Source organism: Rhea pennata, chromosome 3, assembly GCF_028389875.1.
Source record: "Rhea pennata isolate bPtePen1 chromosome 3, bPtePen1.pri, whole genome shotgun sequence".
Taxonomy (NCBI): Eukaryota; Metazoa; Chordata; class Aves; order Rheiformes; family Rheidae; genus Rhea; species Rhea pennata.
In genome coordinates, this window is record NC_084665.1 from 76,281,499 (window position 1) to 76,353,587 (window position 72,089).

General features: G+C 37.8%; 1 protein-coding gene across 2 annotated transcripts; it reads left to right on the forward strand.

The window, feature by feature from the left end:
• Positions 1 to 12,870: 12,870 nt before the first annotated feature.
• Positions 12,871 to 37,648, forward strand: HDAC2 (histone deacetylase 2). 2 transcript variants are annotated; one of them, XM_062570959.1, is made up of 14 exons: positions 12,871 to 13,079; positions 19,898 to 20,010; positions 20,545 to 20,662; positions 21,628 to 21,702; positions 22,007 to 22,145; positions 24,462 to 24,603; positions 28,138 to 28,230; positions 28,342 to 28,450; positions 29,855 to 29,995; positions 31,810 to 31,918; positions 34,886 to 35,016; positions 35,935 to 36,090; positions 37,031 to 37,088; positions 37,299 to 37,648. In XM_062570959.1, exons 1-14 carry the CDS (start codon positions 13,028 to 13,030, stop codon positions 37,327 to 37,329), a joined length of 1,467 nt encoding a protein of 488 aa, XP_062426943.1. In that variant the 5' UTR covers positions 12,871 to 13,027; the 3' UTR covers positions 37,330 to 37,648. The 2 variants fall into 2 exon arrangements, with proteins under 2 accessions (XP_062426943.1, XP_062426944.1); XM_062570960.1 differs by lacking the exon at positions 12,871 to 13,079 and having other exon boundaries at positions 19,932 to 20,010; positions 20,505 to 20,662.
• Positions 37,649 to 72,089: the final 34,441 nt, after the last annotated feature.

The following is a 72,089-nucleotide window of genomic DNA, read 5'->3' on the forward strand; positions in this document are numbered from 1 at the left end:
CATAGAACAATTACTTATGGGGGCACAACTTTTTGATGGCAATGGAAATTTAAGCAGCTCTTGACCCTCGTTGTTTGCCACACAGTGCTTCCTACTTGAAATAAGCTTTTTTGGTTCATCCAGTTCCTGGAAGAAGTCAAATTAAAAATAGATAGGGAGTACTTCGGACTCTAGAGATAAGGGAAGTAAGTCAAGTCATAGTCCTTGATGATCCTGGTGGTCTTCTCAAGCAGGTTGACCTGCTTAGTAGTGAGTACATTCGTAGCTGTGTGTTAACTGGGTTTCACAGCCTCTCCTCTCCCCTCCTCTTCCTTCCTTCTCTTTTCCCTCCTCTCTTTCCTTATTCTGTACTCATCACTCCCCCTATCCAGACACGTGGCCTCATCCCATTTTTTGTGACAATTCTGATGTACATATAATTATTCCATGAGTCAATACAATTCACAAATCAAAAATACCCATTGTTTTTGAAATCTTAATTTTCTGCTAAGCAATTTGAATCAGCTTAACAGTGCAAGGTGATCGGTATAGCTTTAGGCTGTGCATGAGGCCTTGCAGGAGGAGGTGGCAGCAGGGTTTGGAAGCAGTGATATCTGTTGAATTGGTTCAAGCTCTTCTGAGGAACTGCACCTTTGGGAAGGTTCCTTCTTCTTCCTGAGAAAAGTCTCACCCATATCTTCCCAATTACTAGAGGCCTGGCCTGTCTAAACTATACACACAGGAAGGGTCTGAAGAAGACAAAAGCAACTTTGTTCAAGTTTTTTTGTTACAGCTGTGCAGAAAAGGATTCAGGATTTTCTGATTCTGAAAGAGTATAAGTATAAGCAGGAGCCTTAGTCTCTGGCTATTCTTAGCTCTGTAGTCCAGTCTCATGTTTTGCTTTTTTTGAGTGTATACCTTGCTCTAAACCAATTAATGAGAGACTTATTGCTAATGTGCATCTATGAAATAAGTCACGGGTTGTTTTTTTTTTTCCTTCAGGCTCTGCTTTACCATGAGTCTTTATCATGAGCTCCTAGCAGAGCTTTGGGGTGATTTTTATAATGGCTTCTCTGTTATTTGGCACTTAAATAACCGTCTGTGAACATTTTGCTGGTTTTACTCCATTGGTTTCAACATAGGCTTTATTCCACTGGGATTTACTGTAGTATCAATGCAGCAAAGGAAAACGAAAGAGGACTTGTGAAACCTCTGAAAATACCTGTCTTGACAAATCGACATCAGCAACAGAGCTTGACTAATATTTTAAATTAAGATTCATAGATCTTAGGTCTTAATAATAGACTTAATAATAATGTCCTAAGCATACAATGATGATAAGAACAATGTTACTAATAGGTGTACAGAAATATTTCAAAGCCAGGAAAAGTAATACATCCTACTAACTAAATATAAGAGAAAACTGGTTGAATTAGTTCTACAAGATAAATTAAAAATATTATTTATATCTTGTTATGAATGATAATTTATTTTTAACTATTCAATTATTGCAAGCAATAATGAGCAAACGCTCATTCATACTTAGTCATTCACCATTTTTTCCCCCTTCGTTTTTCTCTTTGTGAAATTGGCCATATAAACCACATAATGCATTTTGTCCCTTACATTTTTCAAGTGGGAGAGCAGTTATCTATTTTCCTTAGATTACTAGGTCTTTCAGCCATGGAGGAACATTGCCAGCAAATAAATTTTAGTCATTTATTCTAAATGCATTAAAACATGTCTCTCTTGCAATACATCTATGAATATTAATAGTTATCATGTTCAGAGTATGGATTTAGCTGGTAGGCTGTACTGACATCTTTTAAATGCTATTTCTTTGTTCTCCGGATCCTAAAGGCTTGGGTGGTGAGGGGAGCTATTTTTCTTTGTTGCTGTCTCCCTCAGAATGAAATCTCTAGCTAATATGGTTGGTGAGATGCATTCAAACATGTGAAGAGACTGTAACAGATGTAGAGGCATCTGCTTGCACTTTCAGAACCTTAACTAAAAATGTTCTTAGGAACGATTTCCCGCATTGATCTTAGTGAGAACCAACTTAACTACCCATTGATAATATTTTAAACATCAATACCCTTTTATCACTGCTTAGCATAGAAGGAAAAGAATATCTGCAATAAGTCATCATTTTTTCCAGCTCCCAGTCACCAAGGAACCTTAAAATACTTACCAGGGATATTACGTGTTTGCAAGCTGAAGCTGAGCCAAGGATACATGAAGCTCTGACAGGACTACTGAGCTTAAAGACCTCAACACTAATTCGGGGTTAAGCAGGGAGGAGCTTATTCTGAAGACTAAGCTATAATTAAGACAGCCATTTTGTCATATAAGGATAAATTTTTCAATATTTTCTCAAGCGGATCTTTGGGAGAAAATATTTAGTAATTATTGTTATGGATAAGAGAAGAAAAACTTTTTTTTTTTTTTTTTTTTTTTTTTTTTTAATTTTGGGGCATTTTCTACTTCCTCTTTTATATATCTCCTTGAATATCTCCTTTGAATATCTCCTTCTTTGGAGATATTCAAAATCCACCTGGATGCAATCCTGTCTAACATGTTCTAGATGACTCTGCCTGAGCAGGAGGGTTGGACTAGATGATCTCCAGAGGTCCCTTCCAACCTTACCCATTCTGTGATTCAGTGAAGGAAGAAGGTTAGTGGAGCGGATAATCTTCAGGAAATTTACTGGGCTGTCATCCCAACCTCCAACTCTGAGAAATTATAATAGTCTCTACAAGTGGTTTCCAAAGATTCAAGGGAATAGTTAGCACAATATGGTGGCAGTTCTCTCTGCTTTTTCAGCTGCAGATTTGGAGTAGAACATTACGGTTTAGAGGAAGAACTGAGTTATTGAACTCAGTTAATAGCATCTACCGGTACTTGGTGAGTGCATTTTCTCTTTTTCAGAAGATGACTCAGCCAGTTGTCTGTACTGCTTCAAGAACTGTCAGGGACAGAAGCACATAGAGTTCTTCCTGTAGTCCAGAACACCCCCGGAACACTAAAACAGAGTTAGCCACAGCTGAAAACAGCGCTATAACTAAAAACCAGCCCTTCCCACCATTTAAATTTCATTGTATATATCCACTTGGAATATATCCCCCTGAGGGATCCACTTCACAGCTTAGAATAACAGCTTAAAATGAGACTGAAGTTGTCTTCAGATCAATATTTTTCTTTTTAAAAAGCACCAAGAAATGTGACTTGCTTTTTTTCCTTCTCTTGAAAAATACCAGCTTCTGGCATAAGTCTTTATTAGTCTTTGGAAACTAGTGAACACTAGACAGTGTAGAGAATCTGTCAGTTGCTTGAAATGCAGTAACAGTACTGGTTGGATTCTCTTAACCGGTAAATTCACTATTTACTCTTTTTAAGTTGAGACTGTGAAAACATTTGTTTCTGTAGCTGTTTGTTAAACAAATCTGTACATATTTCTTTCCCACCCCTGGAATAGATGTTAGGCAAATGCAACTTCACATGTTTATCCTATGGTTCAAAATTATGGCTCACAATACAGTGAAGACTGCATGTCAATACCTTAGGATGCTCAATTGCTATTACCTGAAAATCTGAATGAGGGGATACTGCATGGATAGTATTAAGTTCTGCTTTAATTTGAGACTCAATAAAAAGTAAATTAGTGGAGAATTAGACCATCAAGTTATGTATGACAAAGTAACCTGAACTTTTCATACTGTCCATGACAAAGTATTAAATATCTAAGTTGAAAAAAGATATGAGATTTAGTTCCGTTATTTGCTTTCCATGTCAGAAGTATAGCCTTTGCTATCTGCTGTATTTTACTTTTAAGCCTCAGGTCTCTTGTGAGATTGAAGATATACTTAGAATTGTTAAAACTTTTGACATGAGTACAGTAGTGGAAATAATTACTCATTGCTCTCAAAATACCTTTAGGTTTTTAAGAAAACTGAAGTGAAAGTAACTATTCTGGGAATCACTTGGAATATTACTTGTCCAGATCCTCAATTGGTAAAACTAGCTTACATGCTATACCATCCGTTTGCATAGACATTTAGGCTTAAGTAAAACATGTTTGAAAAAAAGGAGAAAAATATGTGCTCAATATAAGCTAGTTAAAGCTTAAAATTAAAGTATTCAATTTCAGTCTCTTATTTTTCTTCTAGTGTCCCCATCAGATCAACCCTGAACCTTTTTGACCTGCTTCTTTCTCCTCTCACCTCTTCAAACACAAAGTATCAAGGAAAACCTAAAATACAAAAATGATCGGCTACCATGAGACTTTGGAATTAGTAATATGGGGAAGAGAATGAGAGAAAGTGGCATTTGAAGTTGGAAGGATGAAAGAATCAGGCTGGATATAACGAGGATACATGCAAGATGCAGCTCGTCACAGACTGTTTCCTGCCTATGACCTGGCTAAAGCAAGCTATATCTCTATCATTCTTCTAGTCAGTTTAGAGGATGACCCAGCTATTACATTGTCCTATGCACTTACATTTCCTGTTTCTCTCCTTATTAGCTTTAGGCTAACAGACAACTACATATTATAGTGATGCCAAATGACTATTTAGAAGATCTGACTCATCTTATTCACCTCATTGCTCTTCCCTTTGGAGAACGTTGGTCCCCACACTCCTCACATTGCTGACTACAGCACACAGACACTCCCATTCCTCTGCCCATCTGTGTGCCCAGAATGGCATCGTGATGGAGAGTGTCAAGGCACCTACTGACCTTCATAGAAACCAAGAAAGGGACTGAGGAGATAAGGGAGCTGCATGAAAGAAAGCCTTTTCTCAGTACAGTCTGCCTGCTGTTGAGGTGCACAGCCAAGTTTGGAAACAGAATACTGCTACATGGTCCAATAATACAGATACAATAATACAATCGTATGGACATGATGTCATTTAACTGTCAAATCAGATTATAAAAATTTATCGGGGACTTTTTATCTCTTTTTCTTCTGCACAAAACAAGAACTGCTTTAGTTTGCTCCTCGGCCATTTCAATGCCAAGAAATTTGCTTCTGCTTGCTGTTCAAATGCTTTGCTCTCCCAGTCACCACCTGCAGGAATGTGATACTCCTAAAGAAATCTGCTTATCAGGCAGGGTGAGGTGAGGAAAAAGGAATCTTGGCAGAGAAGTGGGTATACAGCCAGCACATCAACACCATGGCTCCAGGCAAAATGATGGCAGAAAGGGGTAAGAACTTACTTCCTTTTCAAAAGTGTATTTCTTGACAGTGTTGCTAGTAAATGCCAATACATACACTGTATATGCAATACAATATTTTCATTTGCATACAATATGATTGCAGGCAGCTACCAGTCAATCACAGGCCCTGAAATGTGAAATTAACATAGTGTCTAGTGTAACATTAACCCGGGATAGAATGGGTATTTTGGTATTTGGGAGAGCTAATGATTGTTTTTTTTCCCTTCAATTTGCTTCCTGAATAAATTTACAAACTTCTAAATCACAAACTCTGTGACTGGGTTTATAAGAAGTAACAAGAAAATCTCTCTTCAGGACTTGTTTTGTAAAAACGCTGTTCATTCCCCTTTGCTTCTCTTCTTTGATACTCAGGTTTGCTGTGCTGCAAAGAAATACTGTGGTACATTGCACCTGTGATATATTCACTTTCAAAAACAGATGAGGAGAGAAGGAACATTCATGACTTAGCAATAATAAGACTGCTGATCCACAGCTTGCTGATAATTCCTGCACAGCAGAAATAAGAGAATAGCCAAGGATCTCATCTGCATGCTCATAACTGCATGTTTCTACAGACACATCCAGCTCCAACTCTGTCCTTTTATATATTTATTTATTTTAACCTTGCACTATTATGGCTAACTGAGTGGCAAGTAGTCTTGTTCTCCTAGCTCTGAACTGTCTACAGTCTCCAAAATTCAATTTATTCTGTCATTTTTTTTTCACTGCCAACTCATCTATTGCCAAGACTCAATCAAATAGGAAATTCAGACTGAGAGGCTTGGATTGTATAAGAAGTTTGCACCTCTTTACTGTTTTCTTTTTTTTTGTTGTTTTTTTTGGTTGGTTTTTTTTGGGTTTTTTTTTTTTTTTTTTGATAACTGACAAATGACTATATGGACATTGCTTTATATCAGATTAGTTTCTGAAGATTGGAATCAGTTTAAATTGAAGCTAGCCTGTCACTGCTGAATCAAAATAGTGTTCACACAACGCTTCACAATACTTTAAATTGGTTTTAAGTTTGATTTAAGTTGAAATGGTGTATTTTCCTTATACAGATACAGCTTTATTTTATTAACACTTCACATGGCAGGCCAGACATGCAAAAATTAGCACTGAAGGTGTTTGCACAGATGGCCAGTGGCTCATTAGTCTTTGTTTGTTTGAGATATCAAGGGTTAGTCAAGGAATCAGGAGGGAGAGTGAATCATGCAGGGATGAAAATATCAGCTGTGACCTGTTCAGTCCCTGAGGGAGAGAAGAAGCAAGGAAGTGATTTAAACATTATAATAGCTCAGGACTTACTCTTCAAGAGTTGCTGGAGAACAGTGGTACTCTGTACATTGCTCTTTTGTGTCTTGATATGCCCTTAATCTAGGAATTTTATACCAACAGTCTGTTTCCTACTACTAGCAGTGAGGTTCTGCTGTAAAGCGCAACTGATCTGCCTTCTCTCCTACTTCCAGCTTCATGGTCCCACTGCTTCCCTCGTTCTGACACTAGCTTTTCTCTGACCCCCGATGAACTAAGGCATCTGTACTATCATAACAAAAACAAGAACAAAAAAAATCAACAGAGGGGAAAAAAAACATAGTTTTCTGCCAATTTAGTTTCATGAACTAGCCCTCTCAAAGTTAGCTGGCTATTATTATAGATAAAACTAGCTTAGTTTTATCATAAAACCATACCTTGAGGAGCTATTAGCCATAAAACTTTTGGCAGGTTTGTGCTACCTGAACAGGGCAAAACATTAACATTTGAAAAGTTAATTTCTTCTTTTCCATTCCCACGTTTCAGTCAGTACTCTTGGATCTTTTCACAACTGTCATTACAACCAAAATGAGAAAGACAAAAACAAAAATTTGGATGGGTTTGGGGGTCCCATCCAGATATATGGAAAAATGGTTTTGAGCTCTATTTTCCTCCAAATCATCAGTGTGTACATTTTACTCAGCCCATCACATGGGCAACAAGGGTTGCTGGAAGTGGCTGCTCCATTAGTTGTTCCACCAACTGATGTACAAGTACTGCACATCTGAGAAGAGTAGATATGGAGGTGGTGCTTAGTTAGGGTGTCTTTCTTGTCTCTTTTTATTGTAGTTAGAGCAAAGGCTAAGTAATGTGCTAGATAGATGGGGATTTAGAAGAAGGAAGTGAAAGCCATCAAAGGATTTTCATAATTCAGTGGACTTTTCCTTCATGATGGCTAAAAAATAAGTGTTAAAACTTGTATATCACTTTCTCACTGATTTTAGCCCAAAATATGTCCTAGACAAACTCTGTGGAATTATTCATGTTTCTAATTAGTCACCAGTATTTATCAAAACCAAAAAGATTTACCTGGGTTTGTCCATACTAACTTCTATAACTCAGATGGCTGCTAAGAAAAGAAACATTTAACTATAGGAACCTGTGAGTATACAGCTCTACAAAAATATCATTTATAATTTGAGAAGACCTGTCTGGATACTTTACACGAGTTTATTTTACACCGAACTTGAAGTAGATGAAACAAAGCAAAGTAAGTCACAAGTCCATACTTGACATGGATGCCTGAGGCGCTAGGGAAAATGTTATCTGACGGACAGTTACTTCTTTTTTTAGGTTTTTGGAATATCATTGCTATGTCTGTAATGCATCAACAGTTAGAGACAATATCATTCATTCATCTCTCTGAAAGCTAGCATAATTTTTATTGGTCTCTCTTTGCAAACAAAGAATCTTGAAAGACTGTAAATACAAGCCACTCTAATAGTCACCAAGAAACAGTACTTTAACTGTAAAAGCTAGTGATAGCCATCTAAGTTCTTACAAAGGTGAATGTATACCATTTTCTTAAAGTAGGCTAGACTTTTCAAACTAAATAGGAAAGATGAATTATTTATTAATCTACTGTATCTAATTTACTGTATCTATCATTGTATATTTTTTGCTCTATGCTTCTGTTCCTACCAACATAAAAAAGTAAGATTTTAAAAGTAGATATTTGAATATTGATGATTATGTACTTTAAATCATTATATAGTATAATATATATTATATAGCATAATATATATCAATATTTTTTAAAAAGATAAACATTAAGGTTATCACATTATATCATGGTGCTTTGCATACACTCTGCATCTCTGAACTGTGCTGTACACTGAGAACAGACTTTTCTTACAGGTTGAGGCAATTACAGAAAAGATCCAATGGATAGGTACAGCTGTCCAAAATAAAATATGCTAATGATGTGTTATGTTTCCATACATTACAGAGATGAAGAAACTTCACAGAGAAATGCTAGGTATATAAGGGATCATACTGGCTTACTGCTAAAACTGGTATCATCATCATCATTATTAGTATGAGAATTCAGAAGCAGTAAAAGTTTTCTTAGTTCTCAGACTATTGTAACTATTGCATAGCATTAATACAAGGTGACTGTGAGTCCTGGTGCTTTCCAGTAACAATTAAGGAAGAATGTTTTGCAGCCTAGCCTCTTGAAATTTGATAGCAATTAGTAGATATCTACACTTCCTGTGCTTACTGCACAAATAACCACAATAAAAGATCTGAATCTAGCAGTCGTGTAGTTCTCTTTGTACTTTAATAGTTTGGACATTCCATACAAAGCAATATCATAAAATTATCTTTAGCAAGGTATCTGTATGATGAAACCTGTGCTTCCTGTTCGTGAAAGCAGCCCCAAAGCCTTTCTGAGTCTTATGCTTTCTGAAACTCTACTATAGTAGTCTACTGAAGACCTTGGGGAAAAGTTCTATTTTTTTTCTTGTTAACTGTCCTTTGAGCTGTCAAGAGATTGTTAGTACTACTGTACAATGGGTTATGTCACTCTATTTTTTTATCTGCATCTTTTTACTTATATTTATGCATGTGTGATTACAAACTTATGGCTGTGAATGCTGCTAAGAGGTAGCACCTGGAGACATTTCTACTGATGAGGAAGGAGGGAACAAAGGTTAGGAAAGGAGACTGAGAGATGTTTGTTTGTTAAAAGCTTGTCCTTCTTCAATGTAGCTAATTGTACAAGGGATAATTTTATGTAGAGGCTAACCAAGGAAAAGATTTTTTTATGCAGTGCTTCTAGATTAAATTAGTTTCATTTTTCAGAGTGTGCTGCCTGGCTTGAGTTGGGTTAAAAGGCTCTCTCTGGTGCTTGATAATGTGAGGACTCTAACTTTCGGGTTAGTAATTTTCCTTGCTATTGGAAGGAAAGAAAATTTATACTGATTTTTGTTTGTTTGTTTACCTTGATTATTGAGTTCTGCTGAAGTGAGCTGAAATAGCTGTATATAAATCAGTGTCTGTGTGGGATTGTGAAGTTTGGGTAAGTAAAGACCTAGTTAATGGTTAGCTCTCTATGTATATCCTTCTGCTTTTAGAGTGTACAAGGAGAGAAAAGGAAGGTGACCTGGTCACGATCTGTGGTATATGACCTATGTTATTTCTTTTATTCTATTGTCTTTTCTAGCTCCCTCCTCAATTGCCCCCTTTAGCAGTTGTTAAAGGTGCTTTATTTAAATCCATATTTTAAAATATCTTAGTCTTCTTGGCTATTACAGGACACTTCTGGATTTGAGAATGTTGTACTGACTACCTTTTGATGATGGAAAAAACAAAGGTTTAAACTTCCACCTTTAGTGACTCTCTCTGTATAAATATTCATTGAGCTTTCATAGTGGATGTGCTTTAGAAGCATGTTTAAAAATTAGTAATACTTCATATTGTGAAAGCTGCTGCAAATACTGAAGTTGAAATCTATTATTTCATTTAAAAACTCTTTGCTCCTTTTTTCTGTATTGCTTACTACACAAGTATTGTGTGAAAGAACAGCCTACAGCTGGTATAGTGACAATAAGAAATGGTGAAATAAAGCAGAAAACTATCCAATAGTAACAACAACTAATTATAGGGACATATAAAGATATCTTCATTATGTTGTAAATTCATGTCTATCTGTTGTTACATCTTCTAATAGAATATTGACCCTTTTCACTAATGCTTTGCTATATACGTCTCTTCCTCAAAAGCAGCCCAGGATTCTAATAGCTGATTTTCATGTACATTTGCTATGGGGAATGATTATCCTGAGTTTCTTTGGTGTCACTTGCTTTTGCATAGTGTGGCTGCCATACTGTTTCCTTAGCAAATTAGTTTGAATTTTTTTGGAGAATTTGCATCTTTAGAAGTGAGACTAAACTAAATCACCATCCCTCTACATATACATTTGAAACTTGATATTTAAGCTTTTTTGACTTGTTGAATCTAATTGTTTCTCTAGTGTAACACTGGGTTATTGCAACTTAATGAACTAATTCACATCTTTCAAGTTAAAGCATAACTTTGTAGGCTTGTCTGCACTTGCTTTATTCTGATGTGAGCTGCTATTCTAGGAATTTTTCTAAATGGGGGAAATTTATATTTCTAATATAAATTCAAATATTAGAAAGATATATGTAGTCATTTTTACTTCAAAATCAAAGTGGCTTCTCTTCATTTAGCTAATGTTAACTAGTTTAATTTAAACCAAAATAAGCTGTTTCTATATTAAGTTGAGTACTCACCTGAAATTCATTATATAACATTAATGAAGAACTCTTTTCTTCATATAAAGCCCCCAAGGAGAACTTTGGCACTATATTATTGCTTGTATTGAATGCCCTGCACAGTACAAGTAAAAACATTTGTTGTTTATCAGGCAACTATAAAACCAAGTAGTTGACCACTGAAATTCTGTATGCTTGTGGAAAGACTATATTAGTATTTTATACTAGGTAACCAATAACACATGGAGCTTCTGGCATCCAGTCTAATTTTGTTCAACCAGTGATTGTATTATGCAGGCTGAGGCTAAAAGAAAGTTACTGGTAAGTGAATAGTATCATGCCTACTGTGGATCAGAATGTCATGTAGGTATTTTGCTGTAGTCTGTGGCAAGAAGTCAGCTGCATGACAAGCTAGAAGAATTATTTCTAGTGTGTTACATCTAAGATTAAATAATTTCAAATATAATATGGCAAATGCTTTCTACACATGCTACAACAGTTGGCTACGTGATAGAGTATTTTCCTTTCCTTACAACATTGGAAGGAGGGATCAAGAATCTGTTTTTATTTCAGTGTGTCCTAGGTTTATCTTCAGTGTGTGACATGTGTATACCTGTATTTAATGTGTACTTTACAACTGGTTCTCTATAACAATATGATGACAATTTATCAGCCAAGGGGACCTAACTGTTCTGTGTTAGGTATCTCTAGGGGTGAAAATAATCTGATTTGGAGAGCAGGGATCTAACTTCTGCTTGGGCATGTACTTGTTTTGGTGAGTGACTCTGATAAAGGGTCAGTTTTTATATAATCTGATATAAAGGTGCATGTGAATTGGGGTTTAAAGGTACTCCTAGAATCTTTAAATCAAGGAACTTTGGTCAAGACTTCTAATGCTAGTCCCTAAAGCTAGGATAAGAGATTTTCATATTGGCTGGAGAATCTTCTGTTACAGCCTGTGGGTGACTGAACAGATGCCCTTAGGCTTGGATACATCTGACCTCAAATTCTGAGAACTGAACCTTTCAATCAATGCAAATACAAAAATGCTGTAGTTATTGGCTAAGCTTCAATGTGACCAGTTTAACTATGTCTTTCTTCCTCCTGGGTCTGTAACTAAACTCGAGGCACAGAAAACTGCTGGTAGATCTCAAACTGAAACTTGATCCAGATGTCAAGCCCTATATATAAAACCTCCTTTGATCTTGTAGCATGCCTTAATTTTTTTTTTTTTGGGGGGGGGGGGGGAAGCCCAAACTAATTACCATGTGCATAGCAAAGTATGCTTTGAACTCCTCCTAGAACAGGGATGCTTGTTTCACTGAGCAACAACGTTGTCCACACAGTGCCCGCTTCCAGGAGTACTCCTGGCTGCAGCTAGGTACGGACCCACGTGTCCTCGGGTGCCGCAGTGCGTGTGGACGAAGGAGCCGAAAGAGTAAAAAGGTGTTCTTAAAGCAGTTTTATAACAAAACGAAACACCTCTGGCTCGATGCGGAGAAGGAGAACCGCCTTTGGTGGGGGGAGAAGAGCCGAACAGGGCAGCAAGAGGGACGAGGATGGGGGCGGTGGGCAGAACCCGAGACGCCCAGGACTTGTACGTGCGCGCTGCCCCTGCTCGGGGAGAGGGGGTCGGCCCGTGGGCGGGCAGGCGGTCGCGCAGGGCCAGGCGGACCCCTTCCCCGCTCCCCGATGCGGGGCTGCGCGGAGCTCCTCCCGCGCCGCGGCCCGCCGCCGACCGCGCTCCATGCGGCGCGGGGCGGTCCGAGCGGGAGGGGCGGCGCCGCGCGGGCAGCAGGCGCATGCGCTGTGCCCTCCTCCGAGGGGCGGGGGGACTGCGCGACGCCCGGCTCCCTCGCGCCGGCGAACCGTACCACTGGGGGGGGGGGGGCGGGCGTGCTAGGAGCTGGCTAGAGAAGTTCCGCTTGTGAGGACTCCCTGCTGGCAGCGACCCCGCTGTGGCATGTGGAGCTGAGCGGTAGCCGCAGGGAGGAGGAGAGGAGAGCCTGCGCTCACTCCCGCCCGCGCTCTCCGCCTACTTTTCTCCTTCACTCCCCCCGGCGCCCGCGGATTGGGCGCGCCCTGCTTGCTCCCGCCCCCCCCCCCCGCCCGCTGTTGATGGTCGGGTCCGCTCGCGCTGCCCGTGGCCCGGCGTCGCGAGTTCCCGCTTTCCCGCGTCCGCCCGCCCCTCCCTCCCAAGGCGGCTCCGCGCTCGCCTCGGCCTCCCGCGCCCTCCCCCTTCCCCCGGCTCGGCCCCGGCGCGGCGCGGCGGCCCCATGGCGTACAGTCAGGGCGGCGGCAAGAAGAAAGTCTGCTACTACTATGACGGTGAGCGCGGCCGGCACAGGCGTGTGCGGGGTGGTGGTGGGGGGTGGCGGCGGCAGGGGAAGCCCCTCCAACCGCCACCGGGGGCGGCCTCCTCCCCCCTCCTCCCCCGCCATCGCGCGCCCGCTCCGCCGGCCGAGCGGCCCCGCGGGCTCCGTGGGGCGCGGCGCGGCGTGCAGGTCGGGAGGCCGCTCGGCGGGCCCGGCGGGGGAAGGCTGTGTTTATTGTTACCTCCCCTCCCCACACACACACACTACCACCACCATCTCCGCTCTCTGCCCCCCGACCCCCCCCCCCCCCAAAAAAAAAAAAAAAAAAAAGTTGGGACACTCCCCTTGATCCGCTAACCACAAAGGCGTTGGAGTCGCTGCCGTGGCTGGCTCCTCCCCCTGCAAAAAGCCTAGGCCATGTGCAGGTTCGGCACCTGGCGGTTCTTGCAGCTGAGGCCTTTCGTCTAGCTAATACAGAGGCTTTCTCTCTGTGGAGGGGGACAGCCGTATTTGCTCACCCGCCCAAGGACACGCATCGCGGTGGAAACTTGGCGTTCGTGAGCCTCTGTTCTAGCAAAACACCAGAATCGCACGTGTAGGTGTTTAATAATAGGGGAACTTGAGTTGCTTGTAGGCCTTCTGAGTTTGCACGCTTGCCTGATGAGGATGTAGTAACTTGTGATTTGCCTCCTCAGTCACATCGAAGAAGTACATAAAGCTCACACTTCAGTTTCTGATATCTGTAGCAACTTGTTTGTAGTTCTTTCTGGCAGCCACAGAGAATTTTTTCTTTTTTTCTCTTGTTCATAGGCTTGGGTTTGGATTTATTTTTGGTAGTGGGAGGGTAAACTGGTTGGTCAGATTAATTACAAATTTCATTCTAAAAATTTCCACCTGACATGAGAATCGTTTAAGTTGGTGTCTGAGCCTGGTGGCCATGCCATAGTCAGCAAGCAGAGGTTGAAACTGTTGTGATGCGTTTTCACTATTTGAGAAACAGAGAAGAATGGCTAAACCGAGCAGGATATCAAAGGTGTCTGTCGCCGTAGCAAATCTACTGCTGTTTAGAAATTGCAGATCTTGTGGGGTCTGTCTAGGTTTCTTTTAACCACACTAAAGGAGGCAGAGTGGTGGTTCCCGCCCCCTTCTCTTTGTTGCTAGCTCTCGTTCTTTGTTCAGCCTAAAGGGGAAAGGAGGCCCCGGTTAGGGAGAGTTTTGGTAAAGCCGGAATCTTATTTCTCCCAGAGAAGAAAGGATTTGCATGTTGAAAGGAAGATCGCACTGATCTCTAGAATTGGAATGTTTTTGATGCTTTTTTTTTTCCCCTACCAAGCCAGTAGTTACTTTATGCTTTTTTCTAAACAGTTCACTTGGAAGTAGAGTTACTAGAAAGAAATTTAGACTTAATACATCTGGTAAATGTTTCTAATGCTAATTTGTGGTTCATTTGATAATCCTGAGTAATGTGTAGTGTGCTTTACCTGCAAAGTCTTGAATCAAAGTGAAAGGAGTGTTTAAAGCCTTAACCCAAAACTAAAAGTACAAAGATAAATGAACTGCGTATTTCTTGTGGTATGTCTAAGGATGTCATAACTGAAATAAATGACCACTTTTTTGTCATAGCTGTCCCTTCCTGCAGACTTTCACCTTGTTTCTTCAAAAGTATTCACTAAGAAGTATTAAAAAGTTCTGAAAATACATATATGCATAATTTGAGATGCAATAAATTGCCTATGTGCTTTTTGTGGTAGCTCAATGTGGTTGTCATCTGAAATTACTTTTTCAAATTGTCTTGTTACTTATCAAATCTTCTCAGTGTACTCAGTACTGCATCTAACATTTGCTGATTATTCATAGTTTTAATACTTTGTACCCAGAGCCAATAAACTTATGGTAGAAAGAACTTGATTACACTTAGGTTGATAGTCAGGATTTTTTTTTTAATCTAAGCTTATATGCTATGGGAAGAACTAAAAGCATGCCAATTAAGATATTTTAGTTCTCTCATCTAAAAAGTTTTGAATAAATGTTTTGGTCATCTTAATATGTATGGTCACTGCTTAGTAATGGGTATTACTCACGCTGCAAAGAATTGTGATAAATATGGCAGGGTACTGTAGCCTTTATTTTATCCTCCTGCCTTGGGTCTTCAGTGTGTGACCCAAGTAGCTCTGCGGACCTTGTAAAAATAAGCTATGCTACAGTTGCCTGTAGTTATGAGGGCAGGATCGCAAAGTTCTTTTCAAGTCTGTGTTCTTGTACAGCAGAGCGCAATTTTATAGACCTGTACACTAGCATGGTTACAGTTAATGAGTACATTCAATGCAAATGCACTAAGCAGTATTGTTTAGATTACTCATCTTGCATAATTTAATGGAGGTGTTCAAAAGGCTCTACCCTACCCTCATAAAAATTTCAAGAGTTCTGCATCAGAATGTGATTGGCTCCACACACAAAGATGAGACTAAACCTATATTAATAAGGTAGTGCATTACTATTCAGACACTCTTTAAGTACTTCTAGTTTAAGTTAAGTTTATCTGCAGATGCAAACTTTATAAATGAAGAATATTTCATAGAAATTTGCTGATGCCTTGTACAGTGACGTCCAGACATTGTAGTGGTGTTAACTTTCCAGTTGGGATTCAAGTGTCAGAACTTTGCTAGTATTCAATAACCTGCTTAACTTTAAAAATAAAACAACCCTCCCTCGCCCCAAGCTCTTGGGATGCCCATGAAGTGCAATTAGGTCTATTTAGATAGCTTTTTTGGTGAACTGGTCAGGCATTGATGACCTTTTTCTAGACTGAATGTTCTAAATGAATTCATCCATTAGCATTGCAGAAGTCAATCCAAGTGTAAATACCACTATTTTTTTTTTCTTTTTTAATGTGGTTTCCATTCTAGTTAAGTTTCTGCAGTTACAAGCAGTTTATTTTCTCTGTACTAAAGTCACAAAATAAGTGATACTTAATTCATATCATATGTCTTTGCTCAAACCCTACAAGACTTGTTCTGTAATCATTGATGCAAAGAGGTTTTCATTTCTGTATAAATTTTAATGGAGACACTCCGATACATTTTTCAGGGACATGGCTACTTTTGTTAGTCTGTCTTATGTCTGTAAAACACATAGCTGAAGCTTCTTCAAACATGTACCTTTTTCTGCTTTGCTGTGCTTTAGGATATTGAACATCCACAGACCTTGCTGAATTCTCTGAAAGAGAAATGAGTGAGAAATGAGATAAGTGGCACTTACCTTCAAGAAATGAATTGTGTGAATTTATTTTTATTAATACTTGCTGATACTAGGTAACTCCCTTCAGAGTTTAGGAGAGTAGCTGCCTTGAATAGAATTTGCAGTTGAGAAGTATTTTTATTTATTTTTAATGTATTTTGAATACGTACATGGCAGTATGCATAACAAGTTAATGTGACTTGCCATTCTGGTCATTTGCCAATGTAGTATTTTGCAACGCATTGTGATCAGTGCAGATCAGTAAATTAGCTCAAGAATTGAACGGACACTTGCTTTGTCTTGTCTTAGTTAAGGTTTTCCAACTTCTTGGAGATTATATTGTTACTTCTTAATGGGAACTATTTAGCTGGTATTTTCTCTGGTATAAATTAGTAAATTTTGAAGTCTTGCTGTGAAAGATAGTAGATTTGCCTGCTCTTTTGCATATACTACTTTTTTGCATTTGTTCTCTCCTCTTCCTGTTTTGGTTGCATTCTTTTCTTTTGTACTTCCCATGTGCACTCACATGGAGTGATGGGAGGTATACTCATAACACTTTCGATTTTACCCTGGTACTTGATACCAAAATTGTCAGTGTTCTCATGATAACTGCAATACTTGTGCACTTGGCCCTACTTTATCCATTTCTCATACATATAGTCTGACAGGAGTTAATCTGCCAATAACTGCAGAGCTTTTTAGCACCTGCAATGGGGGAGCTGTTCTTTCACACACACCCTTACATATATATGTATATGCATGTACCCACCCACCTGCAAGTGCAGACCTTAGATATACTTTGCTTTTTTTCTCCAAAGTACTGAAGTAAGGCTGTAGGTTCAGGATCAGTGAATGAAGAAGTGATTGTACCAGGAAGGACACCTTCTCCCTCCCAGGGTAAAGGAGAAGGAGAGTCTCCTGAGTACACCTCTATTTTTGCCGCAGGATAACGTTTCTGAGATGGGTCCCGCTTGTGATATGACATTGGCTAGAAATTATGGAGCTAACAAAGAAAAAGGAACTTGCATGCCTTCCCCCTTCCACTCCTGCCCTTCCATGCACACCTCACAACAGTCTCTTGAAACTTAATGGGCTGTTTGTCCACAAGCTTGAACATTTCAAAACTAATGCCAAAACCTTTTGTTTGCTTGTGATACTCAGACCTGAAGGATACAAATGGTATAGCTTGTCACTGAAGTTCATAATATTGATATCTGTTGTTGGTCATTGCAGTTGACTTCTAATAGGGAACGATCAATATGCTCCTACTGGCTACTCGCCTGCAGATGTGGTCTGATAAATAAGCTCCCATTAATTTAACCAAACTGCATGTTATTTTAAAAGGAGTTATCTTTCCTGGTAGATGTTATGGAAGTTCAACAATATGTTAAATCTATTGATGACTTTTTAATTTTATTTTAGTATAAACTGAGTGTTACGATTAGGCACTCTGCAGTCTGTGGTACAATGTAAAGGATTTTTATTTTAAAATATTTTGAATCTGTTTAATTGATGCTTTTAAAGGAAGTGCTGCATATATATTTGGGAAGCCTATTTAGAGTGCTTTTTTTTTTTTAACATAAGGGCAAATAACAAATCTTTCTGTTTTTTCAAGAGAAACAATTTTGAATTTTCTGGATTTCTTATTCATTAACATTTTGAGTAAAATGTCAGTAATAATGACTATACATGGTGCAGTAGTTAATACTGAAATGATGCATGTAAAAAAAGAAATCGTGGGAAATGCCTAGACTGGTGGTGGTGGTGGTAAGCCTAAATGTCAAAATGCGTTTTGGAATGAAGGCACCTCAGAAGCATTGTGTGGCTGAAAGGTACTGCAGTGGAATTACTTGTCTTTACAAATTCAAAATTTTAAGTTGTCATTCACTTGAGCTCTTGTGAATTTGGGGCTTAACAGTAACTTCATAAAACAAAGTAGGGCTACTAAATGGTTAATTTTCATCTCCTAGTCATTTTTTTTTCCAAGGACTACGAAAGTTATTTCTTCAACACCAAATGTAGAAAATACTGTTTTATAAAATATTTGGGAAAAAAATGACTGGGAGGTAATGATGGTGGTATGTGTGGGGCAGGGGGATTGTACTCTATCTTGATCCTTTTGCTCTTAGCCTGGATGTGACAAAAATGCAGGGTTGATCAGTGTTGAAATAAATATCTGCAAGACTCAAGGTCCTAAAAACTTACATGAAGTGCTAAACTACCATTTAAATGCCTAAGTTAAGAGACAGTCTAGGTTCTCTAAAGTTCTTAATGTAATAGAAAGGTGCTAAAACCTGATTTCTCCCTCCCCTCCCATTGTGCTGTGATAGCTAAGAGCTAAGTGTTGAGCGTGTAATTTTTTTAGACATCTTCGTTTCTTATCATGTTAGGTTATATGTGCTTTCCCAAGTATCTTCACTCTCCCTGTCATTTCTAAGATTAAAATTTAGATTTTGGAATGCTGAGACACTAATCTCACTGTAATGCTGCTTGCTTTTCTTAGTAGTTGATGATGCTACAGCAGCCTGTCCTGTTTGCTTCTCCTTTCTGAGTTAGAGTTCGTTTGCAGGGGTGAAAGTAAAAATGTTCTGCAGCATTTCTCCTCCTTACCTTTGACTACCAAAATTTGCAAAATAGTATACGGTTGTAATAACACAAATGAAATGCAAATTTTCAGGAAACCAAAGTTCATTAACCTTACTAGGAAAGTTGATCAAATAGAAAAGAGCAACAATACTAGACATGAATTTCAGAATTATCAAATGGAAGCCCATTGCCAGCTGAGAATACTTCTTAGGCTTCTTTGTATTTCCAGAAACATGTGAACTGCTTGTTTGATTCAAAATGATTTCGTATTTTGGGAATGTCAGTGGTCAAAGTAGAGGCAGATGCCTTCCAACAGTACCTGAGTTAGGGAAAAAATCTTAGTAGCTCAAGAAAGTAGCCATTCCTTTTTTTTCTTGAAAATCTGTGTCAAATTTGTCACAATTGTGTGTGTAATCAGCTGGATTACAAGGCTCTGTAAACTAATGTGGATCCCTAACAGCTGGTGACTAAAGAATGTTTGTGCAAGTGGTTACAGCAGTGAGTCTGAAGACTTATGGACATATGGAGTGTAACTACTAAGATTAGTAGTTAAGGGCAGACCAATGGTAGCATTTTCTTAATATCATCTCTTACAAAACAGCAGATTTTACTACAGCCTCTGTTGTGGTATAATGGAACAGCTATGTTATCAGTAGTTTTTGCTCCCCACTTCATTCCAGTTTTGTTTTCTGTTGTTGTGTGTTTTGGTTCTGGTGTACTATTTTCTTCATTCTTCATCTTGTAGACATCTTTGCTCCTCCACTGCTCTCTGCTTGTACCTTAAAGATCTGTCCTTCGCTTCTTTTTTTTCCCCCTCTGCTTCTGATGTACAGCCTTTTTATGGGCAGCTTGCTTTTCCTTATGGCCTTTTTGAGATGGACAGTAGTGCGTTAGCTCTTTCTGGAATCATTGTACCTACTTGCTAGTCTTACGAGGATGATTCTTTGAAATAGAGATGAAAAGTTGTTTCATAATATGAGTAGCTATTAATTTGTATAATATTTACAGGTGATATTGGAAACTATTACTATGGACAAGGGCATCCAATGAAACCTCATAGGATCCGAATGACTCACAACTTGCTGCTTAATTACGGCTTGTACAGAAAAATGGAAATTTATGTGAGTATGAACAACAGAATGTCCACTGAAACTTTCTATATTGTTTTCAAAAGCTTCAACTATTCTCACACAAATAAGTGGAGAAACGTAGGCAGAAATGGGAAATACTTGTATAGGATTAAGAAATACAGCTTCTACTTTTTTACTCCCCTACCCTTCTCCATTTAGAATTTAATATTTCTACAGAGCTCTTCTACGTAGAAGTGAAGCAATATTTTTTTAACTGATGAGAGCTAGAGATTGTTGTCCATATCTCGAAGTGAGGTAGAGCCCTAATAGAGACTTTGAACCAGTATATTTATGATAAGGGAGAGTGGAGAAAATCTTACAGTAACTGCAGAAAGAATTTAGCCTGTTCTGTACTAACAAGAGAGTAGCCCTTGCTTTATGCAAAACAGCACTAGTAGTGGTTTCATTTTTCATTTTTTTGAAGCAGATTAGATTTCTTTCAAATTCTGTATCTGTTTTAGCCAACTGTTAACTATTTTTTGCAGCAGCACTCTGATTATTTTTATAACTCGCTCTTGTTATCAGCGGCCCCACAAAGCTACTGCTGAAGAAATGACCAAGTACCATAGTGATGAATACATAAAATTTCTCCGATCAATAAGGCCTGACAACATGTCAGAGTACAGCAAGCAGATGCAGAGATGTAAGTGTCCATAGTAAACTAAATCTATGTTTCCATATGTGCTTTGATAGTTAACATTGGTTGAGTATTTAGCAGTGTAAAGGTATGAATAGTGGAGTAATGATGATACTGAATTAGAGAAATGCTGTAGCAAGTTAGTTGTGCCTTTCTTTAGCTACACTAACCTGTGAGCTTTTCCACGAAGAGCAGCCTTATTGGCAGAAATAACTCTTTATGCTTATAGAGGGATTTTTTTATACCCCTTTCAGAGGGTATATTTTGGAGGTGAAATAATACTTGCTCGAGGCCTAGTGTAACATTCAGCTTCAGTTGTGAGATGTTTGCAAAAGTATCTTAATCTTTTTTCAATGCAAAATCTTTCTGAAAAATAGAAAGCCTTTTTTAAAAAACAGAAGTGTCAGTATGTGAAAATGTGTTAGGTTAAAAAATGGAGTTTGTGAGTTTGCTCACTTCTGTTGGAGAAAAGTAGGAATATACGTTATTCACTACTCAGCTTTTCCATTAATTTATTTAATTTTAGGAATAGCTTCAAACTACCATTAGGAATATAGTTTAATAGTTATTTTATACATTTAAAATGCACTATTCTATGATGCTTTATTCTCCAACTAATTTTTCCAAGCAGTTTTGCATTTAATACAACCATGTTAGTTAGCACTTCTTCAAAAATTGAAAATTGATCTAGTTAACTCTGTGTTAATGAGTAAATAAGGCTTCCTGTGGAAACTTTAAAAATACATATGTATATTTTGAGATCTCTGTAGATGATAAAACTCAGTTGCTGGTGAAAGCTTTATTGTTAGGAGTGTAGGCATGTTTGCATTAATTTTGATATTTAAAATCTATCTTGACAAAAATGAAAAAAGTAATTAAAATACCAAATGAATTATACATCAGTATGAGTTATCCATGTATATAATACTTCTGGTTTGGTGGTTTTGAGAAGTCGTACTTTTCTTTCTTAGTTAATGTTGGAGAAGATTGTCCTGTATTTGACGGCCTGTTTGAATTTTGTCAGCTGTCAACCGGAGGCTCTGTTGGTAAGTATAGGTTGTCTGACAGATATTTTGTAGCTTTATTATATTTATGTCAGCAACTTAAAGCTTTGATAATGATATCTAAAAGTGAAGCAAATACTGAGGGATTTTTTAAAAGAAACATGAAGTTCATCAGTTACTTACCAAAACCTGGTATTCAGCAATCTGTATCTTGGAACTCATGAGATCAGTTCTTTGAGTGGGAGTTTTATTTTAATAACACCATTTCCTGTTACAAATTTAAAGGCTTTCAGTGGCTTCTAACTGCATTTTCTTTCAATTTGTATGTGTGTTTATTTCTTTACAGCTGGGGCGGTAAAATTAAACAGACAACAGACTGACATGGCTGTTAATTGGGCTGGAGGACTTCATCATGCTAAGAAGTCAGAGGCATCTGGTTTCTGTTACGTCAATGATATTGTGCTTGCTATCCTTGAGTTACTGAAGTAAGTTTATAATAGAAACAAGATAAAAATTATACAAAGTGTCAAACTCGAGTATTTAAATGTTTAAAAATATGGATTGAAATTAAATACTTCAGAGTTTTCATAGCCTGTGCTTAACTTGTATAGTGCTGGTTAATAAAATCCCAAGTTTGACATCAGGAAGTAGCCTAAGCTAAAATACAGACAAGCTAGAAGGATAACTAAGAGGAAATAGGTTTGAAACAAGTTTTCTTTATTGTTGTTTTTGTTTATTTTTAGTATGTCTTTACATAGAGGGCAGTAAACTTCTGTATCTTGCTACTACAGGAGGCTAAGGGAGGCAGACGGCAAAAAACAGTTTCAAAAAAAGATTAGACATCATGGACAAGAGGTCTATAAATGGATATTAAGAAGATGAAGCAGAGATGCACCTTTTAAGCTCCTTGATGCAGTAATTGTAGAAGGTGGGGGAGCAGAGAGTTTAAAAAAAAAGCTTCAGAAAGTAGACAGACTTGCATGCTTTCTGTAAACAGCATCTCATATTGCTACAGATGGGGACAGAATTGTTAGATGGATCACTGATTTGACCCCTGAGGACAATCATGATGTTCTTAAGCTTTATGCATACTGCAAGGTGAAATCGAAGATTTTTGCAAGGACACCTGTCTGTTTTAGTGGAATCTCAATGTGAGATTGGCTAAACATTAGAATATGCTCTGTCAAGTGAAAATTTAAAAATTATAAGTGTATTATATGCAAGCTTCATATGCTCTCACTTTCACCATTAGGGATATTATCACTACTCACAACTGTACACCCATTTGTTTGTCTCAGAAAGCCGATTTGCTTTCTTTGGTTTAGTAACAGTGGCTCAAAAGGTAGGAATGTTTAGGGAAGATGATACATTGAGCTTCCCTGCATTGTTATGTGAATAACGTACCTTATAACAAAATAAAATGTGGTGTTGTGCCTGCAAAGTAAAAAATGATGAGGGAAGAAGTAATGAAAAAGTAGAACTAACTTGAAGCAGTACTGCATCAATAAAATTTAAAATCATGAGTACTACTTGTACTGCTTAAGGGGATTATATACCTTCTAATAACACGTACTGCTTAAGGGGATTATATACCTTCTAATAACACGTACATCTAACTAGTTCTATTAAAAAAAAAAAAAGGCTTTTAAGTATTTGGGTTTTTTGAATGGCATACCTCAGTCTTTGCTGGTGAGAGAAGAAAGCATCTCTAATCTGGAAGTTTTCTATCTTATAAAAAAAAAGAAAGCAAAAAGTTGCTAAAGACATGGATGTGATAATATTGAGACATCCCATTCAATCCCCTGAATATATTCAGGGTCTGTTCCTGCAATCTAACCAAAGCAAATGGTTGGGTGTTATGCAGTCTTGACTCTTGTGAGCTGTGTATGGGTGAAGGAGAGAAACTTGCAGACAGTTACATAATCTGGAGCTATCAGAAACTATCTTGTTGAGTGTCTGGTCAAGAGAAAAATCTTAGCAGCACACCTGAAATTTATGACTGCTCAGACTTCATATTCTACAGTATTATGTAATAACATGATGAAAATGTGACTTTCTTTGTCTAACAGCATAGGATCTAAGGGATATTACTGTTTAGTTCCCTGGAGTTTCAGACAACTACTTCTTTTGATACCTCTCAAACAGAGAATTGTCTGAAAGTTGTAGTATTTAAGAAAGTATTAAGCAGTAGCATAATAATTTCGTGCTATTAGAAAATGTGATATGGTTGGAAATAGGAATGGTATCTTTACAAGTTGCAGAGATAAAGAAGGAAGGTTGTTGGAAAGTTAGATATTAAAGTGGTAGTTCTTTGTGGGCTTATGGAATACGGGTTATGTCTACCACTGGCACTATGATATTTGAAAAATTCTTGAGAAACATACATTGTAAAAGGTGTTCTGGTGTAGAATACCTCAGTAATTATTGAGGCAGAAAGAAATGCCCTGTGAAGGGGATGAATTCAGCAGATCTGAAGAGTGAAGTGGTGTGAATAAAAAACCAAAGTATAACTACTAATCAGTGAGACAACTAGGTTAAGTATTGTGTACATTAAGTATTTATATTTCTTGATTTTGGTGATACATTTATTTTCTCCATTATCCAAACTGTAATGAGAATTTTAAGAGAATGTGAGAACTTTACTTTTGATAATTTTTGTTAATCTGAGATTTTTTTCTTTCTGGTTGTTTTTCTGTTTTTTTGTTTTTGTTTTTTTGTTTTTGTTTTTTTTTTCCTGAAGTGTCAGTATATTAGGAACATAGAAGATAAAGGTGATTTCTCTTGCGTGATTTTCTTTTTAGGTATCACCAAAGAGTGTTATATATTGATATTGATATCCATCATGGTGACGGTGTTGAAGAAGCATTTTATACCACTGATCGTGTCATGACAGTATCATTCCATAAGTACGGTGAATATTTTCCAGGCACAGGGGACCTTAGGGTAAGGTTAAATGTGAAATTTCATTAGGTAATGAATTCTCTTACTCTCTTCCTTGCAGATGTTGTTTTAGTGCTCGTTTCAATAGTTATATCCAGTAATAACGTATCCCAGTAAAATTTCAGAAAATGATATGTTAATCTGGGGTGGTAGATTTGTTGAGAAACCTTAGAATACATACAGGACACCTGGAAGTAAACTCACATAGAAGTGAATAACTTAATCACCCCCCTGCCTTCTGGTTAGATTATCTGAAAGTTTAGTTCAAATATTTAATTAATTTAGTTCACTTGGATTTTGGAAACTTCTCTAGGAAGACGTTATGCTATATAATAAAAGTCCCTGTGTTTCATCTCTGCAAGTATGGTGAAAAGTAGCTGTTCGGCAATACTATGATTTATTTCAAATCTTGAAATAACTTTATATGTTAAAGACTTAGTAGTCACAAAGATTCGCTTACAACTTGAATTTATTGTGTTATATTTCCGTAGTAGTGCAGTTGGCCCCTTCTTGGAATATTTCTTATATTGTAATGTTAATGATTTGCGTTTTTACAGTGCTCCCTCCTGAAGGATGTCAGTGTGCCCCTCAGATGATTATGCACTTAACCGTGTAGCTAACTTGAGATAGGGAACAATGGGCTGTGAAGAATTACCATTCAAAATGTCATAGAATCTCTGGCAAAGCAGAGAACGGAAACCAATTTTCCTGGCTCTTCATGTTTATTTTAAGTTAGTCATTCCTCATGTTAGACTTTTGTCCATTAAGAACAGGAAATTGTCCCATTTCACAACTTTATAGGATATTTCCAAGTGTTAAGATTAATACCTTCATGGCTTCAAACTCTGACGTGTAATCCCTTTGATCACAGGCACTCCCAAGATAAGTCATTCCCCTGATCATGTTAGCAACTTTGTACGTTACAATTAGTTAATTATTTGAAAATTGATTAAACATTTCTAAAAAGCTGAAGACCTACAAAAATGTTGCGTTGTGAAGGAATTCACTGTTTCCTAGCTGGTAATTGGTAGAAATTAATATCTACATCTCTTAAATCAATTTACCCAGAAATGTGTGCTTGTGATACCCAGAGGATACTGCAGTGAATGGTGCTACGGTATTATTTCAGTTTAGTTGTCGGAGCTGAATGTTACTATGTTTGCTAGGTTTTCTTTCTTTTTTCTTGCTAGAATTCCTTTCTAAACTGATTTAAGTAGATACTGGATTGGGAGTTGTGTGACTTTAACTTTACTGGCCACGAGGTGGTGCTGTTGTTTCAAAACAAAAAAGAACGGTTTAAACCAGGATGTTTATAATGACAAGCAGTTGTTGTTGAATTTGGCTGGATTTTTTTTTTTTTTTTTTTTTTTTTTGAGTTAGATATCTTGGCTTTTTAGAAACAGCACTTCCCGTTGACAGAGAACTGTATGGACTCTTCACCTCACCACACCCAGGACAAAGAAATTTAAAGATGCAGAGTTGAAATAAATAGAAGAATATTGTGTTACTGGGATTTTTTTTAGCATAGTGTCAGTGACAAACAGTACCTCAGACATGATAACGTTTGTTCCATGCTGCTGTGTTTGCTGCTAGCTAGTATTTTGAAATGAACATTGTCTGCATACAGAGTTCAGCAGGTTTTGTTGTGACTGTTGCATTCCTGCAGAAAGAACATTAGCTTTCTCTTATGTCCAGAGCTTGCAAAACTAACTGAACTAAAGGAGAACCAATGCTCTAGAAAGATCTGGTGTTCATGCTGCTTGTTTCTGCTTAATTTGATCTGCCCTCCCTAATTATTTACATCAACTTTAACTGTTAAATCTTTGTTCTTGTCAGTGAGCTCCTCTCAAGCTTCTTTCTGTAATTCTTTATATAGTTGGTGTAGTTTGCTGTTCAGATTATGGTCATACTTGCTTGATGCAGGAATAAATCATTTATCAATTGATAACTTTGCAGCTTCATCAGCTTATCTGATTTCCAAGGAGTTTGTCTAGTTCAGCTGCATTTGTCCATTTTTCTACTGAGTATATTGTGCAGTCTGAACACTTCCAGGACCCTTAGTAAGTTATTTGACTTTCTACACATCTTGGACAACGACAGCACTGATCTTGTCTGTCTTATGCCTACATAGGTCAGTTGAAACTCTCGTGCAAGATTGAGACACAGGTTCTGTGTCCTTTGAAGATTTGGCAACTGCCAGGATATTATACTGTTTCTTTAGTGTTTAGAACCAATACAAGTATCAGTTACAAGAAAACATATACTGAGTAGCTCTACTCTAGTTGAAGAGCAAGTATTCCGTTTAATTAAAAATTGTATGAACATTTGGCTTTGTTATTTTTCAGGCTGAGGTGAATTTAGCAGGTTTTGCATTTGAAAAACAAGGCATGGTCACGTCAGAATAACCAATGCCTGAAAGCACAGATATAGTTTGTTTTGGGAAGATGGGAGATTCTGGATTATTGTCATGTTCCAACTCGGACAAAGATGAGAGTTTAGCAGGAGTCTTCAGCGTCGCTAATTCTGCTATCCTATAAAATATTAATACTTTACTGGAAAAGAAAAATGTCAGCATTTAATACTGTGTTCTACCAGAAGTGATAAATTACTGCTCTAGTCACTACTGAAGAGGGTTTGTTTAAAAAGGGGGAAAAGTGTGTGACCACTTCAATAGCTAGTGTGAGAAGTTAAGTATTTGTATTGCTGGGTCATCCTATTGGGAACTTGTACTTTTTCAAGGATGTTGGGCCTGAAGTATACCCTTTCTGCAGAGTTGCCATTTGATCATAGATTAAAGCCAAACTGAGTGGATTGAGTCTTCCCCACTGGTCCTTTATTAGTGGCAGACAACTGCATTGTAAACTTCTTGTGACTTGGTGATGAGCCAAAGGGAGGAAGTGGGAAGGTGTGGCATCAAACAGAAGTGGAAGGAGTCAGGGTTAATTCAGACCATTTTTTGCAAAGATTTTTTACCTCTAATCCGTATGTTGTCCAGGAAAGCCAGTAAGGTAGACTGCTACGATTCCTGCCTTGTCACCTGGTGGAACTGAGAATCATCTGCAAGTTCAATTTTGTGTTTTAAAAGTCTCAATTTCTCTAAAGGCATCTACAAGTAGCCTCTGCTTGGTTCTTTCTTCTCTCCCTTTTGCTGCAACCAGTTCTTCATCTAGTATTTGGAGAATAGTTTTAAAGATCCTCATAAATCTAAGTCTTCTGTACGGTGTCAGAAACATGCATCTCATGTTGCTTGTATCGGTTTCTGCTTGCCTGCTTTTTGGGCTAAACCAACTAATTATATTTTGTGTTAATTCTTTGAATTCGAAAATCAAATGTACTTTCTGCAAATCTAGTGTTGGCATACAATTATACTTCAAAATGATTTTATGGGAGAATGGGAATCAAGTAAGATACTTTCTATCCTTTCCCCTTATGGACGTTAATGATGCAGAATAGCTCAACAAAATCTTACAGACTTTTCCATAATGTTGTTATGTATGTCTACATTTGTAATAATGCATTTGTCATCTTTGCTTACAGGACATTGGTGCTGGAAAAGGCAAATACTATGCTGTCAATTTTCCAATGAGGGATGGTATAGATGATGAATCATATGGACAGATATTCAAACCAGTGAGTGTGTGGTTTTTGTTTGTTTTCTTTATTTTTTTTCTTTGCTCTATAGAAAGATACTGGTTTCATTTGTGGCTAAATTAATGACTTACTATTTTATATTAATTGTAGATTATATCCAAAGTAATGGAGATGTACCAGCCTAGTGCTGTGGTATTACAGTGTGGAGCAGATTCATTGTCTGGTGACAGACTGGGATGCTTTAATCTTACTGTTAAAGGTGAGCAGAAAAAAATGCTTTTGAACTTTTTTGTCTGTAACTTTTTATTTGAGAGAAATTTCTGATCATTGTTATGATTAATCACCTCTTTCTTTTTTTTACTGTACAGGGATAGCCAAAAGAAATTCAGAGGTTGCCTCTTTTCTTTCTGTCATCTAGAAAATTAAGGAGTTTGCTTTTCCATGTTCTTCATAGCCACTCAGATGACTTGCTTTCTTGTATGTTCAGGTTTTCCATAGTTTTAAGCAATGTTCTGGAACGCGAGGATGACAACAGTAGCCCTGCTGCAGCATTTACTGTGATGGACAAATAGTAAAATTTGTGGGTCACTTAGTAGGACCACAGATACTTAAACATCAGACATCTTGTTGAACATAAACAGCTAGTACTGAAATGAGAGTACTGATTGCATTGTTAAATTTGTACTGGTGTTTATTAAACTGATCTTTGTTAATATTCATTTTTATTTTCTGTAGAACTTGATTGATTTTACTTTTAATCACATTTTTACACTAAAGGATGATTCTCAGAATTGGGAAGAGGTGTTAATATATCAAACAATGTAAGAATTATTTAAGTAATAAATTGTTAAATGTATGTTGGACTGCTGCTAAACCATGAATCCAGCTTGTCTGAATCATTCATTTTTTTGTGTGGTTTTTTTTTTAGTTTTTTTTTTAAGTGAGACTATTAAGAACTTTTTAGGCAAAAAGATGCAGTAAGTATCTCTCTAAGTGTTTCAAGGTTCTTTTCCTGTGGACAAGGCTACTTCAAGTGGCAAGGCTGCTTCAGAATACGGTTCAGATTTTTTTTTTTTTCTTTTTTTTCTTTTTTGTCTTACGTACTTTGAAAATGAGAGGTGCTTCTATCTCCTACAAACATCTTTCAGTATGCTGTATCTCCCTGGACTGTGTGCCTCTTGGCACTCTTTAAACAGGGCTTAGCAACTTCTAATATAGGTTCGAATGTGGAAGTAGGAAGGATCAGCTGCTGATGAGCTATTTTTGCTTTTTCACACTTTGCATTTAACTGATAAACCATCCCAGATTTGTTACTGTATATTGATATCTATTATAAAAAAACAAAAAGCTAAACATTGTAAGAGAACTTCAGAACTACTGTTATGGGAGACTATCATACAAAATCTCTGAAGACTTCTGTGATGGATAAAGTTCTGTGTATTTTATGTATTTCTTATTTGTAGATCTTGAATTGTGAGATAGCGCTTGGCTTTAAGGGGAAATGGTTCTGTTTTGCTTGAATTTAAGTTTTTCCTTGATTTAAGTATGACTCTATATGACTGATGAAATAATATTTCATTATATAGAAAATATTTTCATTATATAGAAATTTCATTTTCTTCAATATTTTACATATATTTCCAAATCTTCTTGTTTGTGACAGGTCATGCTAAATGTGTCGAAGTTGTCAAGACTTTTAACTTGCCATTGCTCATGTTAGGAGGAGGAGGATATACTATTCGTAATGTTGCTCGATGTTGGACATACGAAACTGCTGTTGCATTAGACTGTGAAATTCCTAATGGTAAATACTAATCCTCAAATTAATGTTTTTACTAAAAAATAGTCATGGGAAGATTTAAATCAACTGGTAGCAAATATATATATATATTTTTATTATTTATTTAAGCCTTACTAAAAGCTTTAAATGATTGGAACACTTCCTGGAAATTTCACATTTTGAATTTTACAAAACTTTGTTCATAACTGATTTTAACATGAATACTATAAGTACTGTGAAATACATATTGTATTTTTCTTGTTACCTGAAACTATGGAGTTGACTTGTGTAAGTCAGGTACTACAGACTTGGCAATTTTAAGAAATGAGTGAATATTCAAGTGTTCATTTCACATAGTAAAACATAACTATTTCTTCATGCTATCTTTTGACCTAGAAGTAACCCTGAAAGTGTACTCAATTCAGCTCTTCTGTTCTTCTGAATTTTGGCTATGCAGGCTCTCCTAAAAACTTAAAGCCAAAAAAGTAACAGTAAAGTTCTTTGAGATACTTGAATAGTGAAGTGATTTCTCTGAGGAAGATCCCTGAAGATTCTGTACGCCTCTGTTTCTGGCCAAATGTGCTTCTGGCTGTGTTTTTGGAATGCTTTGCTATAAAACTGGTATTTGAACTGGTTTGTTGCATCAGTCATTGGCAGTTTTCATCTTGGACTGCAACATTTACTGATTAAAACCTTTTGCTTTTAATGTATCTCTTGCTGGATACATGTTGTTGCTGTCTGACTGCAGTGGAATTCTGCTTGTTGGTGACAGCAGAACATTTGGACGCTACCTTTCAAGAAGCATATTTTACACTCTGCCTTATATACTTTGTCAGCCAAAGCATTTGAAGAGAGTAGTATTTCCTTATCTTGAGACATCCCCCCCCATTAGAATGTCCCCTTCCAGCAGTGTATATGAAGTATGTTTTTTCAGATTGCTCTGTGTGAGTCTCTCTATCCTTGGATCTGTTCTGAGAAAGAAAGATTCATTTGCTATTACAACATTTAGAAAAGCACTGTTCTACCTTCTTTATATCCAGCTAACTGAATCTCCTTTTCTGTAATCATCATAACTAAAGAAACAATGCAAAGCATTCAGTAAGAAGTGGGTTTTGGTGTCATTTAATTCTTAGAGATTCTGGGGTTTTTTTGCTTTTTTTCTGTTACCATATCTGCAAAGATATGGTCATATTATATGTAAAATGCCACTAAATTCCTGGTATAAAGGCTTTATCTACTTCATTTTGAGGATTGGATGTTCCAGTCAGGGGTCTTTTATCTGTGAAAATGCAGAGGCAAGAAGGTAGTGGGCGAAGGGGAGAATTTTTCCCTTGAGTGCCATATAGTGGGTTAACATGATTATTGACCTAGCTGCGATCTTCAACCTGGTAAAACATACATGTTTTAGTAAGAGGATATTCTGAATGTCTGATTTAAACTTTTCAGGCTGGATTAACATTGAAAGTATCTATGAAGAATCATAAATTGATCTCTTCCCCTTCCCTCCCTTCCTTTGCCCTTCCCCTAAAAGAGCATTTTTATGAATCGTATCAAATTTGTTACTTGTGGTGTTTTAGCATGTATTCTTGTGTGATTTCAATAGAATTTTCTTTTGTTCTTTGTATTCTGCCAATAAACTGAAATTTACCTATTGAATAACTTAGAGGAAAAACACTGAACAGTTCAATAAATACTTAAAATCATTATTGCCTAACTGGATATTTCAGGTGGCTGAATGCTGTGATAGTTTTCTAATTAAAGTCTTGTCATAAACACTGATGTACACAAAAATTTAAAATCTCCTTTGGGTCATAATTCTCTTCATGCTTTGGTTATAGAGTTGCCGTACAATGATTACTTTGAGTATTTTGGACCAGACTTCAAACTTCATATTAGTCCATCAAATATGACTAACCAGAATACACCAGAATATATGGAGAAGATCAAGTAAGTATTCACTGCTTTATCTAACAAGTAGGTCACATGGATGACATTTCTGCAGTTTTGTCAGCCACTTCTAAAAACTTACATGCATTGCTCTTCCAGTTGAACACTAAAAATAGGTACAGAAAAGAGATCACTTTCTTCTCTCAAAAGGGGGACTTCTAAACATGTTTCCCCCTTCAACAGCATGCATACCCTATGAGTATATGCTTATGAAATAAGAAAACTATAAAGATGAAAATTTGAGACATAACCTTTTTTTTTTTTTTTCCGCCAAAATCGAGAGATGTCTATTTTACTTGGTTTTCTGTTCTAATTCTTCATAAGGCTTATCCTCTTAGGAAAGAAACAGGTGTGTTCTAATGAGAGATCTGAGAATTAGAAGTCCTAATCATTTAAACATAAACTATCATTTTTTTTGTCAGCTGTAAAAAAATAAGTCATACGTGAGCCTGGACATCCAAAACTGTGAAAAGATAATGATTGCAAGCTATTGATTATTGTGGTTCAACAAGACATTTCTTATTGCCAAGCTATAGATGGTGTGGGGGAAGTTTTTTGTTTTTTGTTTTTTTTTTCTGGTTGTTGTTGTTGGTCTGTGCCACTTCTGAAGTAAAACACATTCAGTTTATTTCTCTTCAGACCACGAAGGTTTGATTATAATGAAATATCTTCCTTCAAAGAAGGGGTGGAGTATATATGTAATCAGTTTTGTGAAAGATAATTGGCTAACCTGCAATACTCTGCTGTCCCGTTGTCTGTCTGTACTTTAGATTTAAAAGGAGGAGCAGAATAAACCACCCTGAGTTTATAACAGTCTGTTAACAGAGCATGGAAGTTCTTTTGATTACTAAAAATAATTGAATAGATATGCAAAACTAGTTGTGGAAGTTTGCCAGCACTGCAATGACCTGTAAAACTCAAATTGCAAATCTCACAAGAGCAGTTAAATTACTAGTAATATTTGAATATTGAATATTTGACCTATAGATTGTGATTTATATATTTGTGCTGTGAACACATCACAGTCAAGTGAAGAGGTTTTAATTTTTAATGTTTAAGGCAAAAAAACATTTTCATTGATGCAATTCTGTAATATTTCTCTATAGTAATATAGTGCTCCAGCTGCTCATTTGCCAGGCTGCTCCATTTGACTCCCACAGAGTATTGTTGAGCATTTTTGCTCTGAGTAGGCTGCAAAACCTACTTTTCTTTAGCACCTCCCTGGGCACAGACTGCTTGTTTTCTATTGATACAATCACTCATCCTTGTAGTAGCACCCACAGCAAGAGCAATGACCTGTCATTTCTGAGAATCCTTCTTCAGTTAGTTGCATGCTTTCCCAGAGATCTAGCTTTAGGGGATTCCCTGGATTGGCAAAGCAGTTCTGCTCAGTCATGTGATTTGAGTAGAGGCAGAGACTACAAGGATTCTAAAAAGCCTCAGTTGCCATGTATCTTTTCATATTGTGCAGAAGAGTACTAAGTGAAGTATTACAAATGCTGCTACATCCTACCATGCTCTTCTCTCTACTTGAACCTCTCTGGAATGTTAGTTTTGAGTCCCCAGAGATATTCAGTGACCTTCTTGTTCTTGCACATGATGCTTTGGAGCATGGAGGTCTGTTGCATCTGGTTGCTTAGACAGGAGAGAGAGTTTCTCTCTGTTCTCTCTGAAACAGCCAATTAAAGAATCTTACCAGGCTGATCACTTTTGACCCTGACTTGTGCGCTGCACACAATGTGGAAGTCTTCACATTTTAAGCCTCTGTCTTTCGTTAGAGGCGAGTTTGTCATCCAAATTGATATTCTAGTCTATTATAAACAAAGTAATACTGCCACTTGGTTCAGCTTAAGTGGACAGCATGTACTGACCCAGCGGAGAACTAAAGCTTGAAGTTAAATGTATATTAAAAAAGGAAAATAATGCTAAACTACACCATGGATATTAATGATCTGTTAGGGATGAAAAGTTTTCTGTTTACTGTCAACTCGAATCCTTTCTCGTAAGAAGATATGCCTAGGTAAGCTGCCTTCAAAACTTGCGATCTTTTTTCTGTTGTAAAGCTGTTATACTTTAGTTATGATGTGATCTACATTTGGACATCTTAAGCCAGGATTTTGTTTTATAGCCTGTGATTACTGGTATTTGTTACTGTATTTTGTAAAAGCCTCTTGTGACCTTTATTGAGTCTGATTGTTTCTGATAAAAACTACCCCAAAATAATGTAAAAGACTGCTTTAGGAATTTGTCAAAGCCTGTCAGGGAAAAAAGTTGCACAGTGTGGAGGGCTGCTTTCATATTTTATTTTTGAATACATTTGTATTGATAAAGACTCTAAATCATCTTTAAGGTATAATTTTGGTAATTTTAGAGTTGGGTAGTTATGTAACAAAGCTGGGTTTTATTTCTGTTCTTGGAAAAACTTTTTATGTTAATCTGTAGAAAAGTACTTTTGTATCACTTGTAAAATTGGAAATATTTCCTGGAATTCTAAATTGTTATTGTGAGATATTGCTGGATTAAGACCAAAATGGCAGAAATACTTTTGGTCTATGTGAGTGTGTTCAGTAAGTAGCTTACATTTTTGAAGAGCTGCTTGTGATTCTGGCTTGAGGCTATCACTTTGTCACAGACTGACTTCTGATATAATACACTATATTGCTGGTTATGGTCTTCCAGTGCTCCTGTTTTATAGAAGTGTGTTCTCTTTAAAGTAAGCTTGAACATGTGGATTTACTGCTTGTCTTGTCCAGTCTATAATAAGGAAACAAGGTGGGGTTTCTGTTTGTTTTTTATTTTCTTCTTAAAGACAGACTTAGCTTGCTTAGAGATTTATTTAGAAAAGTGAAACAGTGAATTAAAGCCAAAGCAAGTTAACTTTGAATCCAGAGTTCTCAAAATTAAATACAAAATCAAAAGAAATGCTACTTCTATATAGCGATAACTTCTCTCATCTTTTACTTGCAGGCAACGCTTATTTGAAAACTTGCGCATGTTACCTCATGCACCTGGTGTCCAGATGCAGGCCATTCCTGAAGATGCTGTTCATGAAGATAGTGGAGATGAGGATGGAGAAGATCCAGACAAACGTATTTCTAGTAAGAAGTATCTTTATTTATAATACAAAGTTTCCAAAGTAATTTTTTTAATGTAATTGTTCAAAACTCTGATCCTAGTAGAGAAATACAGGCAGTTGGAGAAGTGTTTGGCTCTTGGTTTTGCTGCTGGTCTGCCAATGTTGCAGTTTTTAAAGTGGCATTTGTGCCCAAATCTAAGCATGCAAAAAGGGTCCAACGAAGTACTGAAAAGAGATATTTTTATGTCTTATAAAACAAATCTAAAATGGATATTCCAGAAGTCTCAGATGAACTGTGACTAAAGGAATATGAGACTTAACTTTTAATTTTGGATCTTTTTTTTTTAAAAAAAAAGTTCTTACTGATGTAAAGTGAGATAATGATATAAATTGAGATACAGTGTTTTCAAGTATATATATTTATATATACCCTTATAACTAATAGAAGGATATCCCTCATGTGCATGAGAGGGTTTTTTGTACTTGTAACACTAGCCTTAGTTTACTTTAAATTAAGTCATTCTTCAGCTACAGCTAAGAGCTTCCTGTATCATTCAACCTTTCACAATAGCAATTGTGATCCTTTTATGACAGTGATTGGAGTAAGTTCTTCTTGGTGACTTGTCCATTTTCTGAACGGTTGAAACCATTTTCTTCTTTCCTCTTATGACTTAATTTCCTTTGTTTGAAATTAATTTTGTACGTGTTACAAAACTTTTTTTCTGGATCTCCATTAAGCTACTTCCTGAAGTGACTTTGGAGAGTCCTAGAGTATTTTGAAAGGTACTGAAGATTGTTTTTGTTCATTTAGTTCATCAGCATTGAACGATAATAGTACATCACTACTGGTTATTAATGTGGTAGTTCTTTTTTTGTTGACTTATTGTTGACTTTTTTTCTTGCCTTTATATTCTGTTAATTTTTTAACTCTAAATCCTAGTTCGAGCATCTGATAAGCGCATAGCTTGTGATGAAGAGTTTTCTGATTCTGAAGATGAAGGGGAAGGTGGACGACGAAATGTTGCAGAACATAAGAAAGGAGCAAAGAAAGCCAGAATAGAAGAAGATAAGAAAGAGACTGAGGACAAAAAAGCAGGTAGGACTTTGGTGTGATTTCATCCTATATTTAGGATTGAAAATTTCAGCTATACAAGGAGAAAGATGCGTTCTATGTTGACAGTTAACTGCCTGTTGAGATAGTTTAAATACAATGGGAGGAGATAAATTATCTACTTTACTTTTCATCAGTTCAAGGTATAAATATTCATACCAAAACAGTATTTTCAGCCAAGGATGATTATTTTGCTAAACAAACCTTATTTCCACCCAGGTTTGAAATCTTAGTCAAGTATTTGAGTAGCTCAAATGAAAACTGAGATTAAAAAAAAGATACTTAGAGGGAAATTGATTCCATGACTACATCTATAGTGTCAAATATGATAGGTCTCCTGGTTTGTTCTTGAGTGCTTTAGATGCTTTAGATGTAAAGAGTTTGTTTCTACTTGTTTTAATTGGGGGAACCAACTAGTTCTCACAGAATTCCAGAGTAGTTGAGATTGGAAGGCACCTGTCGAGATCATCTAGTCCAACCCTCCTCCTTCAGCAAGGTCAGCTAGAGAAGGTTGCCCTTCCCCAGCTGGGTTTTGAATATTTCCAAGGATGGAGATTCCACAACGGAGAAACTTCTGCTCCTGTCTGAAGGAGAAGCTGGATAGTGTTTTTGGGGTAGTATACTCCAAGGACTGTTCCAAAAATATGCTGTGTCTTAAGGCTATAGGACTGTCATGAGGAGCTTGGAGGGAACCCAGGTCTCCTTACTATTGTAAGCCATTGTTATGGCCAGTCAAGAGAGACTTATCATTGTGCCCAGATTACTCTCTCGGACAGATAAGTTTAACAATGAGTATGTGACCAATGTTTTTTTTCCCAAATGTACGTTCTACAGGTTTGGAGTATATTTATCAAAATAAGTCAATCACACTTCTTTTCCTTCTGAAGTCTTAAAAGCTTTCTCTTACGTTGTTTTTTATTTTTAGATGTTAAGGAGGAGGATAAATCCAAGGACAGCAGCGGTGAGAAGACAGACACCAAAGGGTAAACCTTAGTTAATTAGTACTGAATACGTTGCTTCTTTGAAGAGCATTTATTAATCTCAAGTATTAAATAAATACTGATTTCTGTACAGATCACTTTGAATCATTATCACATTTTTACATGTGTGACAATAGTAACTCCAAATTGCATCTTTGGAACAGTTAATCTAAAAAATAAACAACTTAACAGTGTATTTTTGCCTTTGAACAGAGCAAAATCAGAACAACTCAGCAATCCTTGAATAAAAGATAGCCTCACATCAGTTGCAGAACATAATACTAGAGTTGGAGAATACCTAAAAGAAGAAAAGTTTTCGTATCGAGAGAGACTGCTGATTTCATTTTGTACTATTTGGCATGGACCGTATTTATTTTCAAACGGCTTTGTTCTGGTTTTTGGCAAGTTGTATTGTGAGTTTTCTAATTATGAGGCAGAAATTCCTTTCTTCACCATGCTTTATGTAATAGTATTTAAAAAATGGATGTGAGTTATTATGTTAAATGTCTAAACTGATCTATTAAAGTAATTTGCCTTTCCTGAGCTGATTTTACCTTTTTTGTAATTTTATCTTTATTAAAAAAAAATTGTACTTGGTTGTCTTTTGTCTATTATTGAGCTACAGAGAGAAAAGTTCCATTATATATTGAGCAGATTGATATACATCTATTAATTTTTGAGTAGTTAGTAAATTTAATTGGACAGCTGGTGTAAACACAGGTTGAACTGTGCCGCTTTTATTCACTTCGCACTTCAATGGCTTCTGTAAGGAGTGCTGCAGACATGCACAATGATGCAAGTATGTGAGGTTGGAACAAGTTGAGTAAAGGGACAAAGGGATGTTGGTACTAGGTGGTTGTATGAACTTGCATTTTAATGTAAAGATTTAAAGCTCTGCAATCACATTCTCTGTACTGTCCGTGAGTCTTTCTCACCATAGAAGTCAACCCAAAATACTAATTGATTCGTTTGTTGTTTATGAGATTTGTATGGCATCTTTCAAAGCTTGCAAGATGAGAAGTGAAAGTTTGAATGTAATTTATAACCCATTCTGTTGCAATTCTGAGCAGCATAAAACTTTGTCCCTCCCTTTAAAAAGAAAGGTTTTTATTTCCTTTTCTTCTTTGATTAGTTCCGGTGCCTCAGTTAAAGCTCTTGAGACCTGAGCACCCATTCTGCCATTCCTTTTCTCTATCTACAGCACAGCCAGTTTAGTGCGTTTCGTTAGTGTCAAACTTAGCTTTCATGTCCCTTTTTCAATAGTTAACACAAGTGGGCAACAATGGAATTCTGCAAAATCTTTTTTAAAAAGAGAATAGGAAATAAGAATAATTAATCTCATTGTTGGTCTTTCCCTTTATCTGTTCTATCTTCTTCCCCAAAATTATGGAATTGTGCACCTTGGCCTAATTCATTGATTTGTGGTAAAGTATTAGTGAACTAATTGAAAGTATTTCTTCAACTGTTCCGTCCAAATGGTATTTGCTGAAGGGTCTATAGAAGACGTGTTACATGTTCAATAATTTGTCTTTTTTTCCCAACTAGAGTAACTTTTATTAAAACTAGGACTACTTCAATAGATAGGAAAGAATACTTCTGAGTTTTGTTTGTTTTTATAAAGGGAGGGGAGGGATTAATAAAGAGGCATAATCTTATATTAAGTTTCCTAAACTCTTTTATTGGAAGCATTTTTACTTCCATTTGAGTATTTGGTCTCATGGCTAAACTTTATAAAGGCTTAAAGATTTGAGATCTAGTACTTGTACTGGTGCTGTATTACTGCTTTCAGTGGAGTTAAGTACCCCTAAGACTGCCATTAGGGTTCCTGTCTGGCTGTGTCTTGCATAGTTGGGTTTATTTTGTTGCTGCAGTTCAGTCAAGCAGACCGTTGCCATCCTAACTCATGTTATTTGCATGTATCAAATCCTAATTCACTTGCTCTAGTTTAAGGTGCTGTTAATTTGAAATGCAGTGTGGTCCTATTATTTCTTATTAGGAATGGAGATAAAACTTGAAAGTAGAATTATTGGACTGGAATACAGTATTTTAGGGGGAAAAATATTTTTGCATGAAGGCTTTTTTTAGTAGATTTTCTGTCATCAATATTTTTTGCTAGACAGACGAGAACTGCTTCATTACAGCAGTACCTATATGGTGAAGTGTAGCTTCTTGTTTTGAGTAACAATAGATAAGATACAGTCACTCTAGGACCATACTTCTTCCAAATGGTCCGTTTGCTTTTCTCTAGTCTCATGTTACCTCTCTCAAAATTGGATCAGCTCACTTCCTCCCCCCCCCCCCCCCCCAAAAAAAAAGGAAAAAAAAAAAAAGTTTTTTATACAAAGCTGCAAAAGCTTTTTAATTTAAGGGACTCAGTCCTCAGCTGACTCTTTTTCTTGAGGGTGGGAAAGGGGTATGGAGACAAATTCTGAAAATTAGCTTTTCTGAGCTTTCAATAGCTAGTACATTGTCTACATGTAATCTGCAATGTCTACAATGTCTACATCTGTAGACATTTAGACCATCTGAATCTTCAGAGATGTTTTTCATAACGTGAAGATGGTATTTGCTGCATTTTTCTGTTCTCCTTCTAGCCCTGGATTTTGGCACAACATCTGGATGTGTAGTCTCCTAAGTCATCTAATGCCTGCCAGCTCTCTAGTGGGATGAGAATAAAACCTGGAACTGGAGGGGTGATAGAAATGTAGGTTTGTTCCAAGAGGGTAAGAGATGAGTGGCAGCATAAGCCACTGGAATCTTCAAGAACTTCAGCACTCTACGTTTTGTAGGAGAAGCTTTAACTTTATAGAATTGAAAGTAACTTACGTAATCTTATGTTTGTATATATATCTTCTCAGAGCATATTTTAAAGTTATTTGATATGCCTTTTTCATGTTTATTACAGTAACCATATTCAAGTAACCTCTAATCCCTGCCAGCATTACAAATAGATCAAGAACTGTTCTTTACTAGCTGGATTTCCCAAACACAAGTATTGAAAAGATCCAGAGAAGTTGCTTTGGCTCACTTCAGCACAAAGCAGCATGACCTTAATATGTGAATGAAATCAAAGAATACTTGAACTGTAATTGATATTAGCCCCCCCCTTTTTTTTATTATCTTTAGCAAGAGGGTTAAGTTTCATCCTCTTATTATTTATTAAAAATGACAATGCTACTAATATCCTAGTGAGTATTGATGAATATCTGTTCCGCTATTAAAAAGAAGCGTAATAGTAAAGCATGCGACTTTATATAGTCGTATTATTTAGGGAACCTTCTCTGAATTAACTTGAAGTTCTTTGGACATGAGCTTTGGTTTTTGTGTTTTTGTTTTTTGACTCCTTCCCCCCCCCCCCCTCGCTTTAAGGCATACTATTGTGTACATTTCTACTTGACTGTCTCTAATGCCTTGTGTAAAGTCCCTTCTCAAAGGTTTAATATGATGCTTACTGTGTTTATTCCTGGAGCGGAAAAGTTTCTTCTTTCCCTTATCTTTAAAAGAGCTGATCCATAATTCAGTCATAATTAGCCTTTAACTTCACCTATCTGAGAAATAATTTCTGCTCATTTTAAACAGTGACAGTCGCCTTCCAAATTTTCTGAAAAATAAGAATAAAACTTTGCTTTTTAAAATGCTCATGCTGACTGTTGATGCTGAAGGCTCTCTTTTCTATTGCTTCATTCATTACCACCGTCTCTCTTCTTTTAAGAAGGACACTGTAGAGTTTAATGTTCTTGCGGTCTCTTCATTAGGATGACTAACATGTTTGTGACTGATTGATTTTAGTAGGACCTGAGGTTACACTGAGTCCTTCCAGAAGTACTCTGATATTTTGTAAGCTGTTACGTAGTATAAAAAACTACTTTCTGCTAAGATAGAAGTATGAAATATTCCTATCATGAGCTGTAGACTTTGCACAAAGACATTCTTTGGAATTCTTTGCTGTAGGTCTGCTTAAGGACTGGTTCATTTGTCTTTTGCTGATTTATGTTGCCTCTGTGAGACTACATGCAGATAGCACATGTTTACTACAGCCAGCAGTTAAATTCAGTAAAGTTTTGTTTGTTTGTTATCCTGCCCTTAGAGAACACCATATCTCTTTGAAATGACATTCACTGTAAATAGATGACCTGGCAAAATTGGATATCTAAGCAAATTAACAAGATTGACAGCAGGCAGAAACAAAAGCTATCTTTCTAGTTTTCAAATTTATATTAATAATGGTGTAGTGTAATGTTTTCCGTGATTGTGCTGCCGGTGGGGGGAGAAGAAAAGCTATGGGCAAGCTTTAAGTAATTCCATGTTGCACTTGCCAAACCAGCTCCACATGGATAATTCATATTCTGAATAGCTCTTGGCTTTTAAATCTATTTTAAAAACCTTCTCTTCCCCTGCCCCATCCCAGAGTGATGCTGCTTTTAACAATATTTGATTTTGTGAAATACCCCAGAGAATTAGCTGACCCAGGAAAAAATTCTGTATCATTGCATCAGTGTTGTGCTGCTGGATTAAGCCTAGAACAAAATTGACTTAGTTTAAGAGCAGTTGTTCCTGTCTTCAATCACTCACTAGTCTGAAAAAGAAAAACAAATCAGTGTTATAGCCTGAAGTGCAGAGAAAATCAGAGTTATTGAGAAGGTTATGAAGGTAGTGTGACAGACTGAGAACCAATTCCATTTGGAAGATTTTTTTAATACAATAACAATATTCTTTTAAAACTTCATTACATAGTACCTTTGTCTAGAAACTGAAATTACCAGGGAGATTTCTGACAGCTCAGATGGGAAGAAAAAGATTCACACACCTGGAATTTTTAAACAGAAATACTTTCGGTGTCAGAGGTGTGCATTTTAACCTTTTCAGAATGTGAGTGAATGGAGCATGCCTACCCGATTGCATGACTGTGCAGGGCAGTTAGTTTTCCCTTCCTTCTTGCTCCTTCCACTCCCCCACCTCTTATTTTTGGCAGTATTTTTTTCATTCCATGGTTAGTGAGTGGTAACAGACTAAAGGAGTCCTTGAAGAGACAGTACTGCTGTAACTGTTGATTCTGAACTGCAGATACATATGTTACCAGTTGAAAAGGATGTGCCTATGCACTTGAACAAAAAAAAAGTGGGGGGAATTGTCTAGGTTTTTGAAAGACAGGGTTGCCCTCCAGAATCTCTTATCTTACATGCTTCTTCAATCTAAATGGAAGTATTAAATCAAAACAAAACCTATAAAGGTCCACAAAATAGTCTTCACTTTCTTAACAGACCAGGTGTTGATCTAAACCACTGGCAACACAAGAAGGAAACATAAATGCCAGTTACCTCCATCCATTGATAGCAGGTGCCCACTGCTGTATACACGTAATGTGCACTCATTGGTAGCCTGTGCTGAGGGTGCAACTTTGTTTTGCAGAAGCAATGAACTGTGTTGTATGCATTTGACTTGTGAGACACAATGAAGAAGCTCTACCACAACGAAGTCAGTGCTACTCAGCATGCCCTAGTAAAGATATGCGTATGGTACCTTTTAAACAGCTTGTTCAGCTTCCAGTTGCAGTTTAGTAGGGGCAATATGAGTCTCTGCTTATCCTAATTTAAATTGCTTCTCATGAAAACTCTTATTTACCAGTGATGTTCCTGGCAGGTTAATATTTCTTAGCCTAGACTGCAGGCAGGGGTCACAGAGTTGCAAAAGTCCCGTAAGCTCTTTCACTGATTTACTTGGAAAGCCTCTTCATTCTTTGCATATGGGAACTGCCTATGCATAAAGCTATGACTGTATGTCCCTCCATGGGAGGGAAGGAGGGAGGAAAGCTAGCTAAGGAGGAGTAGGCTGGGAGGGAGGAAAATCCATCATCTGAAAATTGTAAAGGCTTGACAAATGCCTTTTTATTCTGTTTACCTTGCCAGATGTTTCCTATTCCCAAATGAATGGTGTCTTAAGTGTGAAAAGAATGGAATAATTTAAGAGATGAATGATTTGGGGCGCCTAATCTGAAAGACTCATTTGGGATTTCATGTTCAGAGTCAGATAAACAGCAGTTGTGAAAATGAGGAGCTCCAAAGGAAAATTACTACAAACGGCTTGAACATCCTGTGGTTTCTGAAGAGATGAACTGAAATTTTGGAACATAAGTTAAACTCTCATGTGACAGCAACAGCCATTAACCATTGTATATGTGCGCCTTTTGGTTTCTCCGTTTCATAAAGATGTGAAAAGCTTCTCTATAAACTATTTTCACTATTAAAAATATTTCTAGTACTCTTAGAAATCATCTTAAACACAAGGGTTTTTGTGTGTGTGTGTGTTTGTTTGTTTGTTTTTCAATTTGTAAAATACAAATGCAGGCTAGAAGAATTGTAGTGCGTGCCTTTGTGCTCTCTTACAAGCCCATATCCCTTTCACTGTCACTGTGGTACACACGTTTAAGCACACTACAGTGGAGCAACGGTGCATGATGCCATGACCACTATGCCTCTTTGAGCTCTGAGAGATAGAAACCTCAACAAAACGTTAAGGTAGCTCCTGCAAGGAGAAGTATTGGGACAGACAGCAAATTAAGGTGTGTTTCCTACAGCAAGCCAGCTTGGAATGACCTTGCTCAGCTTTTAATTGCAGTCATGCTAAGACAGTCTATCTGCAGACTAATTCTAATTCTGAGCTTGAGCACAACTGCAATAGTGCTTTAGAGATGCTGATTGAATGCATCCCAATGCATGGGAGTTGAACTCAAACTTCAGGATTGAAACTAAGGTGTGTGAGAAGGAGATGTTGAGAGGAAATCCATTGTTGATGCTGTTCACATCAGAAGGTGCAACACCAGGACTCTCCCTGTTAGACCTGGAGATCTTGCTCCACCAAAACCTTCTCCTCCAAAGCAGTGTTATCTAGGTTTGGTTTGGGGAGGGGTGGGGAAGAGGAAGCTCTTTTAGGTCCTACATATGCAGTCCTAGCCATGACATTTCCTATTTGAGAGCTCCAACAAGAGGATGTGGAAATTACCAGGTGTGAATCGTCAAAGAAGGGGCTTTAGATAAGGTGTTTACTAAGATATGGAGTTTCAGAAGTTACAGGGTTTGCTAGGATATGCTTATCTGTTCCTTTTCTCTGTTTATTGCTTCTGTTTGTGGAGAGGGCACAGCTTAATTCTGCATGAACTTCATTTGATGTGCTAGCTAATGGGCACTAGAAGTTTTCTTTGCTTAGCTAGAACTTGGAATCAGTCCTAGAAAATGAAAATCAGTGGTTCTGAGGGGTGGTGAGTCAACAAAAGAGAAATGGGGGCTCCACCTCTTCCCTTCGCTCTGTCCCGGAAGTTATGTGGGAGTTTGTTATGGTGTCACCCTTGCAGGGACATTGCTTCTAGGACAAACACAAAATATATAACCTCATTCATCAGCAATGAAATATCGTAAACAAGGGCTGCATGTAATGGCAGTTTGTGTTAGCCTAAACATAGCTAATACAAAAGATTTGTAAGGTCGTCTAGAAACTGTTCAGAAAAATGTCAGTGCCAAAAGCTTCATTAGCCTTACTTGATTGCAGAAGCACACTTCTGATTTTGGAAAGCTCAGAAAATACCCAATGAACTCATCCAGCTTTTTTTTCTGAACTTCTTAATGGTCATTAAACTTACTCTTGCCTTGTTTAAAGAACTGGAGTATATTTCTTGAGGCGACTAAGCTAAAATGTGTTCAAAACATCCACATCCCACCCCAGTGGAATAAGACCAAGGGCCCACTGGTGTTTTTCTCAGCAGTGTCAACTTGAACACTACTTTCTCTACCTCTCTCTCCTTTTTCTCTTGCCCTCGCACCATCTCTCTTGTGCTATCAACCTAGTCACAAGGCAACATAACAGTTTTGATCTGGCACTTAAAATAGCCCAATAAACATGTTCTTCACTTTGATTTGCTGCATGGATGCTGTCCATAGCCTTGCTGGCTCAACTGAGGGCCTTGTGCAGTGGTAACAATAGATAGCAAGGGGCAGAGATCACCTAATGTCATACCAGGATTGCGACAAGGACTTAAGAAATTTTTCCTTTGCTGTCATATTGACTTGTTACCTTAGGGCTGATTCTTCAGGGTACAAATTATATCTACTTAATATCATTGAAGTATTCCATATTGAAGGTGCCCTATTTCTTGATGTAAAAGTCCACGCAATGAGTAAAGTAGTCCTTGCTTAATAAGACACAGGACACTGTTTTTTTTTTTTTTGTTTTGTTTTTTTTTTTTTAATGGAGAATAGTTCTCAGGTAAAAGAAGCCTTGAGAATTTGATGTTTACTTCCTATTGAAATGTCAGGCTGCTGCTCTGATAAGGATATCTTTGGTAAATGATTGATTAAAAACCTGAGTACTTTTTCAGAGTAAAACTCTATATATTACATAAAAAAAAGAAATATCTACAGAATATCTACTGTGCCTTGTTTTATCTCTTCACTATTTCAGCTAATATTTTTTCTTCTGTCCATATTCTCCAAGACCAGGTGGTGGGGCTAGTGAAATGCTGGTGCAGATTACTCATGTTCACTGGTGAACTTGGAACTGAGAAGCTACAAACCGCTGTTATGGTCTTGTTACTATGAGTAGTTCTATTTATTGTTTCTGTTCCACTTTTGTCTAAAGATTTGTTATGTACAAATTTGTTTGTAAATTCCTTTGGAGTTTCTCAGCTTGGTGAGATCTGTAGGGTTTTTTTCAGTGTTATTTCTCTGCCAGAAATTATTGGATATGTCCAAAAGTTCTATTGTCTTAGACTTCTTGTATATGCTTTATGATTTTTTCTACCACTACTTTCACTATTTACTATCTTTTTCTGATTCATTACAGAATTTCAATTTAAAAGTCATGAAGGATGTGCAGAATTATCTACTTATCAATGTAAATTCCCTTCCTAGAAAAGTTGTTGCTTTATAAAACTTGATAGGAAGACTGGCACTTTGCTTACTTCTCAGAGAACCCCTGTGAGTTAGAGGAATGATATTGCTTTCATTTTGTCTATCAAAACAGGAAGGCACCAATTAAAAATTCCTAATCCAAAGCAAATTAAAGTCAATCTGTTAATACTTTTCCTCCCCCCATCTCTTTTTTAAGTTTTCATACCACCACTGGATCTACTTTTTTATGGTCTGAAGCAGACATTGGATAAAGAGCCTAAAGAAAATAGCTATAGACATGGCAAATGTCAGATATTGAAAGAACATACATAGCACAAGATAAAATATTAGCAGCTCATACATTCAAGTTGACCTTTGTCCTTTCATGTCAGGATGTTCTTGTGGTGCTTGAAAGCAGCATATTCAGAAATAAATCACTTATTAACCCCGTCCTTACAAAACAAATAAGGCAGTTACAGCACAGTCCTGAAAGGGAAGAAAAAGCCCTTGTTGGATATATGGTTAGGAATGTGTTTGGGAGATTTTTAAAAGCCGAGTTTAAATCATCTGCAACCCTTCCCCACCTCCTAAAAGCCCTACATGTCACCAGTATTCTGGAAGAGTCCTATTCAAAAAGCAACGTAATAACTTTATTTGGAATGATAAATTCACATGTTTTGGATCCATCTGTGGGAATGTTCTAGTGAGATGTAATTTCCCTGAAATCATATGGATACTATAAAATTCATTTAAGAGATTTTATTCTTTAGCTACATAGAACTTTCTATCAGGTAAACCTTTCCTTTCTGCTCGGCATCCAAGTAGCTGAGCTCTGCATAGCATAGTCAAGGTTAGATGGGGAAAATGGACCTAAGTGTTGGGAAGTTTAACATTACTGCACCTAAATTTTGATTGCCTAGACTTGTTAGCAGACTCTGTATTCTTTAGTGTTGTGCCTGAATTTTCTGTGGCATGAGTGCGGTAGTTGCACAGGAAGCCTGCTGAACAGGTGACTAAGAGTAGTTCACAGCAAAAGCTGATATATATTTTAAATCACTTTTCTACCACCCTTTGGCAGATGCATGCTGAAGGGAGTTCCATTTTCCTCAGATTTCTCCACTCTGGACCTCCTGAAAGTGTGTACTTGAGTCTCAAACTTAAAAAAGGCAAAAAATTTACTTTCCTTTCTGCAAACCACAGCTGGTCCGAGCCTAGTGCTGCTTCTTAGAACAAGTCATTTTTGTCTTAGAATCATGATTAGATCATGCTTCCTTTGGGCTACAGATAGCTCTTTCAGGAGATGGGAGCTGTTGATACGAATTTTCTTGGAAAAATGATGAAGAGCTAAGATTTCTTGCAACCTGGATGAATTTTCTAACTGCTGATCCATAAAAGAGGAAATACCCTATAGGTGTCCTCATGGGATCCATAATGCCCAAGGCTCTTGCATAAGATAAGCAGAGAAACACAAAGCAAACTCTTGAGCATGCTCCCTGAATATACTTCACAAATTTGAATTCTGAAACCCAGTGTACTTCTGCATGGTAGTGTTTTCAAGTCTAGACAGTATGTTAGCAGGGAGTTTAAAGATCATGAGACACTTAAATCGTTATGTTGATATGATCCTTAGCTCCAAGGTATTGGGTAGCAACAGAGTATGCAACAGAATACCTGACTCCATATATTGGAGTCCATATCATTGCCACTCCCCTCCTTTGCCAGCCTATTGCATGTCATTTTGTCCAGCGGAGCTATCGTCATAGGGTTGCCTAGTTGAGACTGCTACAGCAGTAGTGTGTGACTATGCAGAGTGTGGAGAGGTGTTGTATGGTTTTCTACAGTATCTTCAGACATCGCCTATGAAGCAATTGTGTTGGCCATGTTCTATTTCACACTAGATATGCCTAGAAGTTGTGAAGGAACAGGACTGGAAGCATATGAAAATTTTTGAAAGCTAATTCGAGAAATAAGTTTAGAGTATGTCAGCATCACATAATGGAGTGAGAACAAGGACATTTCTGAGCTGTCTTTGGAACAAGATGTGGCATAATCACATTAGATGATGTTCCTCTGAGTTAAATTTTGTGGCAGGACAGGACTTGTTCATTGCAAAACTATTGGGACAGGGCTAACGTGTATTTAGCTCCAAAACCACTATCTCTATGTGGTCCTGTAGCTGCGTGTCTCTGCTGGCACTCCTTTGCAGTTAGACATGAACTGAAAGCTCATATCTAGACCAGAAAGGTAGATCATGATTAAACTGACATTTTTTGAAATCAACCTCTGAAGGTTATTTTCATAGTTCTGTTGATAAACCTGTAATCACCTTTTTCTCATCGCAGGAATGACTTTGCTGAAGCTATTTTTTTTTTTTTTAAGATTCTAAACTTTGTATGCATCAGTATAAAAATGCATTGACTAAAACATATGAGCTGGTATGGCTTTAAAAATGACCAAATCTAGTGTGGGATCAGTACAGAGCAGCTGGCTAATTAAGTTGTCTTTGCCAGTCTAATTCTTGGTAGGTTAAATTCATTCAAAGGGTATGTGAATTATTTTAGCATACACAGTGTTCTGCTTTAACCAACTACGTTATTTCCAAGCAACTATCCATAGAAAAATGACAAATCATTCAAAATTTAAGCAGCTTGGTGAAACAGAAACTAACACAAAACATTTTTAAAAAGGTCAGCCAAAGAAGATGAGGAACTGCATCATGCAGGAAGTGAAGGTAAAAGCACATTGAACAAAAGCCACTGGGGAAGATTCTCAGCAGATGTATATAAGCCTAGCTATACTGAAATCAGTCCTGTTGAAACCTCCTACTTCTGTATACAACATTCACAAAGGAAAAAGCATATTGATGTATTTGGTTGCTAAATAATTATGTGCTTGCTATAATCAAACGTACAGCCTTTGTTACTTTGTCAGCAAAGTACAGATGCAGTCCTCTCCAAAGAAGACTGCAAGGCTGTCTGGTTTAAGAATTTCAGCTGGCAAAGAATATCCAGCTGCATGAATTTTCAAAGTTGGGCAGATATTGTTTCCCTGACTCACTATGCACTTACTCTATGCCATCGTTCAGTAAATGCATTTGATTCTAGCTATCAGTTCTGGTCTCCCTGTGTTAGCTCAAGATTATCTTATTAAGATGACTTCTTCCATGTGAAAAGTGTGCAGTTCTGTTTTTCTGATTGAGCACACTTGATCTTGAATCAAGGGTGGATCTGTTCACTGTTTCTTTGAAAGACTGCTGTAGATCAGGATTTTAAAGGACTGAAATCACTATGTCTATGGACAGCATCATTCTTCTCCTTGCTGGCACTGCTGATGGGTTCCAGTCTCACTCAAGGAGGCTTTGAAAATAATTCAAGGCTCTGAAAATGCTGGAGTCCTGCCTCTTGCCTTCTCCTGCAGAATTTAAGTGTTTCTCCCTCTTCAAAACCAATTTACATTAGTAAATACTAGGGTCCTGGCACAGTACAGAAAAATACCATCTTCCGTGTCCTTTTTTTTTTTCTTCTCTTTTTTTTTCCTTTGGCTGGAGGTTGTAATTCTTTAAATTTTTGGCATTTAATGCTTTGCCAGTCCATCTGAAGCTCTCTTGTTTTCTGCCAAACACATTGTCCTTTATAATGTGGTGACTTAGCACATACTGTGTATTACCTCCTGCAGCTTTGCATGGGAAATAAGGATTTTTCATTTGTACATTTAGGAAAAGCAGTTTTCTGTAACTTCATACATACTTATAACTCATGATAATCCTGCTGTGGCATTGTAGAAATAACATATCCTCAATCAAGTTCACTGACTGAGCTTGAAATCAAAGACTCTGTGAAGGTGCTACACCATTCCCTCCGTGTTCCGGATTAGCATGGGTAAGCTGGTTCTGTGAAATTTTCAACTATGGTCCTTAAAAAAAATGGCTTTGCTTTTTGAGTCAGCTGAACATCTTCACAAGCTTATTTTTTTCAATTGTTGTATTGTCTGTTCCTTAAACAAAAAAAGTTAGTGCTGTGAAACTGTTTGATATATTAAAGTGTGTTACTTGTGTGTATTCTCCAAGTAAAGCTTTTTGCGTGATACTTGATTTATTTGCAGAGCAGACAAGCATTTGGTGCAACTGCAGCTTTCTGGTATCCATCTTTATGTCATCTCCACTTAAGCAAGTGTCCAGAATTCTGTATTTTAAAAAGTTTTCTGTTCTTTTTCATTTTCTTTTGTAAAAGCAGAAATGTTTTGGAGCCCCTTCCGACACTGAAGACAATTATTTTTAGAATTTCTAGAATCTCAACAAACCTTCTACTTGCTATTTCGGCAGGAGTAGACATGCAGCAAGTTACAGATTTCAGATTTCTGTAGGCAGCAGAGCTGTTCCCTTTTTGCAAATACCATGACCTGCTGTACTCCCCCAGTCTCCTAGTTCTCACATAAGCTCTTAGACATGTCAGCAGTTTCCAGACATTTTTTTTCCTGGCTCTAGTTGTAAAGTAGGTCATTTAGAGTTAGAAAAGGATTAATTTTTTTTTTCAGATCTTATTCCCAAAATATGTCACTTAGAATTGACTGAAATAATTTTGAGCATTTCCAAAAAGCTAAAACTATGAAGAGTAGTCAAATATTTAATTTAAAAATATTTCCTTCTTTTGCTTTGAAGTGTTTTTCCTAGCAAACTTATTTCGTTTAATGTTGAAATTTATAGGCAAATCTGATATAGCTTTATGTATTATCTTTTTAACTTCCTATTGTCAAGAAAAGAATTTTTCTTTCATTTTTTTTTAAGGCTGGCAAAGAAGAATCAACCAAAGATTCATTTTGATTAGTGAATCAGAAAACAAAACAAAACCAGCAATTTTCTGCACTTCTCTGCTGCCAATTCTGGTGCTGGAGGCTTTAGGCTTATTTCTGCTTTCCTTACAATTCTGGCATCACTCCCCATTCTGTTCTTTTATTCAAGATTAGAACAGTTTTTTGTATGACATTAAATACATGGGGATCTATATAAGGGTAAATATAACAATATTATATGCAAAATTCAAGTACACAGGTAGTGAGTATATGGAATTCTATGAAGTTTAGGTTTGCGGGAATATCTCTGCAGGTAAACCTTGGTTCTGGATTACTTGATCTGTTAACTGTGTGCAAATATACTAGGCCCGTGGACATTGTCGAGCTGACCTGCTTCTCAAGTGGAAAATAAAGACATGAATAAATACCACACAGTTCCTATATGCAGTGTAGTTCATTAATTTGACAGCTGAAAATCTGTGCCAGTATCTACCATAGCATCTTTCCTGGAATACTCACAAAGAAGGAAAGGAATGTTTGTGTGAATATGTATATAATCTTTGCAGTTACACTTATAATTAACCACCATAAAGAAAAAAGACAACTATCTCACTGGGAAAGGGTGAAACTCGCTTGAAATTAGCTTCATGGGAGAATCTTGCATAGTCCTCTGAGATCTATGAGAGTGTAGTCATTTATTCTCGTGGATTGGGATTTAGAATTTAACATTTTTAAGTGAAATGAGACTTCAAGTTTTATTAACGCTGAAGTAGATCAAATTCCTTTTCTGGCAAAAAGTGGGAGGAAGAGTTTACCTGTAAATCTGATCCTCCCCTAACACATTCAAAAACAGTTACATGTTGCTTGGAACATGAAAGAAATAATTTGTTCAACCCTACCTTTTGAAGAGCTCAGTGAGGGGTAAGGGCTGCCTCAATAAGACAAATATCCAAAATAGTACAGGTAGCAACCTGAACACCCCTACTTGAAAATACCAGTAGAGCACAGCCCTACCAAGAAAATGGAATACTTGCTGCTTCTAGGAAGGTAGCAAGAAAGGCATGTTTGAGCAGATACCACGAGAGGTATAAATATCAATTATAGTTGTAGTGGCCTTTACATACAACTAAGGCCAAGTGACAAACGTGCTGTAGCAATCTTCTGAAGATTTAGCTCCTGAATCTGTAGAAGCACAGCCCTGGCATTTCAAGGCAACGACTTCTCCCATGGTAGTCACAGTCTTCCTCGCAGCATGCTCTGTGAAAGTCTGGGTGCTGGAAGTGACCGTCAGCAAGTCACGTCTTTTCCGTGAGTCTCCAAATGTTACAAGCTGTCACAGCAGGTCAAGAGGCCGATAGGAGGCTTGATATTATTGCACAAGCTGTTGTGGGGATGGTTGGCATCTGCTTTTTTGAGACTAGATATGATGAAATTTGTTCTGGATTTTGTAGTTTCAAGCTGACTCCTGAGGATGCCAAAAGTGCAGTGGCCGGGTTTGCGATTTTCTAGTCGATCAGTGTTCGCTTCTTCCTGGTGTAGAGTCATCCTAAGTATACTGATTATATCTCTGTCTTCTCCTTGAAATGCAGACAGATTAATAAGATTATTCTTGGAAAAAAAGGTGCAAGCATTTCTTACTAATGTCCTTACTGCTGGCATACTGCTATTTGAAAAAGCAGTCATCTTTCTGAACCCAATCTATTTCTATCATTTGAAATAATAACAACATTGTAAGTAAGTTCTCTCTCACATGCTGATGTGACATTGAATAAAATCACAGGAACATGTTTCTTAATGATTAAAAAATGTCCCAAACTGCAGAAACCAATAAACTAACAAAAATTAAACAATAGTGTGATATTGCTTTACAAGCAAATCAGATTTAGAAAGCTTGAAGAATAAAAATTGAAGCTCTTAGAAAATTATTTTCAGCTGAAACAATCCCTTGAAAAAGAGAAGTATACTAATCATGCAGAACCAGCATAGAATTTTGACAAAATACTGAATTAATTTCTGTGAATCTGCTGATTCACTGAATCAGTTCTGTCGCTGAGCTGCCTTAGTCCACCTGATTGTTATATATAGTAGGACTTTTGAGACAAGTACTCTCACACCCTTGTGTGAATTTGCTTCTTAATGTTAGAGTCAATGGATGTGGTAACACCCATTTCCATGTGTGAGCATTTGCAGTTGTTTTAAGTCTCTACATTTATCCTAGGAAAAAAATCCTACATGACCTGTTTCTGCTGGGGGCAGAAGTGCCTATACCATACAGCAGTACCAAGTATCTTAATGCTCACAGTACATCCATACCTCAGGTGAGCCATTATCCTACCTGGCTTCCAGCTCCTGGGGATGCTTAAGGTAGAGCCATTCCCCACAGAAGCTAGAGAAAAGAGTAGCATATCCCCCTCATCTTCCTAATATTTGCAAGCTTAGAGCCTTTAAATTGGGCATGGTAGAGGCTGAACTCAACTCTCCTGTTAGAACTGCCGTGTGCTTACTCTCTCCTTTTGATGCTAGTCTACTCTACATAGAGTACTGAAGTTGTCTTTGGAACAAAACCAAGATTCAATTTGCCCTGGTGAGTTTACTAACCAAAAGCCTCTCCCTGAGATATAGAAGTTCACCTATGCATCAAGCCGCATGAATTGCAATTGCCTCATCTGCAAAATGAGGATTATAATAGACATATTCAAGGAGAAGGTTAGTTATTTAATATTTGCAAAGTACTTCTGAATGTGTCAAATTAAAAAAAAAAAGGCTTTCACATCTCATAGCTGCTAAAAGGGTGATCAAATTATCCATTATCTTTAACTATAAAACAAGACTATATGTATAACACTCAATGAGGAGTCACAAGCAGATTAGTATTAAAATAAATGGGCCCAATTCATTTTTTTCACATTGATTGAAATCCAAAGAAGCAACTTGGAAACTCAGTGATTTCGTTATTTGACATTAATATGTTCCAGGCCATGTAACTGCAAGTAAACTGAGCTATTTACACTGGCTGTCAAATTAATCCAAAGGTGTGACAAAATTAATTCATTATTTTCCTCCTAAAAGTGTAAAATATAATAGATCATTGTAATTCCTCCCTTCAGGGAACAAAATGTCATCCTCCATGTTTATGGAGTAACACTGAGTTTGGAAAAAAGCTGCAACCGTTCTTTATCACATACCAAGAATTTACAATATTCACACTTTAAAGAACTAGTCAAAGTTCTCCTTATATTTATATCAAAATAAACAAAGATATAGACTGTATACACAAACTCTATTGTAGGCATACCCTAACAAAGGATTTTTCGTTGTTTCTTTTTATCTGGTATAAAGGCTGTTTACATGCATGTAGGTGACAGAAAATGTTTCCTATCTCTGCAAAGACACCAGAGTAAGGCTTTAAAGATTTTAATGACTGTTAAGGTTTATTTACTTTGCCCTTTCAGATTATGTGTGCCCCTGATTTAGCTGGAAATTGAGAAAATCAAGGCAAGCTCTAGTTCCTTCCATTAGGGAAAAAAAAGGTGATATCATTCTGTTTTTAAGTGGAACTAGAGGGAGTTCATGTTACCTAAAATACATCCTTGTGGATCCCAACTGCTTTGCCTCTGAGCCTCAGGAATTGCATATCACAGTTTATAGGCCTCCAAAATTCTGTAGTCTTTTTCCTATAATCCCAGCCGTGCCCAACCAGAAAGCCACCACTATCATCTGAAGAGATGACCTTATTCAAGAATCACCATTACAAAAAGAATCTTGGAAGAAGACTAGTTGTTATCCAAAGCTGCTGTTGTGAATATTTTAGCCCATTTTTATGTCCTTCTACTTTTAATTTTGCAATGGGATGGTTATTAGCCATAACAATAATGTCTACACAAGGTACCACCTATGACAGTTGATGCTCAGGCTGGCAGTGAAACTCCCACAGCAGCATGGTTGTTGCCCAGAACACACCTTCCATGTAGCAATCTATTTATAAGTAAGCAATGTGACTTTAGTGAGTTGGATTTCTCTATAGCAGAGTGCCAGGAGCTTAAAGGGGAAACTGTAAACAGAAGATGACTAAATCTGTATCAGCTTTTTAAAGCAGCCTTGTTACTGAAAAAAAAAAAAAAAAAAAAAAAAAAAAGTGGATATATTATATAAAAGTGGATCTTGAGAACTTTTCCACTGGTAAGCTTGGCCCCGTGCACAGCCAAAGCATTTTCCTGGCACATGCAGGACCCTGCGAGCACCCTGCCAGGCACCTCAGGGTGCTCTCAGGCACACCCAGGCAGTCCAACCAAAGGCAATTTTCAAGCTGTCAGCAACACAACCGAGTGGTCAGGATGCCTCAGACCACAATGGGCTCAGGCCTGCTCTTGGTATCATCTTCAGCTGTGGCAATGTCATAACCCGATGCTGGGATGGGGAGATTTTGGGGTTTGTTTTTTAAAAAAGCATGCAGCAGAGCTTTTGACTTTTGCAAGCATATTTAAGTGTGGTTTGACCTGAAGTACCTTCTGGTTCAGTTTAGCAGAGCATTATGGAGAAGATGACCATAAATGGGCTAAAAGCAAGAAATATGCCTCCCTTTATAACTTGTGTGCTCTTCTACATCTAAGAAGTTTTCTGTAGTGTTTCATGTTCAGGAGAAAAAAAATAAAGTCATTGCAAGTAGCCTTGTGAGTTCATTGGCATTCTCGTGACGGCACCTAAGTGTCACCAATGCCGTTACAGAAGCTTTTGCTCAGAGGGTGATGCACTATAATCACATCCTGCATCAGAGCGTGCTGTGCTACTGCACAAAGCCCAGGAATACTGTTGGCAGCACATCACTATGAGTACTCCTGGTGGTCCCTGGGAACCATCCTGTGACTTTTGCAATGTCAGAATGCTTTTGGTTTGTTGTAATTGAATCCGTCAGGCTAGTGGCACCAACGCATGGATACTCCAATACAGGTTGTCTGTGGGAACACAGTCACTGTGGTGGAATGCTGTGGTCACTGTGGATGCATTGCTTTCCAAGGTAGTTCAGCTAACGAAGTTCTCTCGTGTACCTACAGCTATTAGAATAAATGACAGTTACTACATTGCATAGTGACAGGTCCCTGGGCTAACAAACGTTATTATCCTTATACAATCCAATTTTGCTTTATTCAGTTTTGCTACAAGAACATTCAGTGACCTAATGGACTTGTAAACCCTAGAAATTGCTGTTTGAGGGAAGACTGACCTCTGAAGTTTCTATGCAATGCACTGTTGAAAGCTCCATAGTGACAGAATCCTAAATTATGAGCATCAGAAAACGCTGAAGAGAATTACACTGCACGTACAATAGTTTGTTGAAAAAAATAGTGGTCCATGGACTATGGTCCATGACTGTCATTCAACAGCAAGAGCTTGGATTTCAGGGTAAAAGCATCAATATCAGTCCTGGAGAAAGGATTGAATTCCAAGCAGTTGAGATGGACAAATGTAGAAGAAATTAGTTTAGTCAAACCTAATAATGGACCCTGAAGGCAAGGTATATTTTTTTTCCACTTCTCTCTGATGATATTCATCTTCCTGAAGAAACCAACTCTGAATTTCTCAGAGCTTTTAGTTTCTTCCACTGTGAGAGAAAATAATAAGAAGTATTTCACAAATACTTATTAAAAGACAAACCACATTTGCAGACAAAGTGGAGAGACTTAAGTGAAAGCACCATACTGCTTCATTTATCATATTTAATGGCCTAGAGGAAAGTTAAAAGTTCTTACTATTCTCACTATTCCTACTATTCACAGCAATTAAAAAATATGTAGTGTTATGGATGAGATTTTAGTCATCTATCTACACATATATGTGAGTATGTATGTGTGTGTGTGTGTGCACTGTAGCACAGGAAAATTGTTTTTTCAGCTAGTACTGCGTTTTTTTAAGAAAGCCTTTTAGATGGACAAGATCACAGTTTTATTTTTTATAAATCCTGTAAAACAACTGACGTGAAAAAGTACAGAACAGAAAAAAAAAAGAAAGAAAAAAGCTGGAATGGCTCATTATAAGCCTGTCTATCAAGCTCTTTTCAGCAGCTCTAGATTGACAAGAAAATCACTTGCTGATTGACAGTTTAACAGGTATGAACCCTCCCAACATTGTCAGCACTGGCGTTTTATCCACTAACAGTAATCATAATAATGAAGCTGGAACTCAAAGAATACAGTCTTTCTTGTAAGTGGTGTGAAATTATAAATTTATAGATGGTGTGAGGCTATCAGGTTTGTGATACTAGGACTGATATACGTTGCGCACGCACACCCGTTTAAAAGAACAATGTGGTTTCAGTGTCTGTAAAAGGGCAATCTCTGTTTTTCAGCTGGAGCGCCAGGGGAAAGAAACGACAGAAATTCATCTGTGCTGCACCATTTGTATACCTGAATTCTGCTTTGAAGAGCCTGGGATCAGCACCAGCTATTTTGAGCTGCTTCGGTTTATTTCATAAGGCTTCCACTCCCTTCTGTGCGTTTGTAGGTGAGCAATCAACCCCCTAGGCAGCCTAAGATGGTCGTCCCCACATCAAATCCCAGCACAGAGATCACAGCTGGAAATAAAAGCCTACAGTAGGGAGTCCTCACGCCAGGAGCTGCCCATCTGCGTTGAGGGAGGGAGAGAAAGGGAACATGTGTTTCTCGGCTAGGCAGATTTCCCCTGGGAGTTAGGCTGAGCACATCCCACATATTTCGCATAAGCTACTGCAGAGCCATCACTTCAGTTAGAGCTCAGAGCGGTTTGCAGGATGGGTAGGAGCTGAAGTAGCCTGGATGTGGGACGGCATTATACCCCATTCATAGCCCCCGGTCTTACTCAGTCAGCCGATAATTTATTTGTATGCTACCCTGTGTAAAGTGCAGTGCTAGACTGTATTCTAGTGGGTGTATCTTCAGAGGCTAATATATAAAGACTTAAAGCCAAACAAAGAGGAGAACAGGGAATCGCCTAAATCTTCTACCCAAACCTAAGAACCTTGCTCCCAAGTCCAGCAACAATCTTTAATAAAAATGCAAACTTAGCGCAAAAAAAGTGATCACAATTATGTTTCATGCTTGAAGAACCAATTAGATAAGTGATATTTCTGAGAAAGTACATTTCTTTTAGAAATGCTTTCGGTAGACCTGGGCTTAAAAAAAAAAAAATACAGCAGCTTGCAGCTGGAGAAAGAACGCTGCGACTTTCATGCATAATTAATCATGCCATGTTAAATATCATGATGAAGAGAAAGTACAGTTTTCCTGAAGAAAGAATTTCTAAAGAAAGAACTTGCAAGTTTTAGGAAGAGGATCTAATGTAACAGATGTCTCTGATAAGACTAAATAACTCCAAGTTTTTCTCAATGTCATTACAACTTGTTCAGCTTCACAGGGTTCGGCACAAGTCAGTTTGCACAGAGAGAGTCCACGCAACTGCTCCAGGTTTCGTTACAAGCCTGATTGCAAACCCACTGGATTCAGGTGAGCCCTCTCCCTGGTCCAGTCAGTTGTGCCAGCAGAACAGACTTGGTGGGGACATTTTATCCAAGTAGAAACAATGGCCAACAATGAAGCAAAGGTTTATCAGGATTTTTTTTTTTTTTTTAAACTGGCTATAGCTTTAACTACTCCGACTTCTTGTAACCCTCCGATGATATCACATGTTTCTTTTTGGCTTTGTTTTCCTTGTGAGGGACAAAGGAAAAAGGAAGGTGACAATAACAAAAAGTAAATAACATAAAAGGATGGTACTAGTAAATATATGATTCCTACAACTCTCAATGCAAACTGGAGAGAGGCGATAAGAACTGCTACTCCCATCTCCAACCAGGTCGCTTGCTACCATTTGAGAGAGAGAGAGAGAGAAAGAGAGTGCAAATGCATCCCGAGGTACCAGGGACAGGGCAACTGCCTTATTCTTAGTGGACTCTTTGTTGTAAACAGAAAATAGCTTTTGATTAAAAAGTACATTGCCCTAACATTTTTTTTTCTGTCATACAAGCACCCTGCTTGGCCACAAAGTTTCACTCGTCTCTTCTACTTCACTTGTCTCTGCTACAGTCAGAGACCTAAGTCGGCAGAGGTCTAAGGCAGACTGACTTTCAGATCCTACACATGCGTTAGTGAATCCTACAGGGAATCAGAGGAAACTTCCTCTGACTGAACCCTTGCTTGCCAGCTGAGCGCAACACAATCATCCCCTCTCTGTGTAGTCGGACACTCTGCTTTCTGGAAAAAACACAGGACAGACAGGTATTTGGACAGTAAACTTAATTGGCTTGAAGATACGAGGATAGATAGTCCTTGAGTTGCTCAAACAAAAGCCTCCTTTGAGAAATCCTTGAAAAAGAAAACTTACACAGGAAAGGTTTTCATTCTGCATTTCGTACAGAGCAGATTTTGACATGCAGAATATCAGTCATTAAAATAGTCAGATAAAGTGTGATTTGTTAAAGGCAAAAATAAAGATGTGTTGTTTACATATTTGAAATACAAAGTCACATTACGTGGCATATTCTTCAGATGAAAAGACTACCAGGCTATGATGGACAAACCAGCTGCACTAGATTTTCTTTTACCAAACCTTTGCAGTGAAATAGTTAACAAGTCTGGCTTTTACATTGTCAAAAGCAGACTTCATTGCTAGCATCCCACTGAGATGAATGAAGGCAGCTTATGTCTAGTGTTATTGTTTCCATGTGTTTGGCTCCAGACTCACGCCAGCATTCCCTCAGTTTATACTTGAAAGGTTATCTTCACAACCAGAAGAGACAGAAACTTTCTGTAAATATATGTATGTGTAAAGAGAAGGGCAAACACAGGTTAGCTCCACTTATTCAGTTCCAGCTTTCCTAAATTAATGTTTTGATAGCTATAGTGAAAAGAATTTTGTTTGCATAAGCTTCTGATTATCTGAGTGGCTGAGATGTCCCTTGTAACATATTTGCCCTGTATTAGATATACCAGGCGATTTGATCAATACTAATGCAATTTTATCCCGTATTTAACATTTTTTAGCATTTCAGGATAGGAAATTAAGACTCAACTAACAAAGTGTACAGCAAAGAACAAAAAAAGTATACAATAAGGAACTGAAAATGGAAGGAATAAAGTTTGATTATAATTTTGACATGAATATGTGAACGTCTGCATTTAGGTAAATGGCAATATACTACTCATAACAATACTGTTCCAAAAGAATGTATGTATAAAGAATGGAGGTACCTCGGTCAGCCTGAGTTTTTCCATGTAATTCTCTTCAAAGCCTGGGTTAGTTTCCTTTTCCCCATTAGTAATCTACTGCTGAAGTTTCTGCATGAAGGAGTGCACATTATTGTGCATTACTTGAGCTTCCCCAGAGACAAAAGGGATTTGGAAACAGCTTATACAGATCGTTATTTTACCCTGCCTCGAAAATTATCCTTCTTCTCTGAATGACAGGATTCAGATAAAGGATAATTATTGAGGTGTTTCTTTTAGGAAGCAATAATAGCGCTAAGCAGAATATCACCAGCAATATCTATTTTTGTTTTTTCTGACTCTACTGACTTCTTTTGATATAGTCTCGTATGTACTACCTAGTTATAACACAGCATAGTTTTTATTTTCTGCAGTGCTTACTACTAGCTCAGAATCTTTTCTCTTACAGATGTAAGTTTTTTTTTTTTTTTTTTTTTTTTTTTTTTTTTGGAGGGGGGTCACTTAAATCTGATCATTCCACAGCCTATTTAATAACAATGTGGAAAAAAAGAAAATAATAATAATAAACTTAGGAGTATCATTGCAGTGCCTAACTTCTCGGTCCCCTCTTCTCCCAAAGTGGCTGAAACCTCATACATGGAACCATCTGCATCATGTTCAGGTGACCTAAGTCGCAGTTTTGACCTGAGCCTGCTGTTTCTTCCAGGGCCCTCTGAAAGCTTGGCATTACCATCACCGAGAGAAAACAACAAGCACATAAGCTTAGAACTGAAGATGTCTGAATACACTTAGTGACTGTGGGATCGCTAAGAAATAGAGCTGCAAAAGCCAGCCTGCAGACTGGGAAGAAGGTCTGTCAGTCGATAGGAATTGAGCGAAAGGGGTTATCTTTCAGGAAGGGATCCAAAATAGAACTTTATCATTTTTATTCTGCTGAAGTGTCCTTCTTCAGGTTCCTTGGTCTAAAGCTGAGGTCAAGCAACAGCAAAAGCATAGGCTCCTTAAGGGTTTTTACTGCCAAAAAAAATAAGAGTTACACAGATAACACATTGTTTTCTAAATTTCAATTTTTGGCATAGGCATCAAGTATTCACAAATGAAAGAATAAATCTATTTAACATATAAAATGCATAAAAACATAAAATCCAAGATGTTCATTCTGATTTTCTCTGTAAAATTCTTTTTTTTCCATGGATTTCCAGTTTCCACATCTGAGTCTTCCAAACAACCAAAGATACTATAAGTTTAAAAATACATCCACATAGTAAGTTTTTCCAGAAGGAACTTCCATATTCAGAACTTTACCAGTTCAACATCATAGCCAGTTTAAAAATATTTTCTCAGAGTCGTTATGCGAAGTTTGAAGAGGTAGGAATAAAAAGCCTACAAGGTCTGGGAAGTAGATGCAGCTGAGGTGTTGCAGAGAACAAAAGCTAAAAACAATGAGAATGGGGTGAACTGGAGAAATCTTTCCTTTTATTTGTTCATATGGTAGTATGTTGCTTGTGCAACCTTAATTGATTTTTAATTAATGTTTATTTTGATGGGAGGACTAAGACTGAATAGGATTTCTGGGTTTTATTTTATTTTTAAGAAAATACAGAAAGAATGGGCCAGAAGCAAATTCTTTTCATTAGTTAATGACAAAACAGAAATAATGAGATACAGTAGAGAAAAATTTAGCCTAAATTGAGAAATCTTCATCTGTAGTTATATGGAAATGGAATTTGTCATAGCAAGCTCTGAAAATAATTTGAAAACATGTCAAAATATGTAAGCCTTATATTCAATACCTTTCCAATGAAAATAGTTCCCAGGATAATAGGTTCAAGTTGCTGGATGGACTAAATGTCCTTCCTCCTTTACCTAGGTCTCAGTCCCTTATTCTTTATGCACATGATCCCCCTGTCCTTGAATGATTCAAGAGAAAAATAAATAAAATCTTTGGACTATTTTATGGTCCAACTTTTACTCTTTTGTTTCCATGACCATCCACTCTCAAATCTCTGAGAACACAAGCTCTGTCTCCTTTAGCTCCATAAATACAATAAGAACCAATTTTGATCTAGAGTGCATCTATTCAATCTCAATATAACAGTGTTATGCAAATGAAATAATAATTAGAAAATATCTAAAGTTAAGCATGAGGGGGAATCTTTCATTTTTTTTTTCAGATACTTAGGGCCCAGGTTCTCCTTGATGGACAGATACTAAACAGTATTATGTTCCCAGTGAGAATTTAGTAATCTTGCCTGAGGCACAGGCTTGGAGCTCTCTTGGCTCCCAGGCGTGGAATGCAGTGGTTTGGCAGCACAGAGCCAGCAGAGCAACAATTTCAATTTGGAGCATCTTCATGGGTTACAAGAATATCAGCAAATTCAGCCCTTTAGCTCCCAATTTTGAAAAGATCTATTTCATCAGACACAAACACACAACAGAAGTGCATGTGGAAATGAAAATAATATCAATGGAAAGAGGATATTATGAGCAGGCAACATCGAACACACAGGAGTCTTCATTAACATTTTGCTTGTATTTGCATCTTATGTTGGCATTGAATAACCTTTAATCCTGTGCAGAACTAACCTAAAAGGCACGGCACGGTCACTGAAATCAAGAAAATTTAGGTGCTCCAACATTAATACTTCATGAGGGACATCCAAGCCTACAAAGTAAACTATTTTAAAAGACAGAAAGTTAGGTATCCCAGACTCAGCAACAGTAAGGAAATGTAGGCTGCCCATTTTGGTTTGTATGGACAGACAGGCTGTACTTGAGAGCAGGGTATCCACACAGGAAAGATTTGTTCTGTCTGCAGCTGTTAGTTAAGCAACAGAAACTAATTAGAACATCATTCCCACCCGTGTTAACACTACGCAGTAAACACAGGAGAGAGCTACCACCTTCTTCTCAAGCTTTGTGTTAAAACTTCTAGCGTGACAAGGGAACACACAGGGAATACACAACAGCCTACCTCAAGTCATCATTCCCAGTGCTCATACAGACTCCTACCCAGCAGATGTGTTATACTCACAAGGAGACAAGCTTGGAAACCAGCCCAGCAAATGCATCCCTATGAGGAAAGGACACCTCTTCCAGCTGCCTGAGAGGGAGTCCACTGAGAAACGGTCACCTGCACATGACAGCAGACCCTATAGAAGTGATCTTCTGGATCTCCCTGGGCCTAACAAATTGCTTTAGGAGATTTACACCTGTATTTTCTTCTTTAACACACAAGAGGACCACCCCTGGCCCTTAAGAGGTGTCTCAGACATTCCTTCACATGAGAAGGCCACAGGTTATGGACTACAGACACTTTACACAAACTGTGCTTCACACCTGTGAGTTTTTATACTGCAGATGAACACCAATGTTCTTACACAGGACCTTATTTCTTATGGAGACTTTAACAGTTGCCGTAAGAGCAAAGTCTTCTTCTGTCTTGAAAAGCAGATTCAGTTAGTTGCTCTTTTACTGCATTTTGGAGCACAAAGAGCTGATCTTCTCACCAGCTGAAAACAATTATTTAATTACCTTCCTCAGCTCTGGCCAAGTAGTTATTTAGAAAACATGTGTAATGGAAGCAGCCTTATAATGGTGTAAGCTTCAGGTTAGGCAAAATTGTAAATTAATGTAGAAAAAACTACTAATAAGCTGGAAAGCTGAAAAATAGGACCATATGATCACTTTTTTTTGCTTTTCAGTAAGCTTCTGTTTTGGAATCTGGGAAAATAAAATAAAAAATAAAATAAAGAATTTGTTATACCAAAGCTGAGAAAGTACAACCTAGCTTTAATTTCATTTCTTATCAGTGAGGCTGGTGCAAACTGCAGCATATAGTCTGTTGTCAGTCAGTATAGAAGTCAACCTATATAAAGTACTTTGAAGAAGGGGAAGGAGGGAGCCAAGCTGCTGAGAGGACTATCTACCTGTTCTCTTCATGAAAATCCTTGCTAGTTTTGGGGAAAAGAAGAAGGAAAGAAAACTAATAAATATTCAGAGACCAAACAGGAGCCTGATCACATGGGACTTTGGAGGAGGGCAAAGAGCAGTGGGAATGTTGCATGAGATGCATGTGATGAGGCAGGAAAAGGCTCCCTGACAAGTATGTTTTTCCCTTAGGGAAATGAAGATTACAGACCCTCTGCAGGGTCATTAAGCAAAGGTCTAGCTTAAAACCTATTAAATGTCATTACTATAACAGGGAGGCTAAACATTTAAAGGAAATAAGCTTCGGAAAGAAGGAAAGTTTCTCAAGCTGTGGATGTACACTAATAAGATGTTAGTTTGAAACAAAATGTTTCCAATTGTTACACTTCAGCAACCATCTTCAAAAGCTAGTTGCCCTTACAAGGAAAACAACCAGAGAGGATTTTGTGACTGCTTGATGACTTATTTTACACTATTTTAGGGAGAGCGAGAAAAAGAAAGGAAAAAAAAATAAAAAGCAATTACATTATTTTTATGAGGAAAACTTTGAGTGTTGACATCTGTTGGAGTCTTCCCTCATTGAAAATCATTGGGTTCCTTTCTTTCTTTCTTCTTTTTTTTTTTTTTTTTTTTTTTTTTTTTCTTTTTTTAGTCTCTATTGGAAAAGACCAACATAATTTGTATAAAATGGAGCAGTTTAAGAAGAAAGGTAAAATGGATATTTTGGGGCTCTCCCTGTTTTGGGTAGGGTCATGTTCCGAGTGAGTCTGGCTGCTGCTATATAGCCTTGAAGTAGCTGGCTGCAGCTGCTGTCTGATTGTGCCAGGCATGCTGCGCGAGGGTGTGGTGGGAAGATACAAGAGGAACCCTCCTTGACTGGAGGATAGGGCTGCTGATGGCCAAGACAGCCTGATGCTGGACAAGGACAAAAATCTTCTACTGTGTGCCCTAGCATCTGGCCCATGTCACTTTTTTTTTTTTTTTTTTTTTTTTTTCTGGCTTGGCTGATGCCTTTTATCACGTGAAAATATTTAAACTAACAAATCTAAAGCCTCCATGTATAACTGAAGCTGTAGCTGTTCCTTTTTTTCTTTTTTTTTTTTTTTTTTCAGAAGAAAACCTTTATAGCTCCCTTTAGATTTTGCTACTCATGAATTATGAGTCTGTTCTTCAAAGTAATGGCATGCAGCTTTCTGGTTTGGGGAGCTGTCATACCGCCTCTATGAAGGTAGACAGTTTGACTGCTCTGAGCTGAATAATTACAGCAGCTAAAGAGAGAATTCATTTCTTTTTCCTTTCTAGGACATGCAACGTGAAGAGACTGACAAGCTATCTTTGCACTGCCCCTCAAGGCCAAGTTTCCTCACTGTCCTCTCTAGCTACCCTTGCACTGCTCTCTGAGCTACCTTGACATCACCCCAGTGTTTTGCACCTGGGCCTCATGGTGCCACAGGGGTCTCTGTTAGCAGTCATCCTACCATCAGTTTAGCTTATTGTCATGCAGCTGCAGCCAGGGACCCCCCAGAAAGGACATGCTAACTCCAAACCAGTGAACTGACCAATAGTAATCTGCCCCTGCCCTTCCTTAAGGCCTCCCATGGATGTCACACTATCTCCTCCTGGTCCTGGCTAGAATTCCCTCCAGGAGCTGGTCCTGAGCCTCCTTCAACAGAGCCCAGGGCTGCAAGCTGGGCCTTCAGGCTGTCAGCCTGCATGCCTTTACAACATGCAGTGGTGTGTATGTACAGAATAACACTTCCCATGGCAGATCTTAGGAAGCTCTTCCCAACAACAGGACCAAAGCATCTGTAGATTTGGATCTGTCTTTAAAGGAGACCGTAGGGAAATTCCGAATTGCAAACTGATCAGGAGTCAGGGGAAGGAAGTTCTTCAGATTAGACCTTCTTCCAATTCTCCCATTGGCATTCTTATCCACCATATATACTTAGCCTACAGAGACGGGTTGTATGGTGGATGTGGTCACCTGTACTGTGCTCATGACCTGCACACAGGGAGCAAGCAGCCTTCACAGCAAACCTGTTTGTTCAGCAGCAGCATTTGCACCTCATAGAGTGAGGGTAGAGGCAGCACTGACCTTACTTTATCCAACTGTCTTTCCATCAGAGAACTTCTTATGTTGCCTCCAGAAAGTCCAAGCTTTTGTAGATGATATTTGGGCCTACAAACACTCTCTCCAGGCCACTCAGGGTAGAATGCATGGAAAGAGTGCTACTTTGTTCAGCAGAACTGAGTTTCTAGTGATCACAAAAAACAAGGAGAGTGTTGATAACTGGAGTATTTTGAGGATGGAGAGCTATAGTTCTGCTGGACAAGAAGGAACCGTCCCACTACAACCACTGTCCTCTCAACATATTCTCAAAGCATCTGGCAAGTGGCTGCAGAGGCTGGACTCTCCTTAGCTTTGCAGGTCCCTGCCTCTTCCTTAACGCTGGTAGCTTGCAGCCCTGGCCAAAGGCAGTTGAACCAGTAGCCATCGAAAGCAAAGGAGCTCTTGGATATAAAGGTCAAAAGAGGTACATTACAGGCCTGTTGAGGGATGCAAAGTTCTCTTTCTGGGCTTTTTGTTTTTTGACTACTTTTATCTCCAGGGCCTGGGAACTGCATCTGTTTTTATAGGCTGTAATAATAGATGCTTTTTAATGAGTGCATGGACAGACAGCCTATTGTCTGGATTTGTGCCTCAGAACTGAAGAGTGGAAAAGGTTGTTGGCATTTGCTCTTGTTTACTTTGTCTCTAAGGACATATAGTCTGTAGAACATTGGGAGCATTTCTGTTCTTCAGGTATTTTTATGGACCAGGCCAGAAGATAGCCTATATTTATGTTTACTTTTCTCAGAATAACCCAAATCATACTAGAGTCTAAGGAGGACCTCTACATGCATTTAATCTGAAAGGACTCTGAGGGTATCCAAATAGCCTCAAAACCAGCGGTGGCCTCTCTGAAAATATTTTCTGGTTGTGAGTATTGCAATGTAGGCTGAGCCTAGATAGAAAGCCTGGATTGAGTGCACATCTTTTTCTTCTTTTAGTCTCCCAGCAGGGTAGAGAGTCCCTGGAAGGCTATCAAGTATGGAGTGGCTTTCAGAGCTTACTCCTTTCCAGCAGCCTCCCTGTGTGAGGCCAATAAAATTTGTTTGCACTTGACGATAGAATATTTTTGCACTTCACAGTGTGTCTTCTCTGGACTAACTCCTGTTTGTGAAGGCCCTTAGGTCTATCCCTCTGCTTTATTACACGCATGATGAAGACACAACCCTTTCAAGCCCCATGTCTATAACATGGTGACTTTTATAGACACCACTTATAAACTACCTAGAGAGCACAAACCTGGGAGGCATCAAAGGGAGAGTAAGAGAAGAGGAAATGGAATTTGGTTCTGAATTCAAAAGGCTCATGAGTGATGGGTGTTTTTTGAAGAGAAATTGAGGAATGGAGTATGAGGCAGCTAGCTGTTCCTCTTTATGTTGATTGCTAGTTCTAATCCCCTCTTGCTCACACATCTCCCTGTCCTGGCCTCCTCTTCCCCATGCCCGACAGCTGTGACTGAAGTCAGACTAATGGAAGAAGACTGGTCAGTTACAGAAGAAGAAGGATGTAGTGGGGACTTCCAAAGGCATGTGAAGACCAGCTCAGAGTACAGCCAAATGCCCCATGTATCCTGATAAACAATGCTTGGTAACATGTTTTTTTGAATGGTGATATGGGGAGATAGCCTGTCCCCCTGCAGTACAAGTCTTTCTCTTCTACTTCTCTTCCTGTTACAAACATACAACAAAAAGGCATGGAGAAGGCAAGTATTTCTTCCCCTCCCCACACAGCATCAACCCCTCAGGGTTTATCACTTTGTTTAAAACACATTAGTGTGTGATGCAAGCATGTGGCTGGTGTGCATTATTGTGTGGAAACTGCTCGTGGTGATCAGAGAGGCATTGAAGCACAGCGTACAGCCTTGCTGAATGAGGGTGCATGTCTCACCTCAGACATCCTGATAAGATGCTACTGACACTGTCAAGCTCCGTAGAGCTTTGGGAGCTTCTGGAGGAGAGTGTAGTCCCAGAAGCAGGTGCAAATGAGTATCTCAACCCCGAAGGCACCAAAGGCTGGGTGATAGTATGCTCTGGGAGCTCTACCCTGTTCTTAGTGTATCAGAGAGCATTTCTCTGCAGCCTGCGGCTGCCACTGAACAGGGTAGTGGAGCAGCTGAGATGGGTCAGATAGTCAGCATTGCAAAAGCCTTCCCTCTCCCTCTTGGTGGCCTTCGGTGGAGAGTAGAGCAACAAAGTACAAAGGGGTAAAGCCTTCCTAAAAGGAAGCCATAATGAGCTGCAGAACAGGTCTGTCCGAGCTGGCCCAAATGTCACACAGTGGAGACTTGCCTGCATCTGTCTGAAGGTGCTCTGTGAACTTGTGAGTAAAGCTCCTTCACTGGGTAGACCTAGCTGAGAGAGAGACACTAATATTACACTAAAGGGACTGGTAACCTGATAGCTTACTGACTATATCTTTTCTCTCCCTCATAGAGTTTTCAAAACTTCAGATAGGTTCCTTTTGTTGTGCTGTGCATGTCACTTCTAAAATCCTCATAAAATAAATTGCTTTTCTTGAGAAGGATAATTATTACAGATCTTATGATTTAGAGAAATATCTTAATAGCTCAGATGCACATCACTTAAATCATTTTATAATGCTCAGAAAATTATATTTCAAAAATGGTCAGAGAGCTGTACTTTTTTAAAAAATCACTGCACACTATATTTTACTACTGTGCTATAAAAATATGTGAATATCTTCTTCAAGCTCAGCAGCTACATCTTATTTATTTATTTATTTATTTAAATCTTAAGAGCTTGATTTGCCTAGTTCTTCTAGTGGACAATTAAACTTCGCAACCTGCACTTCAAAAAAATGACCTATGATTTTGAGAATTTTCATTTAATGAACTTGAAATATACTTGAAATATATCAAAAGTGCCTTACTTCTCAAACTGGTGGTGCCTGGTGATTTTTGAAAACCAAAATGGAAACATTTCAGGTAGTTATAGTCAGCTTTCACACTAAAAGCAGCTGACGTGCAACACTGGGGCAAAGTCTGCTGTTACATATGCATTTATCTGTTGGTTTGAATGATTGTAACTGACCACAAAAGATGGTTCACTGAGGGTTTAAACAGGAGAACATATATTTTAGAGAAGAAATGAATGTTTTCAGTTAAAAGGGAACGAAAATCAGTTTCTGCTGATACTTGTAAATTTGTACAAATAGAATGATGTGATATTTCCCTTATAGCTGTTTCATTTCTATACTAGATAATTTGTGTGAACAGTTTGGTGAAAATTAGAAGTCTTCATGAAATTTTCTGGATCATTTATAATCTGATATTTTTCATAAGATTTCAAATTGTTGACAATACAGAAAACCTGAAGAAGTAAATAAGAAAAAAAACAGTAGAAAGACCTTACACTGATGTGTTTTTCATTGCATAAACAATACATTTCTTTCAGACAGTAAATCATATATTTATTTAGCTGTAGGAAGGATTATTTGTCTAAAATGGGTATAGAACAGCTATGACTGTCTATTACTGATAAATCAACTTTTCTGGACATTGACGGACTCCCTTGGAACTTTAGAATGTGTTTGCTTAACTGAACAAGATAATGAAAAACAATCAGTCTGGTCATCAGTTATATCATTAGACATATTTAAGTCAACGTTTACCACATCATAATGTTGTATGTCAGACTTCGTTCTTCTCCTGTGGCATGCAAGGGCTGTAAATACTGGCACTGAAGTCAATTAAATGTTTTCCATGAAGCTAGCGTGCAGAATTCAGTTTTTGTCAGAGGGAAAAAACTAAAGTCTTACTGTTTATTTCAGGCTATTATTGCAAAGCCTGAATAAAGCACAGCAAGAAAAAATCAATTAGTGGTTGAGGCCTAAGCAAAAATATTTTTATGCTAGGGGTTTAGTGAAATGCTCTCTGTATAAATATCATGATTCATTCCATTCTTTAATACTATTAAGCAATGGGTATTCCTTAACATGGGACATTCCTATGCACACTATTTTATGCATCTTAGTAAGTAGGAAACTGCATTCACTCTTGGCAGTTATAGATCAAATTGCAACCAAGCCAAAGAGAATTATGTTTCTGTACAGAGAGCCCTTAGTCCCCCACTGGGTTCCTGGGAAAGAGATGGCTATAAGCCAGTTAGCTTTGCTCCCCAAGTGCAAGGAGCCAGGCTGCATTACATCGCTGGCAATGCTCAGCATCCCTGAGGAGGCATTTCTGTGCAGAATCCAGTGCAATCATGACCCGAGTCTGTATGATCTGGTTTGCAGCTGGAGGAAGCTCAAGCTGCAGCTCATAGCCAGGGCTGTGGCCAAGAGAAATCTGCTACAGGGCAACTGAAGCCTTGCTGCTTCCAGTCATCGTAAACGCTTCTATAGAAAATACAGGATTTGGGGCACCATCACATCCAGCCATGTTGGAGCCCAGCTGCTCACCCTAATCCCCAAGGACTCAAGGAGCTCGTGTGGGCTCTGCCTAGAGCATTGTCCTTGCACTAACACCACTTGAGCTGTGCTGGTATGCTTGGTGATAGAAAACACCACACTTTGGATTCCTGCTTCACCCCTGGCTGAAAGTGTTTGGACTGATATAAAAATGTTTATGGCTGGGTTGTTTATTCTTCTATAGGAAGGAGAACTTATACTGCAAAAAAAATTGCTTTATATAGATATAGCTTTCATTTCATCACTCATTTGTACTGAGTGACTGTATCATTCATTTGGTTAAATCACCAGCCTAGTGATACAGTATATAGAATAAATTTAAAATAAGGCCTTTGTTGTATACAAATGATGAAGAGAGTGTAGGATTATATAAGATCATGAGTTGAGCAGGAGAGACAAAATGCCTTTAACAATTTCTATTTTCACTTGTAATAAGTTACCATTACCATCGTCCACCAAAATGTTTGCAGCCATGCTTAATATTTGTTTTTAGTTGCAGCTGAAGCTCATTTGTGCTCTATGTCAATACTCATCTCCTGCAAGACATTGTTATATACACTGCAAGAGTAATATTTCTTTAAATCTCTGGGGAATCATCCTAAATTTTAGCAAGCAGCTCAGAGAGACTGCTCTTGAAAATATTCATCAGTGACTAGAGAGAATTTAGAGTTTTTTTTTTTTTTTTTAACAAAGTTGGAGGGTTTGTTTTAACATCCAAGATGGCTACAGAGCTATTAAAAATCCATTCTAATGACTGTTGTAGGTGCAATCCAGTGCCAACTTTCATTTTAGCTTCAACTTAGCACCTCTCATTAATTTCTTACATTTTTCTGGTACTGAGGATTTCCATATTTGGTTTTATTCTTGGATTATGTCAGAAAAGTCTGAGCAAAATAGCTCCAACTAAATGAATGTGAAAAAATATATATCTTCCATATGTTCTTATTGAAATCTTCTGTGTCTGTTTAAGTCAAATATGGCAAGCCAGGAATCTTTATGTTGGCTTATGATATAGCCTCTTCAAGAAAACACTCTTGGATTGAAGAAAATTGGTTAAATAGTTTTAAATAAAGTTGTCATTTTTGTGCATGCTATGTAGACCTCTTTCATTTTCCTCTCTTCTCTTTTCTTAATTTAGTTTTAAACCTTTGTTTAAAATGAGTTTGCCAGGGATGTATTTACTAAGAATATCTTTAATGACATCTCAGTTACGATACGTTTGTCAAGAGCTCCAGCTGTTAAAGCCAATTCACTCAAGAAAGTCAGAATGGATGTCGTTCCTTCAATATATGAGGGGTGAAAAAATGTAGCTTGTACTGCCACCTCTTTCCCCAGTTCACATCATTTTAAGCATCATACTTGAAGACTTTAGGTAAGTTGTACAACAGCACAATTATGCATGCATGCAAAGCCAGAGACTTTTTTCTTTGCTTTTTTGTAATCTAAACCAGAGAATTGTTTTGTGAAAACTAGAACGAATATGCTCGGCTGAGAGATACCCACTTAAAAGTCAGAAAACCGTGAATGCTGAGATTGCTACAATGGTGCTAAGACTTCACACCCTCTTTATATCCTTATAAAGCTGACACACTGTTTTAACAAAAGCCCATGTTTAGAGAAGGAATAAGCTTTTAAACTGAAGTACTCAAATTCAGAAAAAAAATAAGACTTAAGA

Excerpts from the sequence above, each read along its gene's own strand:
- HDAC2 (XM_062570959.1), top strand. The coding sequence starts at position 13,028 with ATGGCGTACAGTCAGGGCGGCGGCAAGAAGAAAGTCTGCTACTACTAT. Across the intron at positions 13,080-19,897 it reads AGTCTGCTACTACTATGACG|GTGATATTGGAAACTATTAC; the intron begins GTGAGCGCGGCC and ends TAATATTTACAG. Across the intron at positions 36,091-37,030 it reads GACTGAGGACAAAAAAGCAG|ATGTTAAGGAGGAGGATAAA; the intron begins GTAGGACTTTGG and ends TTTTATTTTTAG.